The sequence below is a fragment of the Thermobia domestica genome, chromosome 4 (assembly GCF_964235325.1).
Source record: "Thermobia domestica chromosome 4, izTheDome1.hap1.1, whole genome shotgun sequence".
NCBI classification, from domain to species: Eukaryota; Metazoa; Arthropoda; class Insecta; order Zygentoma; family Lepismatidae; genus Thermobia; species Thermobia domestica.
The window spans coordinates 29,038,487-29,110,575 of NC_137457.1; positions in this window are offsets into that span (position 1 = coordinate 29,038,487).

Sequence of the window (72,089 nt, forward strand, 5' to 3'; positions counted from 1 at the left end):
TATTTTCAGGGGGAGGAAAGCTTTTCACACATTAAAAACAGAACAAATGACCTCTTTCAGAATATGAAAGCATTTTAACTCACCATGTATACTATACACATATTATGTTTTCTCGATGCTACCTTAACAAAAGACGGATCTTAACAGTACTGAAGTTGAAAAGCGGATTGTAAGAGATAAATCAATAAGCTATTCATAAGAAAACAAATGTTGTTTCTAGCAGTCTGTTTATCCGACTTTGTGTTTATGTAGGTTAAAATACTAAAAGGAAAAAACTCGAAAAAATATCAACTCAGATATTATTATGCAATAATATAGTAGTGAGAGATCCTGGGGGGACTGAGGGAGCCAGGGCCCCTCATTTTATTTGTAAATGTGCAATATTAGGCATAATTTGAATGCAATTTGTCTTAAAATCATCATATATGCTTTCTGCATCTGAATGCACCCCCCCCCCCAATTTACAGAGAAATCAGCGTCCTTGTAATTAGGTACAGAAACTGTATTGATGATGTTTTCTTTTTTCTGTTTTTAAAAATCTTATTTTATTATAAACGTTCCTAATTTGCATTAATTATTAAATAAGTTTACTAAACATATACTAGATGAACCTCATTTCGGGGCTGGAAATAGTTTGGAAAGTCAAGGCCCGCTTTCAGGGGTGTAGCCAAGGGGGGGCCCATCGGGGCCGGGCCCCCCAAATGGTTTCCTGGCCCCCCCAAATGACCAGCCTTTGAAACATCATAGTAAAAATTATCTCGCTTCATTCATTTAAAAGTAACAAAGTTTATTAACAATTAATAATTTATGGTAAAATAGTAAGGAGAAATATTGTTTTTTTCCATAACGATCGAAAAATAGTATATTATCTCTTCCTTATACCTATCGGATAATAGGATACTTTTTTGTGACAGCAGATTACACAATCTACTGCAATTTATCTTTGACAGTTTGAAGACAAACGTTTTAACAAGGTACTATAAATACAGGTATAAAACAAAGCTACTAAACTGATTTGTAAGTACAGTATATTTTTAAATGCTTTAACAAGTGTTTTAAAAGACATAGAGGATGGAAAATTTGGTGGGAAACGATATTATTATTCAATTTTAATTTCATTCGCTCTCTTTTATTTCTACTCAGTGTAATAAAATTATTATTTTTTTTAGTCACAAATAATAAATATTTTTGTCAGGAAACCGTAAACAAATTAAGTGAAATTTCAAAGAAAATCAATCTTGTGTAGATAGGTTCTGTATACAAGGTCTTAAATTTAAATATAAAGGTAACCAAGAAAAGTTTTGTTGCTTTTTCACCCACCACCTTCGAACATTGATATGTCACCTAACTGAAAGATCAAAAATAGTCCCCATCAGCATCGACGACCTTCTGAAAACGTTCTGGAAGGCCATGGAATCCATCGCGGTAGAACTTGGTGAGCCGTGAAACGAAGAAAGTATCAGGTGAGTTTTGGACTTTTACTAGGGATTTGAACTGGCGTCCTCTAAGGTGATTGTTCAAAGAATGGAACAGGTGATAATCGGACGGTGCAATACCCGGGGAATATAGTGGTTGCAATATTGTTTCCCATCCAAGGCGGAAAATGGTGTCCTGAGTCATCTTAGCCACGTGGGACTTAGCGTTGTCCCGTAAACGAGGACCCACTTGAAATTCAGAAGCGATGGCTCCAGAGTTTTGAGTTTTTGTTGAGCACAGCTCAACTGCTGACACTACACAGTTGTATTGATACTCTGACCCGCTGGTAGCAGTTCCCGATGCACGATGCACTAAACACACAGGACCTTATTCTGGTACAGTGCTGGTATCGGCTGTTTTGAAATCGGTTCATGGGATACTAACCAATGATGACGGCGCCGTATAGGACACACTTTTTATCACATATCAACGCCCTGTCCAGAAATGGCTCCGAAACAGTAAATAAACACAGGCGACTGCCGCGTTGCCTTCTGGCCCGGAGTCAAAATATGTGAGACCCATTGACCCAACTTGTAGTGCTTCACAAGTTGATGGATGTGCTGCCGAATGGTTTCTCCACACACTGAATTGTAGTCCCAGTTCCTCTTTGTACATGTGTTGGTCTTCTGGCACGTGGTGTTTTCGGGTGTTTCGTCATCGTCCTTAATCTTGTTAAACCATCGCTGCAATGTCCGCGTCCTCACGACACTCTCACCAAAGGCCTGGCAATATCTTCTGTCCCGCTACAGCGGCGTTTGACCTGAATTTGAACTCATTCAGCATACATGTTCTTATGACGCTCTGTGGATGTCCCATTTTCCCTCTGTCTTTACGCAAGTTCACGGTGTGTCTGAATTGCTACAACCAGGTAATATGTTGGATATACCCACACCAACAGCTGACGTTCGTCTTATCTCCACTCGCATTCAGCTCACGGTGTGAGGTCCAATTGAACACAGACCTCCACGATAAGGGACAGAACTTTCTTGGTTACCTTTATAGTTATGCACAAAAGTATAGCGTTTGGTTCCGGGCAGTAGTTCTTGATTAAGCATAATAAAAACTATCTTGGATATAATTTCTGGATAATAATAATAATAATAAGAAGAAGAATAAGAATAAGAATAAGAATAAGAATAAGAAGAAGAAGAAGCTAAAATAGTGTTTTTAGTTTTCCAGAAGAAAACCAAAATTTTCCTTTCTTTCAGGCCTCAAAAACACTAGCAGCAACACTTTTTTTGGCTTTGTACATTGTAGCTGGCCCCCTCTCAAAAACGACGGGCCCCCTACACAAATCTGGTGGCTACACCCCTGCCCGCTTTTCCCCCGTTTCTACACCCTTGAGAATAGTAAGCGATCGAATTAAATAACAAGCCTATGCAATTTGATTCATATATATATATATATATATATATATTTTCGATTTCCGGCGGGAGCTCATGTGGAAGAACAGAAGGTATGGGACATTCGTAATATTGTTTTGAAATTGCCTTCATGCAAGATTCTTCCTTATTCGACAGAAGAAACGCAGTATGATTTTTTTTTCTTCGTTTCAATACCTTACGTATGTGTGGCCAATTACGTACTCCTTCTTTACTCCTCTAGCAGGGATGCAAAAGCACCAGGCGTCTGAGTGGTGTCATAAATTATTGTAACCCAAAACAAACTCGACCATATCGTGTTGCTTACGAATCAGATGGATTGTTGTTGTGAGACCTACATCAAATATAAGAGTATGTTATTACATGGAAGCAAAGGAGCTGATTGTGTGTGTAGGAACGCAACTTCTCTTCTTCTAGCATAAACAGAATTCATCAGTGTCTAGGTTGCTTTCTTTCGTGGTAATTCATTTGTTCTCCAAAATTATAGTTGACAATGTCTTTAAGGAAACCGAGTACAAGTGCGGAATTTTCTTTAAAAAAAAAAGTGCTACGAAGTGAAGCTCGAAGAATTTTTTTTGTGTGTTTACAATTTTTGGAACTCATAATAAAAAATTTACAAGAGTCAGATTCAGACAATAGCGAAATATTAATTGACATAGACGATAGTGAAAGTAGTGTTGAAGACGAACGTTTAGCAGTTCCACTGGAATAAATTAATAGGTAGGTTATTCAGTTGCTATATATACTTCTAGGATACACAGCCAAAATCTTTGAGTTTGCTGGAATAGTATATTTACATTGTGAATAATGTTGCCAATGTATGTGTAATAATCTCAACTAGAGGAAGAGCGAGAAGGGAAAGGGGAGTCCGAAATCCGGCAACACCGCGCGGAATATCGCACAGCATTGGCTACTGCCCGTGATGCTTTACATCTGAAAAACACAATAGGGATGGCCAGAACCGGTTCCTGTTGGAACGGTTTTCGGGTCTGAACGGATCCGTTTCTAGAAGATCCGGTTCCGGAACCGTTTTTTCGGATCTAGGTCTGGAACCGGTTTTTTGGATCCAGGTTTGGAACCGGTTCTTCAGATCCATGTCTAGAACCGGTTCTTCGGATCCAGGTCTGGAACCGGTTCTGAAGATCCGGTTCTGGAACCGGGTTTTCGAATCCAGGTCTGGAAGCGAAACTTTGTGACGATCCCTACGCTAAACCCGAGCTGCTGGAAGGCTGTGAACAGTGTGCTAGATGAAATGGTGGATGCGACAGGCAGGCGCCCAGGCGGCGGCCGCTTGTCTCATTTGGCTAAATAAACTGGGTAACTGGCAAACAATGGTTAAACAGGCAAACTGGCCAACTCATTTGCCTAAACACCCACTGGTGGACGACCAAAATAAAAAAAAAAAAAAAACACTGGTGGCCCAATTTTTTTTTCTGGGGGCACAAGAGAGTCTGGGCGGGGAGGGTACAAGCGCATGGTCCTCTTTGCAGTGTTTTGAAGGTGAAATTTGTGCCTCCTGTATGGGTCTTTGGGGTCTTTCGGATCCAGGTCTGGAACCGGTTTCTAAGATCCGGTTCTGGAACAGGGTTTTCAGATCCAGGTCTGGAACCGGTTCTGAAAACCGGATCTCCGAGCCGCCGGACTTGGGACTTTGTGGCCATCCCTACAATACACACTATTGACGAATGTCGATCAAATGATGGTTATCGAATGAACGAATGATAATTGCTCGAAATTGCCAGTTTTTATACTAATCCGAAGACTATTTCGGATTTAAGGAAAACCACAGCGAGTTGTTTTCTTTTTAATTTAAAACTCGGATCTCTTGTTCTTCTTCTTTTTTGTTTTGTTTTTGGTTCACTTTTGTGAATATAGAAATTTTTAACTTTTTCATTATTTATGTCCATTGGAACATAATATAAGGAACAAAATTTTACTAGCCCAAGAAAAAAGCCACTAGCCCAAATCCTACAGTACAAATCATTTACTTATCTTCGGTATATTAGTAGTGATATTAAAAACTCGCTCACTCCGATGAACCACTCGCCACGGGCGAGTGGTTATTTGCATCCCTGTCCTAAAGAGTTCTTTCGTCACTCCTATCATTGCTTTTCTTTCACGTCCTTACTTCATATAATCACTACCTAGGTATCAAAAACTAGTAATCTGTTCTTATATTGCGTACTTGTAAAATATACCAAACTTATTCTGGATTAGTTAAATTCAAATTCACTAAAATTCAAATAAGTGATGGAAAGTATACGAAAGACAGGAAATCAAAGCTCGCCGCTGTTCTAGTGGCTGGTGTTCGCCTTTTGTACATTAGGCACAGAGTTCGATTCTCAATGGAAAAGCCTTGAAATTTGAACACATTACGAGCCTTAATACAAAAAAAAAAAAAAAAAAAAAAAAAAAAAAACGCTGAACTCTAATGAACGAAAGACCCTTAAGAACACTCGTAAACCGTTAGGAAGTAAGGAAGATTACCTTATTTTTTGCTTATAAACATTTAGAAAAAGAGTCAATATGGGTAATAAAATTTTCTGCCTTGATTTTCAGAAAAGGCTGTTCACTTGGTACGTCATTACCCAGTATACAACTTCCGGCAAACATATACTCGGTATACATGTATCTATCCACGTTACAGGGAATAAATTGTTCCTATTTTGTACTGCTTTCTTTCCTTTTTTTTTTTATATAGTTAGGAAAACCCCCTTTTGAAACATTTAACACCCATATATCTTTTAATCAGCAAAGCAGGCAGACGTGTGAAATATTACTGGTGCTGCCTGGTATATGTAATTTACGTCACACATGTATGCATGCACCTTCTTCATGTGTGTTGAATCAGTGTATGTGTGTGTGTGTGTGCATGCGGTGCGGAAGAACATTTAAACTGCTCTTTAAATAAACACACAACGTCTTCAAGGAAAGGATGACTTTTGCCGTCTTTTCGTTTTTTGTTGTATTGGGTTGTGTGGTGATAAGGAGTGAGTCAGGAAATGAATACCAGATGGAAGTAGTGTAGTCACTGGCTTTGGTTGTACTGTAAATGTTGCCAGGCATCCGACTCAAATACTCATCTGAAAACATAAAAAAAGAAAAAAAAGTGTATACAATGTATACAGGATAAATTAAAAATACTAGTGCTAATATAGCATTGGTGGTATTAGTCTGCATTAGTGTACAAGGGGGTACGGTAACTCGTTGCAGGGACGGATCCAGGACCGACTTCTGGGGGGGGGGGCGGTGGGTTGTCATACTGCTACTTTTAAGGGCTCTAAACTTTGCGATGGGTTTTATTTATATATATAAAATAAGAAAGTTTCCTCTTCTGGGGGGGCGATCGCCCCCCTCTGGATCCGCCCCTGACTCGTTGATACGGTAGCTCTTATGCGTGGTGTCCCTTGTTCAATCCCCGGCAAAGTAAGTTTGTAATGGACAACATTGTGTCCGTGGATTTTTCTCGGGGCGCTCCAATTTCCTCCCATCTTCTCATTCCACCAATTATTTCATCATCATTCATTTGCCTTAGTTGTTCGTCTCTCTCAGCTTCAAAGGCATAAGCGTGGGACGTTAAACGGAAAGATTTTTTGTCTTGTGGTCAACACTAAACGCAACAAATGAACGCTGAGAATAAGTAGAAATGACAATTGGGAGCATGGTGGCCCAATGCTGGCGCGTCTACCTCTTCTATTATGGGTTCTTGGGTTGATGACGGACCATATGTTTTTATGGTGGATAGCACTCGAGTCCGTGGTTTTCTCGATGTTTTCCCGTTTCCTCCGGCATTCTTATTCCACTAATTTTTCACAATCCTTCACTTTTCTTACCACTATCATTATTCGTATCCTTTAGCCCAGGCCCGTAGCCAGCCCAAAAATTTAGGGGGAGCCGACCCAACCATATTATACTTCATCACCATATTATAGTTCATTTGCAAGCATACCGTGAAATTTTATGGGGGCCAGCCAAAATTTAGGGGGGACCCTCTTGCCCCCCCCCCGTGAATACGGGCCTGCTTTGGCCTACAAGGCATAATCATGGGAAGTAAGACTTTGGCACGGAGGCACGAGGCTCAGTGGTTGAGTGCTTACCTCTGATGTGTGGGCTCCATGATTCGATCCCCGGCCAAGTGAACTTGTGGTGGAAAACATTGTGTTCGTGGGTTTTCTCTACCTACTCCTGTTTCCTTCCACATTTCCATTCTACCAATTATTCAATTATCATTAGGGATGCGCACGAGACAAGATTTGTGGCTGTCTCGTCTCGAAAATGTGCTGTAAAACAGACGTCTCGACTCGAAAAAATGTATATTTTTCTATTAGAAGAGCCGTGTCTCGACTCGAATTTTGTCAGGAAAATCCTGTCTCGACTCGTCTCGTGCGCATCCCTAATTATCATTCACTTGCCTTAATCATCGTCTCCCTTAGTAAAAAAGGGCACAACGTTGGACGTTAAACAGAAAGATTTCATTTCATTTTCAATATTTCATTTTTAAGATTAAAAGGATTACATTTAAATATAAAACGGCTAATAGATGCAAAACAGCATCGAAATTTCCAGTATTAAAAAAAAATCCCGTAGAAAGTGCGTCGTATATAGTACCGAGATTCGTGGTGCGTAAGATAATTCTTACATATCTGGCCACACTGCTGAGCATTGAGATTTCTCTTTTTAAGTTTTTTTCTTTTTTCATCTTCCTATGTTTGCTAACAAAAAGAGCACTACTTACATGTTATCACTTTGTCTGGTCTGTTGCTTTTTTTTTTTTACCTCCCACTCATCGTCTTTGTCTAAAGTAAAACGAGTATTTTTTTTTTTTTTTTTTTTAGTGCTCACTCGCTTTCTTCTTACGTTAGTGCATTTGTGTGTACGCTATACGTCAAGTCATATGATGACTAGAGCTGAAATAAGAAATCAAATAATAATAAAAATCTGACATGGATTGGCAAAATGTTATTTATAAAGCATCATCTGGAATACGAAGTCGCTGATTCGATCGTAAGTTGTCAAGACTCAAAGCTTGATTCCCAGTTTGAGATCCTATGTTTTTATTTCTTACCTAAAAGCTGTAGGTCAAAATAAAATGGAAGTAGTTATTGTAACTGCATGTGTAGTTAATGGAGAGTATGTTATTAGCGAGGCGAGAAATTATTGTTTCCCCTTGACTTGCATATTTTATGGTCTGTTTCTAAATTTATGAAATGAAATGAAATCTTTGAGTTTTACATCCCACGATTGCGCCGGCTGAGCTAAAGGAAACGGTTATTATGAGAAGTGAATGAAGATGGTGGATTGGAGAAAGTAGGAGAAACCAGAGAAAGCTCACACACACGGTTTTGTCCACCACAAATCCCGCTTGGCGCGAACTGGGATCGAACTAGAAATCCTACGCACTAGAGGTCAGCACTCTACCACTGAGCCACCGTGGCCCCATCTAAATTTATGTACAAAATTTATAACCTGATTTTTTGAAATTTCAACAGGAAGTTAACTGAGTCTTTCCGCTTCACGGGAGATCTACAAAGGGTGTGATATAACAAGACTTAAACATCGGATGTAATAAGAGTTGTCATATTTTTCGTCTTGTCTCAAATTTCAAAATGTGCTTTCCGTCCCGACTCGTCTCGTGTTCAAGTATAATGGAGAATCACGTATACTACGGTACTGTTTCCATGTAATAACTTCCTAAAATCAGGGTTCGCTTCTTCAGGGTGCATGGCCAAGTGATTAACGCGGCATATTATCTCCATATGGCACCGTACATATCATTAAGAACTAAACATTTCCTACAGAAACTCAAGCTTAAATTATCCCCCCCCCCCTTCTCCCGCTGGTCTTGTGGTTAGAGCGTGTGTCTTTGGTACACGTGGTTCCGGATTCTATTCCCGGTGGGAGACACTTTCATTAATCATCTGTCACCATTACCGCAAAAAACACAACGGTGGAAGACTAAACTGAAAAAAAAAAAATAATAATAATAATAAATTCTCACAGCGAATCGTTTTTCACTAATTAAATCAGTAGTACTTAATTTACATTACAGTGAAATCTCCGTGAACACTTACTTATTAACGGATTTTTTAAAAGCAAAAATATATTATTACGAAATGAGTGGTATTCAGATAGCTTTCTTACTTTAAGCGGTCATCTAACACAAGTTAGTTTGTGTTTTTTGTACATTCGTTTTTATGGCACCTGACGCTTACTTATACCCTTAGTGGGAAGCCCGCGTAAAGAGAACCTGCACCTATGAATATAACTTCTACCCGAAGAAACAGTTTCTAGGGCATTATGAGTGAATTCCGTGATGAAATTATTGCATCATAATAGGATATAACGTAATCGTCCCCAGGGATCATCAGTTTTCAAGCATACTACCAATCAGTACGCAATTATTTGGGAATGCACCAGGGTAATAACAGTCTTGAACGTCTTAGGGAATCGTTTAAATCAAGAAAAGTGAAAGAATTTCAATTTGATGAACTGTTCTTAATCTCCACCGCACCCGACACTTTCTTCCGCTGTACACTACGATTGATCTCTAATTATTTATATTTAATTTTTTTTTTTTTTTTTAAGTTTTCCACCAACTAACTTCTTGTTACACAGATACCGATGCTGAAATTTAAATAGTGCATGGCCTTTGTCGTAATCAGAGGTAAAAATGAGAGGGAACGCAGGGGATCGTCGTCCCGTCACTTCCGAGAGTATCTATGGCGTCCCTCCACTTCCTAAGAATTACAGTGGGTAAAGATAGGCACGGGAGACGGCGTGAAGTCAAGCGTTCCCCTACCTTTTCATATCCATTTCTGGACTCTTAATAATGAATAGCAAAGCAAGTTCATGTCTGATATCGTGATTATCTATTTTGAATTAATTAAACAGAATAATTTTGTATAAATTTTACAGTTATATTGTCCTAATATATTACTGAGAAATACACAAATATTGATGCTGAAAATCTAAATGTGGTTAGGACCCTTTCTGTATTTTTTTTTTTTTTTGAAACAATTAAATTGAATCATTGAATTTTAGTTGCAATAAACCATTAAAACAGTTTTAGTTCTGGAAATTACTTGCCCAGTAACGAAATCTATTGGTATCAGGCAGGCAGATAACATAAGTAGTGACACCTATTTGTTTCACCGTGTACCAAATTTCACATAAGTAAATCCCCACGCTAAGCGGGTTTGCATATCCAGGCTCCTAACTATGAAAATATTTACGATCACTCCAACCCCAATCATTTCACAGATTCAACCTGTTGTATATAAGTTATTAGGACGTAAAATTGAATGTAATTTATACGAAAAACCCTTTTATGCATTGCAAGACCTGTAACGTCCAAATATTCACCACAAACTTATAGTTGTATCGACATAAACAAACAAACAAAAAAAAAAAGTGTGGAGCAGGAAACCACTTTACACAAAAGTCAAAAGAGGTCATTGAAGACATACGAACTGGTCGAGCGGTTTGTGTCACTAGTCTATCAATCAGAAGTTTCTGTGTTCAAACCCTGTAGAAAATATTCGTTTTTTTTCTGAAAAGTGTGTTCCTATTTTCATCAGAGGACTGAGAACATTTCTTTGAATAAATCTTTGGAAACTACTTTTCTCTCAAATTCGATTAGAAGCGAACATTATATGAATTGCTAATCTAAAATCCACAGCTGACAAAAAAAATATTAAGTATGTTCAATATGTCATTATTATCCTTTGATTTGTAATTAAAAACTAATTATAAGCATTGACAATTTCAGAAGATTCTCCCCGGTAATGGTCAAGATATGAATGAGAAAAAACTGATAAAACATTATTAGTCTACTTTGAGCATGATCGAAAATAACTTATGGCCACGAAGGGGAAATTTATGTCGACAGGGTCTCAAATTCTCCGACGGGTCATGACCTGAAATTATCATTGTTTGAAAGGTTTCCTTAACAAATAGAATATTATATTTATTTCTCGTTCTACGTTTTGAAATGGAAAAATCATAATTTTAAATAGAATTATAATACGATAAGCATAAAGATTTATACAACTAATGAAGTAAATATTCTTGTGTAAGCTATCGATTTGTATTCGGATTAAAACTCGAATACTCGTTTGCATCGCACTTTAAAGTAATTCCTCTCTCTATATATATTTCCTACTGGAAAGCATGTTTAACTCCAATTACTTAATCAATATTTTTAATAATATATTTTTATTGTAATACTCTTACTATTCAATGTTGTATGCACTTAATTTCTCAAAGCAAAACCTCACAAATGTATAATTGACTAGTAAATATTATCAAATAAATTATCATTTAGTTTACGTAAACATTGCATCGCCTGATTTGAAACTTCGTATTTTAAATAATAATAATAATAATAATAATAATAATAATAATAATAATAATAATAATAATAATAATAATAATAATAGTAGTAGTAATAAAATCATAGCCATATCTTTATCAGAATTTCAGGCTTAGTCAATAAATGAATTCAACATAGTCTCTATTCGAAGCTCTATTTAATCGAATCAGATAGAAATACGAAGAGGAACTTCGAGAACAGGTAAAAGAAAAATGTTACTTTGGTGGGTTTGGAAGTAACTTTTAAGAGTTTTTTTTTTTTTTAACAAATTACAGACAAATGCCTTGGACACTTTTTTCTTTTCTTTAAGTTAACTGATTCACCGAACGTATCTGACATATGAGTAACTTGTCTCTATTTTCTACTCGGTTATACACGTTTTACAATCTTTTCCATTAACCTTGAACGACAAGAACACGAACACAAAAACATCCACATAGGTATTACAGTTAAAACTCCTAACTTCCCCCACGGGGAATCGAACTCGGGACCACATACACCTGAGGCGCACGTGCTAGCCACTAGACCAGCGGGAAGAGCGAATGAAATGTATTTTGTAGTTTCTGAAGTTTATAGCTATTTCACCCTATTGTAGTATGTCTATTGATTTTTTAATGTTTACCGTATTCGTTACTTTGAGGAATGATATATATTATTGATATAGGCTTTATTACATATTCGGCCATAAATATTATATAAATTATCAGAATTATTCATGATCTTCCATGGAAATTCACTGGTGCATGCACAGTAGACAGACAGTGTAATTGGAAGATGAGTTCAACAGAGGTTATATATTTCGCCGATTATATTTTATTTAATAACTATTTAGAAGAGATAACGAAAACGAGTCTACATAATGAAGATGGAATTTCCGTAGAAGATAGAATGGTGAGGTGTATACGGTTTGGGGTTGATATGGTTGTTGTTGCAGAATCTAAAAAGAAAATTAATAAGATGTAGAAAACTTGAGAAAGGCTTGTGAAGAATATGGGCTGAAAATAAATGTTAGAAAGACAAAATCCATGGTGATTGAAACGAAGCGATCGGTGTGAAATATAGAAGTAGGAGCGGGAAAAAACAACAAGTGATTAGTTTTCGATATCTGAGTACTATTACTAGTGATGATATGACATGCGAACGTGAAGTAAAAGCAAGGATAGAAATGGCGAAAAGAGCCTTTAGGATGGAGGAAATAGTATTTTGAGGGGACCACGAATAGAGTTGTAAAGAAAAAGACTCATAAAATGCTTCGTTTACTGTATTTTACTGTATTTATAGGACATAAACATGGACGAAACTGTAGAAACTGTTAAGAAGGAACTGTATCATTACGGATGTGCTAGAGGGTATGGTGGCAGGGAAGAGAGGGAGAGGACGAATTAGACTATATAGAAACAGAATTAGGCTATTGGCGATATCAAAACAGAAAAATCGTATGTGAAGATGGAGAGGTTAACAGAAGATCGTGGAGCATGGCAGCTTCTGAGCTGCGGTAAGTGACCCGCTGGTAATGGCGGAATACTTCTGATATAATGATACGGATTATGCACAGTAGGAACAGAAATATCCACTTTACTGTCATTGCTAATACGAATCACAATGCAAATTTCTACAGGTTGTCAAAATACCTCGCTCTAAAAGCTGTAGAAAACTATCTGTTACTAAGCGAGGGAAAATCATAGGTCGAGCAACAATTAGACAAATTGCCATTCAGATAGCTAGGGGTATGAGCTGTGACGAGAAAACAGTGAAGAAATTGATTTAGCGGTATGAAGAAGGTAGTGAATATTTCACATCTTGGCCAAGAAGTAGGAGACCAATAATAATAATAATAATAATAATAATAATAATAATAATAATAATAATAATAATAATCCCAGGAATTTATATTTATTTCCAGCAAGACTTTTGCATACCCTCCTAGTGCAATATGATGTTTTTGTAAAACGGCAATTATAAAATTGTCAAGCTGAATTTGAAAGTCATAATAAGTAGTGCTTTATTTATTTATTGCACAATTCTTTTATGCCAGTAGCTTTCGCCACCTTACTCGCTCTTCATGCTTACTCAGAAGGAAGCTGCGGGTCCCTAGGTTGGGAACTACTGCTTTCCACCAAGGAATTCAGACATCCTGTTAGAAATTTGTGTTCTGACCAACATCAGAAAGTTGTGTTCTTCTGTTTCTACTGCGCATGCACCAGTGAATTTCCATGGAAGATCATGAATAATTCTGATCATTTATATAATATTTATGGCCGAATATGTAATAAAACCTATATCAATAATATATATCATTCCTCAAAGTAACGAATACGGTAAACATTAAAAAATCAATAGACATACTACAACAGGGTGAAATAGCTATAAACTTCAGAAACTACAAAATACATTTCATTTGCTCTTCCCGCTGGTCTAGTGGCTAGCACGTGTGCCTCAGGTGTATGTGGTCCCGGGTTCGATTCCCCGTGGGGGAAGTTAGGAGTTTTAACTGTAATACCTATGTGGATGTTTTTGTGTTCGTGTTCTTGTCGTTCAAGGTTAATGGAAAAGATTGTAAAACGTGTATAACCGAGTAGAAAATAGAGACAAGTTACTCATATGTCAAATACGTTCGGTGAATCAGTTAACTTAAAGAAAAGAAAAAAGTGTCCAAGGCATTTGTCTGTAATTTGTTAAAAAAAAAAAAAAAAACACTTAAAAGTTACTTCCAAACCCACCAAAGTAACATTTTTCTTTTACCTGTTCTCGAAGTTCCTCTTCGTATTTCTATCTGATTCGATTAAATAGAGCTTCGAATAGAGACTATGTTGAATTCATTTATTGACTAAGCCTGAAATTCTGATAAAGATATGGCTATGATTTTATTACTACTACTACTACTACTATTATTATTATTATTATTATTATTATTATTATTATTATTATTATTATTATTATTATTATTATTATTATTATTATTATTATTATTATTTAAAATACGAAGTTTCAAATCAGGCGATGCAATGTTTATGTAAACTAAATGATAATTTATTTGATAATATTTACTAGTCAATTATACATTTGTGAGGTTTTGCTTTGAGAAATTAACTGCATACAACATTGAATAGTAAGAGTATTACAATAAAAATATATTATTAAAAATATTGATTAAGTAATTGGAGTTAAACATGCTTTCCAGTAGGAAATATATATAGAGAGAGGAATTACTTTAAAGTGTGATGCAAACGAGTATTCGAGTTTTAATCCGAATAGAAATCGATAGCTTACACAAAAATATTTACTTCATTAGTTGTATAAATCTTTATGCTTATCGTATTATAATTCTATTTAAAATTATGATTTTTCCATTTCAAAACGTAGAAGGAGAAATAAATGTAATATTCTATTTGTTAAGGATACCTTTCAAACATTTAACACATTGAAAGCCATGCGCGTGCATAGCACGTGCACGGTATTTTGGCCAAGCTGGCCATGCACGTGCTATGGACGTGCAAGTAAATGTTACTATATAGGATTCCTTATTGCATGCCAGAGACGTGCAAGATGATTTTGCAGAATCTGTAGGGATACCTCTGCATGCTGCTATACCCTGGTCGGCAAAAAATGAAGTCCGTTGTAGGCAGGAAGGGAGAACAATAAGGTGATATGGTGTTTCAGCGTAAAGATCATCTTTTGTGTGTGAAATGGAAAGACACAAGGGATGTCTTGATGCTTTCAACTAAACATCAAGCTACATCCACTGAAGTTACCGTGAAATCAAAGATGGGACCTGTAGGGAAGATAAAACCGAACGTAGTGTTAGACTACAATATAAACAAAGTTGGTGTGACAAAAGTGATCAATTAGTGGCGTATTACCCCTTCAATCGGAAGCAACTGAAGTGGTGGAAGAAACTATTCTTCCAATTGTTCAATATGTCATGAGCAAATGCATGGATACTATACAAGAAAACTAGAAGAGAAGAACAATGTGCATTTAGCAGACTTTCTGCAGAAAGTGGGGGAAGCTTTGAGTGAAAAAGCATGTGTCGAAGTTCAACAAGTTCCTCAAATCTCAACTGGAACCAAGAGATTGACCGGGAGACATTTTGCAAAGAAGGTTCCCGCTACGGAAAAAAGAGAGACCTACTAGATATTGTAAGGTCTGTTCTGATGTAGGAAAGGTATATGATGGCAAACGGAAGCGAAAGAACACAACATGGATGTGTCCTGATTATGATGTGGGTCTCTGCATGCCAGAATGTTTCCTTCTTTATCATACCAAGGCTAGGTACGGACTTTTTTCCTATATCGAAAATCATATCGAAGATAAACCATTATAGCTCGCCTTATGACACATGTATGCTTGTAATGTTTGTTTGTGAATGTAGAGGAAGCACTGATCTTTCATGTGGTGTGATAAACACACATATTAACCTGTAGAATATTTTTTAATTCTTTATTGAAAAATACCAAAAATGGCTGGTTTTCTGAGTACCTTTTAAAACAAACACGCCGGCTTTCAAAGTGTTAAGATTTTAGGGCATGACCTGTCGAAGAATTTGAGACCCTGTCGACATAAATTTCCCCTTCATGGCCATAAGTTATCTTCGATCATGCTCAAATGGACTAATAATGTTTTATCAGTTTTTTCTCATTCATATATTGACCATTACCGGGGGAGAATCTTCTGAAATTGTCAATGCTTATAATTAGTTTTTCACTACAAATCAAAGGATAATAATGACATATTGAACATACTTAATATTTTGTTCTCAGCTGTGGATGTTAGATTTTCAATTCATATAATGTTCGCTTCTAATCGAATTTGAGAGAAAAGTAGTTTCCAAAGATTTATTCAAAGAAATGTTCTCAGTCCTCTGATGAAAATAGGAACACACTTTTCAGAAAAAAAAACGAATATTTTCTACATGGTTTGAACACAGAAACTTCTGATTGATAGACTAGTGACACAAACCGCTCGACCAGTTCGTATGTCTTCAATGACCTCTTTTGACTTTTGTGTAAAGTGGTTTCCTGCTCCACACTTTTTTTTGTTTGTTTGTTTATGTCGATACAACTATAAGTTTGTGGTGAATATTTGGACGTTACAGGTCTTGCAATGCATAAAAGGGTTTTTCGTATAAATTACATTCAATTTTACGTCCTAATAACTTATATACAACAGGTTGAATCTGTGAAATGATTGGGGTTGGAGTGATCGTAAATATTTTCATAGTTAGGAGCCTGGATATGCAAACCCGCTTAGCGTGGGGATTTACTTATGTGAAATTTGGTACAACTAGGAATTAACGTTGCGCAGAGACTGATAAGTTTTTGTATGATAAACAGAATATAATAATAGAATATCTGGAATAGAATAGAATAGAATATAGAAAGCAACGGTGCAGCGTATTATTTATTTATTTATTTATTGTGATAATGTTATGGCATACTGGTACCTTTTTAAGATTTATAAGGTAGGTGCAGGTAAATACGCCATGTTAAGGATGTTGGATTTTTTTTATGGCCTTAATTGTCATGAAACACAGAAAACAAGACGTGCGTTGCAGAGTAGCCTTTTCGACATGTAGAAAAAAAAAATATATGGCAGAGATGCGACTCACTTCTGTTTGTACCCAGGGCAAAAGAAAAAAGTGTTACAAAGTGGCGTATTTACCAACACGTGCAGGTAATTACGCCAAGTCTAGGACAGGATATTACTAAATGCTAGACTAATAAATCTTGCAACTGTTTATATCGTCTGTATTATACGAACTCAAATATTACTGCACAACATGGCTGAAGCAAAAAATAGAATGACCAAAGTGCAAGATGAAGATAAAAAGATAAAATGTAAAAATGATAATCTTCAAAGTTGAAATGAAGTTCCAAACTGAAAAGTTTTAGTCCATAAGAAGATAAACAAACAGTGTCACTGTAGTGTGACTTAAAAATAACTGAACCAATATTACACGGAACATGTGGTACAATTGAAAACATGTTTGTCTTCTGCAGTCAATCCTGCACAACCCCTGGCGTATTTCGCTGCACCATGCTTGGTATTGATTTAGTAGCCATGGAATCACAAATACTGCAATTACACTTACAAAGTAAAATGTTCCTAGACGGATACGAGATAAGGCGTACATTGTTGTAAACAATCGGCAATGTTCTGAGTTAGCACGGTACTAATAACAGATTCTTACCTCTATTGAAATAATAACGACCTTGCACGGAACATTCCCGAAGCAAACAAAACTGCACGGCGTGGTAGTTTCAACGCGGTCTACTGGAGTATTCGTCAAATCGGACTTGTCCAAGACCGTGGCACATATTGGAGGCGGGTTCTAGCAGATTTGGCGTATTTAGCTGCACTGGCATATATACCTGCAGTTACCTTACTTTAAGTAAGAACTTATTTCGAAAGTTACAATTTTGTGGCGTTAATATAGAAATTAGTCATGACATTCTCGATTACAGAAATAATTTATCTGAGGATTTCAGTAAATCTTTACGAATAGTATTATCGTAAACGAATTCGTGTGCGGGCGCGCACCCAGGAATTTTGTTGGAAGAGGTCCAAACTTTGGGGGGAGGGGGCGTCCAATACTACAAGCTACTACATTTATTGAACGTTTATGTTGAACGGCACCCGAAAGACTATAGGATAAGTAATTGTAAAATACTTCCACCTGTTTGTATTTTCAGAAAATAAGTGCTAAAATTAGAAAATTATTTGGTCTAGGAATTAATTCGTGCGGGTGGACAAGAGATGGCGCAACGAACGGAGCGTCCCACAGTTCCGTGTATCCACACATGTGTTGCAAACCCCTGTCATCGCGTATCGTTCGTAGTATAGGGCAGTGGATTAAAGCGTCAACAACACCAGTTTGCAGTTAAGTGAACATGGCGCAATTTGTGCCTGATAAAGTGTTTTTGCGGGGTGTCCTGCTGCATTACTTTAACATGCAGAAAAGTGCGACTGAAAGTCATCGTATTTTGGTGGAGGTGTATGGTGACCATGCTCTAGCTGAGCGAACGTGTCAGAAGTGGTTTGCACGGTTTAGAAGTGGTGATTTCGGCTTGGCAGACCAAGAGCGAGCTGGACAGCCAAAAAAATTTCAAGACGAAGAATTGACAGCATTGCTCGAGCAGGATTCGTGTCAAACGCAGGAACAACTTGCAGCAACATTAGGCGTTGATCAAACAACAGTCTCCAAACGCTTGAAAGCCATGGGAATGATTCAAAAGATGTCACATTGGGTTCCACATGAATTGAAAGACAGAGACGTTGAAAGACGAAAAACCATTTGCGAATTGCTGCTTCAACGACAGAGCAGAAAGGGGTTTCTGCATCGAATTATTACGGGTGATGAGAAGTGGATCCATTACGAGAACCCTAAACGAAAAAAGGCCTGGGTGAAACCAGGTGAACCAGGTCCATCACAACCAAAACGAGATATTCACTGTGCAAAGGTTATGCTGTGCATATGGTGGGATATGAAAGGTGTGGTGTACTATGAGCTGCTGCAACCGGGTGAAACTATGAATGGAGAACGTTATCGACGACAATTAATGCGTTTGAAGCAAGCTCTGGCCAGAACACGACCAGAATGGGAGAACAGACATGATAAACTTATTGTTCAACATGATAACGCTCGCCCACATGTCGCAAAGCCGGTCAAAACCTATTTAGAAAATGTCGGATGGGAAGTTTTACCCCACCCGCCGTATTCACCAGACGTTGCTCCTTCGGGCTCCTACTTGTTCGATTGCATGAACAACGATTTGATTGGTCAGCGGTTTACTTCTTCAGAAGATATCGAAACATGGGTCTCTGACTGGATCGCTTCCAAGGATGAGGACTTCTTTCGCCACGGAATCCGTACATTGCCTGACAGATGGGCGAAAGTGGTGGCTAGCGATGGACAATATTTTTCTTAAGGTATTTGTGTATTTTGTGTTTGTACTACAGCTTCAATGTGTGCGTACCAACCGCACGAATTAATTCCTAGACCAAATAGATTGTTATATATATAAAGAGAAAGAGTACACATGAAGTGTAAGATCAAATTTTCATGCTGTATCAATCATTTCCGTATTAAACCAGCATATATTTATTGAGAAAGTGTGCGAATGTACGAGGGGGAGTCAAATGAAAACCATAATTATTTTTTTTTAAATATTATTTATTGGTCACACAGGGTACAGAAGTAAATCACTTTTCAACATAGTCCCCTCCTCGTTCAATGCAAGTCCGCCAGCGCTTCGGAAGAGCCTGAATACCTGCAGAAAAAAAGTCTTTTGGGTGACGGCGCAACCACTCGTGCACCGCGTTGCGTACATCTGTGGCTGTGTCCGAAACTTTTTGGGTTTCGGTGATGAGGAGTGGCGCCACCCCTTGCTCGCTCGCTTTGTTTCAGGCTGATGGTAATGCACCCATGTTTCGTCACCAGTGACGATTCGTGACAGGAAGGCATTACCGTCACGTTCAGCACGCCACAAAAGGTCTTCGCACGCATCAACACGTTGCTGTTTCAGTTCAGGCGTCAGTTGTCGGGGCACCCATCTTGCAGACACCTTATGAAACTGGAGAACATCATTCACAATATGATGTGCCAATCCATGACTCATGTGTACACATGCTGCAATTTCGTCTATTGTCACACGGTGGTTTTCCAAAACGATGGCTTCAACGGCTGCAATGGTCTCTGGAGTCACTACGCGCCGAGCCTGGCCGGGGCGTGGAGCATCGGCCACAGACGTAACATCATTTGCAAATTTCCGGCACCATTCATAGATTTGTGGCTGTGACAAACACGCATCTCCATACTGAACCTCATTCGCCTAAAAATGTGAATCGGTTTCACTCCTTCACTTCGCAAAAACCGAATCACAGAACGCTTCTCCTCGCTGGTGCATGTGACTAGTGGGGTTGCCATTTTGGAACTGTTGTTGCGCCGGTGTTTGTGCATCTGCCGGCTGCTGCCACCTAGGAGACATCCGGCATACTATCGTAAACAGGCATGCCAACTTACAGCTCACAGGCGCCATATGCGGATTTTTATTTCTACTTTTATGGTTTTCAGTTGACTTACCCTCGTATGTTCTCCCACCGGTTGCTGTTACACAACGGTACTATACTTTCGGAAGCTTGAAATCTCCCTGACTAGTAGCAGAAATTCTGATAATTCCGCAACTCTTCTAGAAATTTCATATATTCTGACTCTTCCAGAATATATCGCTCACCTCGCAACCATGTATTGCAAGTAATACAAATTTCTTCATAAGAAAGAGTAACTGAAAGCTTCCTGTAGTTTATTTTTAACACTGATCCTTCTTTTTCTCATATCATTTTGTTTCATTCCTCCCTAATTTTTTTCATTTCTGGTCTCGAAGGGGGGGGGGGTCCGGACCCCCCGGATCCACCCCCTTGGCTACGTGCCTAGTGATGAGCAAATGCAAGACCAAGACCAAGACTCGGGTGGTCTTGGTCTTGGTCTTGGTCTTGCACACCCGGTCTTGGTCTTGGTCTTGCACTGGAATACTTGGTCTTGGTCTTGGTCTCGGTCTTGCACACCCAGTCTTGGTCTTGGTCTTGCATGCAAGAGTCTTGCAAGTCTTGCTTTTAAGGAAGCTTATGCTTTTCATAGGTAAATTTTACTCTGGATATAAGGGATAAATATTTCCTGTTAAATGCCAAAAATAGAAAAACTCGGTCTAATGTAAAATGTTGCTATGTGCCTAACACTAGGCCTACTCAGTGAAAAATTGGTTATCTAGTATTCACTGTGGAAGTAGTTCAAATCATCCCCAGAATATGACGCATGCCTATATGTCACATCAGTTCTAAAGTAACATCTGAGCTGTTTACTCAATATTTTCGTTTTGACACTTAGCGCGGATTTAATATTCAGTCTACAACTGTCTATGTCTTTTGTGTAAACTTAATTTATATTACTTTTTATCTCTATTAGAAATACAAAATAATGGCATCAAACTCTAAGTTATATTGAAATAACTGTACAAAATCACTCTCACTTGTGAATATGGATTATTCACTGTTGTATAACGTTATATCGTTCAATCTTCGATGTGCCGCAGAGTGGTCGAAATAACAAAAAAGCTGGACAAAAACTCTAAAATGAACTCTGTCACTGGAACGAACGTCTATAATCTTTTAGTAGGGGAATATCCACTCTATATGGAACACATCTGTTTTTCATCCTGGCATCACTCGTTCGTGAGGAAATACTTGTCGAAAGTGGATATGGCCGTCCTTGTAGAAATGCTGTTTGTGTATGGTAGTATGACGGACCTGTTAATCTTAAGTATGTTGATACCAATATCTAGCCAATATTTAACAATACCAATATTTAGCAAATTCATTATTCGTGTCATTACCGTTCAAGAATAGGTTTATTTAGTTTAAATGAGATCTTTATTCTGCAATTTTAATAAGAATGACATTACCACAGGTTCTAAATTATTTTTTTCATAACGATCCAAGATGGTATTTGTAAATCTTATTTTGAAAATGTGGACTTTTTTTTTCCGCTACCTACATAAGCAACCAGCATCACTGACCATAAACGTTAAATTACTATTCACATTACAGCAGAACAATCGAAAATAACCTAATGCGCCTTCAAAAAATATCTAATCGACAAAAACGCGCTTTCAATACGCTCCCAAATAGTTTCACAGCATTTTCTGGTCATTTCGAACACTGTGTGCCGTATAAAGGCATACAGGAGGCTAAAAATTATATTATTAAACGATTATTCAACGTATAAGCATCCGGTCACGAAATCAAGCTTGCGGTCACATGCACCAAGTTTTTGTCAATGTCATGAAAATGTTATTTTAATGTTTATTTTATGAGCACACATTAAAAATTTCCAACGGATGATTGAGTCTAGGAGCAAAGGCCATACCCATGTAGTCGGCACCTATGGTGTACGGTATTACCAATGTTCAATACTACATTTCTCTTTAGTTTTGGAAGAAAAACACCACTAATATGTTTTGAAGTGAAATGAAATATCTAGTTTAACGTCCCACGATTATGCGTCGAGGCTAAGGAAGACGGTAATGATGAGAAATGAATGAAATGGTGGAATGAAGAAAGTAGGAGGAAACAGGAAAACTCCGAGAAAAGCCACTCACACAGTGTTTGCCTACCAAAAAGCTCACATGGCGCAAACTGGGATCCAACCAGGGACCCCAATAACCACACGTGACTGCTCTACCACCGAGCCGGTACTTGTGCAAGACTCTTGCGCAAGAGTCTTGGTCTTGGTCTTGCAGGTATGGTCTTGGTCTTGCAGGTATGGTCTTGGTCTTGCAGGTATGGTCTTGGTCTTGGTCTTGGTCTTGCACCTCTTGGTCTTGGTCTTGCACCTCTTGGTCTTGGTCTTGGTCTTGCATCAGGATTCCTGGTCTTGGTCTTGGTCTTGCATGCAAGACTCTTGCAAAAACTGCAAGACCAAGACTCTTGCGCTCATCACTATGTGCCTGATGGGGCCTTAAAAACCAAGCTCAAGTGGGGGTTCGGTAGCTCAGTATTAGACGAGCACGTACCTCTGGTCATTGGGTTCCACAACAACATCGTGTCCGTGGATTTTTTCCCGGGGTTCTCCCGTTTCTTTTTTATTTTCTCATTCCTTCAATTCTTCCATCATCATCACTGTCTTTAGTCATCCGTCTCCCTTAGCCTAAAGGGCGTGATTGTGCTGCGTTAAAGTGAAAAATTTCAAAGAAACCAAACTCCTTCACTTGGTGTACACATGACATTGTTACTTGTTTAATGTTTAGAAAAATTCAAATGACAGAACAGGAATTCACACCTGAAATTTAATCTTTCTTTTGAAGTACGCAATATCAGAATTAGTTACCATTTTAAAAACAGGAAATCCTTTCACACGTGGGCTTAAGCATATTCGTTACACATAAAAATGTGAAGTTGAAGGCACGTTTTTGAGAGTAACAAACAGAAGCTCATATTAAACATATATGTAGTGTACATGCGTTGTTTTATATCGGGTTGTTACACTTCAAACAGCATTTCAATTTTCGTTTGAAATTCAATATCTTGACTTAAATATCTGTTTACTGATTTCAATACAATAAGGATGTCGTTTTTTTTTATTTATTTTTCGTCGTTTTGCCCTTTAAGTGTGTATTTATAAACACAAATATGATAATTTAATCACATTTGTATTGATACAATAGTTCCCATCTTAAGTAGAATCTTACTGTATTTTTTTTTCATCAGTTCAATGATCTTAGGTTATCAAAATCATATTCGGAGATATGAAAAAATAAAAATATTGATACATTGTTTAAAATTACGTAGTGGCAAGAAATTGTTTTTGTCTGTTTCTGTAATATTAAAGAAATAGTTTAGTTGTTCTAATTACAAATTCTCGCAATTTCATCATGTTCAGCAATATTGTAAACTTTACCAATTTTTGAGATGTTTGAAATGTTTGAGATTTACGTCCCACGGTTATGCCAGCTAGGCTAAAGGAGACGGTGATGATGAGTAATGGATGAAATTTTGGAATGAAGAAAGTAGGAGGAAACGGGAGAACCCCGAGGAAACCCAAATACACGGTGTTTGTCCACCACAAAGTTCACTTGGTGTGAGCTGGGATCGAACCAGAGATCCCATGCACCAGAGGTGAACGCTCTACTACTGAGCCACCGCGGCCCCATCTCCAGAAGGAGTTGAAATATCAAACTGCTATAAAATGGCATTATGATCTTTACGTTTATTGTAAATGGATATGATATTTTTACTTTTTGAGTCTCGTTTTAGCGCTCCTCTGTCAGTCGCGCCCCGGGCAGTTGCCTGGGGCTCCCGGCCCTTGATCCGCCCCTGCTCTACACCTATTGACAATTGATGAAATATGCACTTTTGGATTGTGTATGCGTGGCTTCCTTTACGCTGATAAGAACCACCATCCATAGTTCCTGGAATTCAAAATAGGACCTATTGAAATTTAGCTTTTTCGCGATTTTGGATAGCCCTAGCTTTGAAACTGTGCACTTTTCCTCATAGGTTCATATGAACTTTATTTCTTATTTTGATATTAGGAATCACCTCTTACAGTTTGTCAGATATACTATATAGATAGTAACGCAAAAAGTGTATTACTAAAACTTTGTTATGTAAGTAATGTTTGGCGTTACATGTATATGTTAACAGTATGTCAAAGAGATATATAGACATTGTAAGAAAAAATAACAATAAAAACAAATTTAACCCAATTTCTAATGGGGTTACTTGGGTCTCCCACTTCATTGTTTATGTCAGGATTTTGAGCTTGGCTGTGCGAGGGTTAAGGATGCAGATAAAATTAATTATTGGGACGTTTAATTGATTTGAAGAAAACAGCTTCTTGTTATCTATTACCATTTTTGCTCTTTAGTGGTCAAAATTAAAACCGGAAATTATTGATTTCTACCACTTCCGGTTTGAGTACCAACTCTATCAACGAAATCGAGTAATGACCCCTCTATATCCTGGCCGGATTCATCAAGAAGTTCTTGAGGTTTTTTTTTTTTTTTTTTTTTTTGTTTACTGAACGAACGGACACGCGGATCGACAGGATAAATATATAAAGGAGTTGTGGTAAACTAAACGCTTTAAGGATGAATTAACTACAAATTGAAATATGTCTCCAAAATTATTCTCTCTAGAAATCCCTTTGTCTAGAGCAAATCTTGCCTAAACTTAGTTTTTGATATTCAAAGAAAGAAAGAAAGAAAGAAAAAGAAAGAAAGCACTTTCCTCCAGTCCTCCTCATCTTTCCAGCTTTTTATCAGAAACAATGACCTTTGAAACTGACAGCTTAAGTCATCGTGTGGGGCTTGAAGAGGGAACGGGGGAGCCCTTCTTCAGTTGTCTCGTTGAAGGGCGCACAAATCGGGTCTCGGGTCACTAAACCCGAGTTTTATTACCGCTTGTGAGCGACGGATGAAAACGAAAAAGGTAGACGACAAAAATATACGAGAAGAGCCAGGAAAGGGTGGAGTGAATATGTATGTATATATGCAAGCAGTTCGTTGGTAGGGTAACAAGTGTTGCCATCGCTATTAATAAGTTACTGGTATTCATATTTTTTTGCTGAACAATTTTATTTAATCCTCTTCGAATAAGATATACCAATATATTTCTTGTTCTCAGATTTTTTTTTTTTCGAAAAACCGTACAGATTGATAATAGTGCTATATTGATGCCTTTTAGAGGGGGAACCTGTCTCTTCATACTTTAAGAGGCCTCATCCTGGCGAAATTAAAATACCGCTAATTTTACAGTAATTATGTGATATCTTCAAATAGATAAAAGATAATTGAAATGCGGAACAAGAGCGCTCTAAACAATATTATTTTGTGTGAGGTACCGTTATCACAAGTCACCTACCTAGTGGCTTTCCGTTTCCAACCATTTAGCGAAAATAAATGCCGATTTTCAAAATGGCCAGAAATCGAAAGCAGATAAGTGGGACGTGATAACGATATCTCATGTAAAATGATATTGTCTAGGACGCTGTTGTTCCACATTTCGATTATCTTTTATCTATTTGAAGATATCACATAATTACTGTAAAATTAGCGGTGTTTTAATTTAGCCGGGATGATTGGATCTGATACCTCTGTTCTGTAGGCTAAGGGAGACGGATATTTAGTGAAAGTGAATAAAAGAGTGAATTGGTGAAATGAAAATGAGAGGAAATGGGAAAATCTCGAGAAAACCCAGTTCTCCACCATTAGTTGACATGACCTGAGATCGAACCAGGATCCCTTTGTATTAGAGGTGAGCGTTGTACCACAGATCCACTGTATCCTCCTGAATAGAACTATAATATTGTAAGGATTTTGTAATGTATAAATCTACTACCACTTCCTGTGTCAATGTTAGTTGAAAAAATGTCACGGCATATAAACCAAACTCCTTAACATGGTGTACATGTGACATTGTTCGTTGTTTGGTACGGATTCAGCGCCCTAAGAATAAGGTCCAGCTCCGCCTTTCCTCTATTGAAACATTATTCCTCTATGGGATTCAATGTTGATTCTGGAAATGGTATATTTATCATTCAATATTGATTCTGGAAATGGTATATTTACCATCCAATTTTGAATCTGGAAATGGTATATTTACCGTCAAATATTGATTCTGGAAGTGGTATATTTACCATCCAATATTGATTTTGGAAATGATATATTTACTGAGCAATATTGATTCTGAAACTGATATATTTACCATCCAATATTGCTTCTGAAATTTATATATTTACTGACCTATTGATACTAGTATATTTATTGATTATGGAAATGATATATTTACCATTGGATACTGATTCTGGAAATGGTAGTACATATCTACCATCCAATATTGATTCTGGAAATGGTATATTTACCATCCAATATTGACTCTGAAATTGGTATATTTACCATGCAATGTTGACTGTGGAAATGGTATAGTTACTATCCAGTATTGACTGTGGAAATAGTATATTTACCATCCAATATTAATTCTGGAAGTAAGTGATATAAGCTTGGACTGGTGGTGTAACCCTTCAATCCAGCTGCCATGGAGGCAAGATAGCGTGAGAAATGGACTATATGCCTTTAGCCTTAGGCCTAATTCACACATAGGGTGCCGTGGCCATGCCATTCCCTTGCCGTGACGATGCTGCTTTCTAGATTATTTCCGAAGATGAGTTGTAACGAGGAACACGTGGTTCTTGTCAACTTCGTATCGCTTCGTGTGCTCCGAAAAAAGCCGAATGATCGTGGCCGATGAACCACGACCGGCCTGGTTTCTCTTCAAGGCGTCCTGCAGAGGCACGACACCTCATGTGAGAATTAAAAAAAAGACAACCCAATGAATTTTCAATGTAAAAGTCTGAAGAGAAACTTTGTGAACCATGGTATGGTAACGGCATACTGTGTGTAAATTAGCCTTTAAACTTACAAAGTGAGGATTGGTGTTGGATGTGGTCTATGTACAGTCATGTCCAAAATGATTGTCGCATATTTGTAACTGTCTTGTTGCGGAAATATAATTTGAAAATGATATTACAGGGTATTTTTAATACTGTTGCTATATGTATAACTGGAAAATGTATATTTATGGAAAATTTCATAGGAAAAACAGTTATAAATACGAAAATTAGAATGAGTAAATCAAAATCTTGCTAAATGGACAATAAAGTTTTTTTTTTTTTCATTATGTTGTTCTTATTTACAGCTCTTTCGACATGAAATTTATCACATACATATCTTTGTCGATTATACACACACTAACATTATAAGAAATACCAGGCGAAATCGTTATCAAATTATATTCCTACAACAATATGTTTATAGACATACTACAATCATTTTGGACATGACTGTACCCAGAACTTCACTGGGTTCAAGCCTCACTCGAGGTTCGAAGGCCGCGTTAATACTTCTGTAGCAGATCCTGTCTTCATAATCTCAGCGCAAAACACAAAAACTCAAACCTAATTGGTATAAATGATTCAACTATTTTCTCTTGGCTCCCCTGAAATTCCATTGACGAAATTTGTGTGATGGCACTTTTTGTGCGGGCGTCCCTGTATAAGGGTCTAATGAGCTGGAAATTGAATGTTAAAGGATTTAGTGTCTGGTACGTACATGCCTTAGAAAAAAAGAAAAAAAAATCTCTGTTCTTTCACGTTTCTTTGCTTGACTAAACGAAAGAGAAAAAAAGAGAGAAAAGAGAGATTCTATTAAGGAAGTTTCATTTTAATGACAAAAGAATGCTGTTAAAAGTTTTGCTTCTTCTCAGATAGCGGAAATTCTTAATGTTCATTCTTCGAGTGTAACAACAACAACAACAACAACAACAAAAAGTAACAATATTACAGGGGAAAAAGTTTCAAGTAGTCTCGGGTTCCTTTCCTGTTGGCTGGACTCATAAGAGCGCCGAGGTCTTCCTTCTCGTCTTTCTACCGAGTGGGTTGGAAAGAAAGAGAGGGAAGAGAGTGCTTTGCCCCAGAGCAGAGCGCGCTAGACATGTAGCAGATGCATTCTCTTGATGTTACAGGCAATTAAGAATTAGTTTGCCTCTTGGTATGGTGTTCTCAATAGAAGGAGAACCCAAAATGCAATCTCGACACGAGTTCTCTTCCTGCCGACAACAGCTACGCCTCTCCTTACGAGGACTTGGCTACTGATATTTAACAGTGTTACCAACCTATGAACAGATAATCTCTATTTATCTTTCCAATTTTAACCCCAATTCTCTTGTAGTTTAGCTTTGCGATTACTTTCAAGTCCAGAAAATATTAACCTGTAAAATCCTATTAACAATCATCATCATCATAGTCATTCTGCCATTATTGACAGGTCACTCGCCGAAACTGAGAAGTTTACATGCTCGACGATCTTCAGCTAACTATTTTGTGGTCACGTAAGATTCTTCTGTTTAGACACTTTCCATCAACTGTAACCTTCTTCGCCCCCTCCCTCTCTCACCTGCCACAACACCCTCTAGCAGTTCTTCAAGTACAGTAAATTCTTAACCAATGTCCCAAACAGTTTCTCTTACACTTTCCAATTAAATTTCAAATTGGCAATTTCTCCCCCACAGTTCCTAACATCCTGTCATTCGTTTTCTGCTCGACTCAGCTAATTCCCTGCATTCTTCTCCACACCCACATTTCGAAAGCCTCCAGTCTCTTTTCATCGCTTTTACGTAATATCCGTGTTTCTGTTATATACAATACAATACTCTCCATACAAAGCATTTTATGAGTCGTTTTCTCAATTTTGTAGTCAAGAACCCACAATGGGCCTCGCGCTCAGTAATGTCAGTGAGGTTTATACTAGCTCATACAAGCACTCTCTCGAGTTTGAGCTCGTTATCCTCAACGGCACGCTCTCAATAATCTCAATGAGTCTCATCCTAGGTAATATTCAAAGTCGTTTGACCTCAGGCTCACTATATTCAATGAGGCTCGCGCTCACTAATCTAAATGAGGTATAGATGGCTCCGCTATTCTAAATAGGACTCACCCCAATCCAATCCAGTTCAATCAATTTTGAGAAAATTGCATTAAAAAAAAAGAATTATTTTACCCTAAAATAAAATACCCTTATTTGTTGGACGTAAGATGAAAATTAAATAATTTATTTCAGAGAAGCTTATAATAACATTAACTTTAAAGTGTGGTTCAGATACGCCGAACCGTATGATCTTTAGGCGTTTGCACTTATACCGGGAGAACTGGACTTACGGATAGGCATATAAACACAATCTCTTCCGTATATAGGAGCCGTGAAATGTGTACATCCTTTGAAATCTAGAATTAGATTTTTTATCATCACGATACTTTCTTCTCGTCTGTCGACCCTCTAAAGCTTAAAAAAATGGTTATTAGTTATTGTTTATTTAACTATTATACTTAGAGTGTATAGTGGCGTGTATGACCAGGAGGACGCATACCCCAAGCTGGGAGTCGCTAAAAGACTCTCCTCTTTGGTGCAAACGGTCCCGGTGGGGACACTTTGTCTAGAAAACTGTAAAAGCTTTTTCAGGCTAGCCATCCTTACTAAGTTTTTCCTGATTTACACCAGGCAAATGCCGGGACGGTACCTGACTTACAGGTCCCTGGCCGATTCCTTCTTTCCCTTTCCTCAGATAGTATGATCGCCAAGAGAAGTCGTCCCTGATACGTGGCGGGTTAACATGGCCATTCATGCTGAAAGCCCAGAAATCTAAATCCTCCAGGCTGTAGGGATGCGCACGAGACAAGATTTGTGGCTGTCTCGTCTCGAAAATGTGCTGTAAAAGTGATGTCTCGACTCGAAAACTGTATATTGTTCTATTGGAAGAGCCGTGTCTCGACTCGAATTTTGTCAGGAAAATCCTGTCTCGACTCGTCTCGTGCGCATCCCTACCAGGCTGGGAACCGCTCTCTTGAAGAAGATTTAAAAAAAATAACTGTTATGGATGGATTGCACTGAGAAAAGCCCGTTCTCCGGAGAGCAGTATATTGTACAAATACACGGAATCCTCTTGCTTACTACAGTACGAAATCAGTACGGAGCATACGTTATCTATATGCTACATACGCACTGCTCTTAGGTGTTACATCATGCCGTTGCAGGATGTCTGACATCTAACAGTTTTCCGTATGTCACATGCATATACTTACGTTACCTTCGTCAGCTATATGTTATATATGTCCATTTGTATGTGAGATCCTGACCGCTTATATTGTTTCATACGGAAAGTACGTATAGATGGAACACTTATGCGGAAAGTATTAGAGGAAAGGGGGGCAAGAGTACGCAAATTTCAATTAAACTTATATATTTTGGTAAAAAATAGTTACAACGGAAAACTTTTACATGGAACACAAAACTTGAACTCTCCTTTACGAAATGTGAACTCAACTTTTATATACCTCTGTCCTTGGAGAAACTATAATGCATAAAATGAAAACATTCAAATTCGTACTCTTGCCCCTATATGTGGGGCAAGAGTACGAAATCAAAGAGGCAAGAGTACGCACCAAAAAAGTATTAACAATTTACACAGATGAAGGTGCCTACTCCTTCATATGATGTGCATAGTTCATGCCACCATTCATGACATCTTGCACTTGATCCAGTCTTCTATTGGTGGATCACTGTAGATGATATTGCATAATGAACACTCGTACACTACTTCCTCACTGACCTGAGGAGTTACCTTCGGTTGCAGCTTTCTTGGTGCAAGTTGATGTTTGCCTTTGCTCTTTGGAGAGTGCCGTTTCAGAAGTAAGTTCTTCTTGAAAGGAGAGGATGTCAGAATCTCTGATTGAAATCGAGAAGAAGATTAAGATTTTTGGTTGTGGGCTTGGTGGCAGTCGGAGGAGGACTGACAACCACCAAACGAGTGCATGATGTGGACAGTCTACCTGGGGCCCTGCTTACCTCAAATGAAGGTCCAGTTTTACTGGTTGGAGGTTTGGTAACAGATGAACGAGTAGCCGGCAGAGGAGTGTTTGATGTGAACAATCTGAATGAGCTCTTGCTTGCTTCTAGTGAGAATTCAGCGTTACTGGTTGAAGATTTGGTAACAGATGAATGAGAACGAGCAACCGGCAGAAGAGTGTTCGAAGTGGACAGTCCGCATGAGCTCTTGCTTGCTTCTAGTGAGAATGCAGCGTTACTGTTTGAAGGTTTGGCAACAGATGAATGAGAACGAGCAACCGGCAGAAGAGTGTTTGAAGTGGACAGTCTGCATGAGCTCTTGCTTACTTCTAGTGATAGTCCAGCGTTACTGGTTGAAGGTTTGGTAACAGATGAATGAGAACGAGCAACCGGCAGAAGAGTGTTTGAAGTGGAAAATCCGCATGAGCTCTTGCTTGTTTCTAGTGAGGATCTAGCGTTACTGTTTGAAGGTTTGGTAATAGATGGAGGAGGAGGACGAGCAACTGGCAAAGGAGTGCTTGATCTGAATGTGCCGAATGGGCCGCTTTTTACTTCCAGTGAATCATCCGCTGAACGATTTTGGGCTCTATTCAGGTCTGATGCTTGATTTGTTGCTTCAGGAATGCTTCCATCTTCAGAGCTGGCTTCTACATTTAAGTCTACCATCCACAATAGAGGGAAGAAAATCTTCTTCAGTGAACACATCTGGATTCAGTGGGACAACTCCAAATTCTTGAAGGCTGAATACCAATGGTTGCAGCTTTGTAGTAAGCCTCAGTAAACAAACTCGCAACTTGGAATTAGGCGGGATGGATGATTCGTCATCCATTTATCACACACTGTTGAATACCAGGATTTCAGCGGGTCAAAAACAGGAGCGATCTACTGGTTTCATATTATGGCTGGTATGGGGTGGTAAACTTAACATCACTATCCCATTTTGTCTGCAGAAATCAATCGCCTCGATTGAAATGTCAGAGGTCTGTTTGTCAACAAATAACAATACCGTTTTCGTAACCGAATTTGATCGCACATGTTGGTGTAAATAATATAACCATTCTACGGAAAGTTGTGAGTTGATGAACCAAAATCAGATATCATTCCCACAGAACTCGGCGGCGAGCCATCGAATAATTCTTGTTTCATTCGTTTTCTGGGAAATATCTGGGGAATAAAGGAACCAAATGCACTCACCAGGAAACAGCTGTTATGTTAACTCCAAAACCACTAGATACAGTTTTATTCACAACTGATTTTTAGTCGACTTTTGGAACTTTATGAGGAACCGTATTTATGCCAGTTTCGTACATGTTGTAGATATCCCGTAGAGAAAAGCCGTTTTCTCTTACAAGATCTTTTAGACAATTAAAAAAGCTTTCAACTTGTGGCTTGCTAAAACCACGAGCTCTCCCCAGACCAGTCTTTGAAGGCTGTCGCAAAACAATAGTCATCTGTCCAATCTCTTTCTGCCATTCGATTCGCATGGCTAAATGATATGGGGCAACTAGTTACGCTCAGCAAAATTGTATGCCATTCTTCTTAGATCTTTTAAAGTTAAGTCATAGAATGTGATATATTCCAGTCATATATATATTCCAGATATATTCCTGTGATATGTTCCAGATATATGATATGTGATATATTCCAGATATATCTAGTAATGTGATATATTCCACTAATTCGTCCTCCATTTCTTAGATAAATAGGCCTACTGGCTTTATTGTGCCTAAAGACGTTGCAGATTCTCATTTAAAAAAGAAAAGAAAAATCCTTAATTCTCTTTATATCAGTAATGGAAATGCATAGGATACAAAAAAAATCAGATATTATTTAGACCCTTTGATGGAATAAGCCATATTTGGAAATATATTTTTATAGTTACAGAATGCTTGTCACCTACGAGGGTAACTTGAAAACTTCTCGACCTATCTTTGATGAAGCTACATATTGTCAAATGTTAGGTTTGGTTAGCTTCATATATCTTTATAGGATCTCATACCAATCATTGGACTGATACCGCCTTATGCAGAGACATTAACGTATGATTACTAAAGGACTGACTACTTCAGGAAACACATGGTAGTCGAACTTTTTAGTATGGCACTACTCATGCGTCAGAACGACTCTGCATAAGGCCTATTGAAATTTATTACTAAAAACTTCTGATATTAAAGATAAAAGAGGACAAAGCGTAGCATTTCTGAAACCTGAATAAAATAAGCAAGCGTAATGTTATTCAATAACTGCAGATTTAACTATCTCACACGTTTATCTGTTTCGAAAACTCAAACACCACCTTAGATATTTTATGTAAGGAGTGGTATTTAGAATAACAATTTATCCCTTGTAGATAAGAAAATACCAGGATTATTCAGAATTCTTAACGTTAGAGGCTACATATGGGAACCAGTATTCGTAAAGTTTGCCGTCACTCTCTATTACAACGGAATCTACACTCTTTTTTGATTGTTAGATCTAAATCAAATTGGATTCTTTTTTCATAGAACAGAAGGGTCAAGAGTACGCACGCGTACCCTTGCCCCGTAGGTATCTGCGTACCCTTGCCCCCTCACTACACAACTGACTTTCCCGTGATGTTGTACAGCCAACTGTTGGAAGAAAGGCAATTTACTCCATCCTGTCAAACAATGGATATGTTAGAAACTAACGCTTTATAGTACTTTGAAATCGTTAAAAAAATGTATAAGTTACTCATTAACTACTTATGTCCCAATATTATATCAAACTATTAGAAAAACATAAATACTTACCTATATAGCTTGTAGTTTGCCGCAGCACACTCAAACTTGTTTAGGTTCTAGACGCCATTAACATCAAACTCCACGTGACGCATTATTGCCATACGCTAATATATTCACCTGATTTTAGGGAATCGTATCCTTACCCCCCACGTACTCTTGCCCCCCTCTACTATATAAAACATTCGTTTTCAGTTATACGTCTGCTGTACGTTAAATCCAAAAACTAGAGGAATTACGCATGTAACCTACCTTTTTAAGTACACCATCTGCAATTTTTTTCTCAGTGTCGTTAAGAACCGAGATGATCATTTCCAAAAGCTGTGTTCGTTGGTGTTTTATGAACCATCATAATTTAGAAATGCATTCCCTATAATTGTACTATAACTGTTAATTTATTCTTATATTTTTACAGTTATGCAATTATAAACTAGGACTCGATTATTCTTAGTAGTTATAGGTGCAGAGAAACTTGATGTATTTAAATTTAATTTTGTGGTTATGCATTATTGTACATTCTAGCTGGCAACACTGTTATCCGCATCATTACCGTTGCATACATAGCGCGCTTTCCATCGTGATATTATCCTTTGCCATACATTACTGCAGTAGTTTTTTAAAGTATATATATATATATATATATATATATATATATATATATATATAATATGCTTGCGTAAATGTCAGTCCGACACCATCTTTTAAAATTAGACCAAATATAGAACAAGGGTAATGATATGGAACTCACTACCAGGGAAAAAAAAGGCAGAGGAGGTTTTCACCTATATATATAACCAGCTTTATTAAAAATTTTATTTTTAAACATAGAGTACTAATTCATTATACTACGCTAAATTTCCTTCTCGTCTATAGTTACTAGTAAGTTTCAAACGAAGCCATAAACTCTGTAAAGACAGTAAACACTCGCGCGGAGTTTACAAATATGAATTAATCTATGGTAGTAGTTAAAGAGATCGGTATGATATACTGTACTGTCTCATAATTCCAAGTATAAAATGTAAGCTTTTAATTTCACCAATATTTCTTGACATTTAACCAAAAAAATCTTTTACCTTCTGGGAAGTACACCTGAAATCTTTCAGTTTTACGTCCCACGATTATGCCGGCTTGGCTAAAGGAGACGGTGATGGTAAGAAATGAACGCAATGGTGGAATGAATAAAGAGGAAGGGAGCAGAAAACCCTGAGAAAACCAACGAAGACGACGTTCGTCCACCACAAAGCCCACTTGGGATCGAACCAGGGACCCCACGCACCAGTGATGAACGCTCTACCACTGAGCCACCATGGAAGTACATCTTTGTCATCAGTTTAAATAACATTTAAGATTTAACCAGAAAATATTTTAACTTCTGCGAACTGCATCTGTTTGTCATCAGTGTAAATAATAGCAATATTCTAGGCTTTATATACCCTCCTCTGATTTCCCAAGTATGTGAGGTTTGAGACTAATGTCACCATCTTTTTAGGATTAAGCAAAATAATAATAATAATAATAATAATAATAATAATAATAATAATAATAATAATAATAATAATAATAATAATAATAATAATAATAATCATCATCATCATCATCGTCGTCGTCGTCTTAAGGATCATAAAACTTCGAAAAATATTTCATCTTTTAGTCTTAAAAAATCTAGCCTCAGCACATATTTCGATGTATGGGATATTGATTGCCACCCTTAAAGACACCGCTACCCGTGAAAGTGATAACGATTTGACTGTATTAATGAACTCGAACGAGAAGATCGCTCTAGCTATCTACTGCTAGAAGGAAAATTAAAAAAAAAAAACATATTTCCTTCTAGAGTTATAGTGTGGAGTAACGGACGGACGGAGGTACTAATATTGCAATGTTATAAGGCCTACTAGCATGATTCTAATAAACCTCACTTCATGCGCATAGTAATTCTTGTACTATAATAAATATTTATATATTAACTACAGTGCCACATCGTAGTATTTATATGTTCTCATCTGATCTCATCTGTTTGTTTAAAGTTATTGTCAGGTACTTGTATGAAAATATTTTTTAAAGTTTTCATCCAGTACGGTCTTTCTAACCAGTTTGTCTCAACAATGCAGTTACTCTTGTTCATATCGTCCATCAATTGTACTTTTCTTTCCCTCCTTCTTTTACCTTCCACCATACCTTTTACAGAGTATATAATTGAGATGTACACTTTTTAAATTTCCAAACTAAGTTATGTGTAAGTATAGGAAGTCTTATATAGGGTGGCGCGGAGTCGATTAACACATTTGAAAGTTGAATGTTGCGCAGTTACGAAAGCGCGTTTTTGCGGATGGTAAGTGGGAAGAGGATAGGACATCATCTCACAAGAACACCGTAACTGTTCCAATGGACCGTTGGAGCGTTGAACATTTCGTTTTCTGTGTTCGTAGTTATTACGAAGTGAAATCAGTTATTGAAGTGCTGCAGTGAAGTGCTAAGTGAAATGAATCAGTTATTGTTCAGATAACATTTCAGTGTTAGCCGATATTGCTGGAACGCTCCATTGTAACTACTACAGTGTTCTTACGAAATTGCATCTCATCGTTTTTTTCCATCCGTGCGTGGGGTCCCGGGTTCGATCCCAGCCCCACCAAGTGAACTTTGTGGTGGACAAACACCGTGTGCGTGGGTTTTCTCGGGGTTCTCCAGTTTCCTCCCACTTTCTTCATTCCACCATTTCACTCATTTCTCGTAATCACCGTCTCCTTTAGCCTAACCGGCATATACGTGGGATGTAAAACTCTTAAGATTTCATTTCATTTCCATTTACGAAATTTACAAGCTCCGTTAATTTTAGAGTTACAACAATGGTTTTAAACTCGCTGGAAAGTTCTTGAAATGGTAAATAAAGGTCACTTATGGATATTTTCCCGTATATTAATTCGTTTCAAAGTTATGAACAGTTAAATCTTAACCATTTGCCTTACATATTTTAGTCACAAAGATTTTACCTATTTTACACATTTTTTTAATTTGCTTTTTGGAATGTACACTTGATGCCACTAACAACGGTTAAAACAAAATATATAATTGACGGTGCTATGACGTCATAAATCCTTTAACAAAAACCTTAACATTATTATCCCGAGTTAACTCTGTAGCAAGTATACTCGAGTTCGCATTGTTACAGATCCTGCGAGTAAATTCGGGTTAATAATATATTATACATAACAGGATTCCGAGTATACTCGGGTTAATAAGGCAAGCGGTTAAGATACAAATTGATAATACATATTCGTTTCACTGTAAGACGCCAATATTTGAAGATGGTGATAGTCTATGACAAATGTTTGTTATAAATAACAATGTTTAATGTATTCTCTGTCAAATGAAGCAAGAACAAAATTTACATGTCGAGGAGATATACGCAGTTTTAAGATTTAAGGGATGTTTGTCGACGACCGTCTTAATGACGTCACATCTCTGTTTCCCAAATTGGGATTTCCTGGGACTTTTGAGTTCTTGTTTAGGACAACATTCTTACGTTAGCATCTCCATCAATTTTCAATTTGTTATTTTAGAAGTCCAGGTTAAAACCAAAATGTATTGGACTAGGTGCAAATTGTGATGGATTGACAAATTTACATGATTACTACTTTTGATTACGGTTGGTTGAATGGTGCAAATGTTGATGCCTGGACAACAAATATACATGTCTATCACCGTACAAATTTTGGTCAGGATTGGTTCAACGGTGGAAATTTGGTGCCGGACAATCAATTTACATGTCTGTCACCGGACAAATTTTGGTCAGGATTTGTTCAACGGTGGAAATTTGGTGCCGAACAATCAATTTACATGTCTGTCACCAGACAAATTTTGATCAGGATTCGTTCAACGATTCGTGTGGTGCCTGGACGATTAATTTACTACTGAATAACCTGATTTCTGGGCAATAATCATATTTTCGATGTATAACAGAATAAAAGTTGCACTTTTCCTGAGTCTAGGACCATTCAAGTAACAAAAATGAAATGAAATATTACAGTTTAATGTCCCACAATTACTCTCTTTATGCTAAGAGAGACGAATTGAGGCAAGTGAGTGAGAAAGTGGGAGGAAACGGAAGTACCCCCGAGAAAACCCACGGACACAATGTTGTCCACAGAAACTTACTTGGCCGGGGATAGAACTACTGACCCCAGGCACCAGAGGTCAGCAGTCTACCACTGAGCCACCGTGCTTCCCATTCAAGTAACAAGAGGAAAACTGGATGTATGACTTCTAAAATCTGCAATTCTAAGAAATAGACGGAGGTAAAGAACCTCAAGAGTCCAAACGACCATTGTGTACCTGTGCCTCAAGTTTAGGGAATCGCCAGGTGGCAAGGGCGCCCATGTTGTGGTTTCCAAAGGGGGAGCAAGCATAAGCGACATTTCAAATGTAGTCTCAAATTTTGCGGTAACTATTCTTAAAAAATCTATTGGGTTTTCGATATTCCGAAGCACAATTTCCTCTAAAGGAGGGGGGAGCGCCCCCTTGCCCTTCTGATGGACGCCTTTGCCAGGTGGTGTAAATTTGGGGTTCGGTATTGAGTGGAACTGACTCGCGTCTTACTAATGGTGTGTTAGAAATCGTTGCTGGTAAACAAATCCTTCAATTCTTTAGAACAGAAAATAATGAAATGGGAATTGCAGATGTCCTTCTACCAGCGTGTGCAAGGTCTATGCTGTTTAATAAATCAAAACTAAAATGTTCCAAATACATAGAGAAATTCTGAAACTTTTGAGACCATTGTAATGCAGTCTTCATTATTTTCTTTCCTTCTGCGATAGGAAGATTCATCCACTCTGTGGTCTCTCACTGGGAAGAGAGAAGAAAAGACAAAAAAATACTTAATCGTGACACAAATGAGTATTTGTTATCTTTGATTATGCAGCTTAAGGTCAGTATCACACTGACATTTTTAGCCTTTTTTAATGGGGGTTAATAGTCTGGGCGCCAGCTTTATCAAATTATAAACTATATACATATGTATATATGTAACAAGTTATTTTTTGTGTATGTTTTTAAAAAAGTATTATAAAATATATTTAGCGAGATCAGAAAATTGAAATAGATATGCATTATAAAGCAGGGTAAAAGTTCCACATTAAAAAGAACAGGAGTATATAAAATGTTATAATTATTTTTTATATTCATTACTATCAATTTTGATCTTTACGAAACACCGCGGTTTCTTGTTAAGTAATGTTATTTGTTTATTATTTACTAGCAGAAAGCTCGTTCTTCATATAGGGAGAATTTACATTTTGGGCATAAAGTGCTCCAAAACTGTCACTAATCAACTTGGGAACCCCCAAAATTATGAATTCCACACTAATATCGGCCATTTGCATTTATTTTTACATCTCACTATCCCCCTTAGGAGTACTAATGAGGGCTGAATTTGGATTTAAACGGGAGCTCATTCGTGGCTAAGCGGTTAGCATGCACGCCTTTGGCGCGGGAGACCCGGGTTCGATTCCCGGCGGGAGCCTATGTGGTTCGGATTCCACGTTAATCAGTAGGTCCACGTCTCATATAGCCTCGCTGCTGAACGGGACGTAAAACTCAAAAATCAATCAATCAATCAATCGGATTTAAACGGCATCGGAATTGTTACTGTTCTTCTCAGTGACGCCTAAAACTATGGATTTGCTACTAATATCGGTCATTTTTGATCATTTTTATATATTTCCTCCTCCCTGAAGTCACACCGTCAAAGTGAAATGATAAAACCATCGCAGACCCGAACCTCATCTATATTGAAAATTTGATCGTGATCTGTCGGATGGTTCAAGAGTTATTGAGTCACAAACGTAGTTTCATTTATATATGTTTTGGAGCTAACAAATGTTCAAGGAGGGATTAAATCTTCAATTTAGCATCCACCTTATGTCTTTCAAACCAAACGAGGGTTAATATGAGTAAATGATCGTGAAAAATGGATGAAATGGGAATGTAGGAGGAAACGGCAGATTTTCGATAAAATGCTCGATACGATATTATCCACCACACACTCGTGCCTAGGATTGAACCAGGGACCTCTCGCAACAGAGGTGGACCCCCTACACAGTAAAAAATGTTTGTGTTAATTCAACTCAATTTTAACACAGGGCAGTGATTCCAGCGTGACTACTAATATCCGGTGTTAGTTCAACACAGACCCCGCGCTGTTGGCTTTTAACACAGGGGGCGTGTTACGTATTTAACACACAACCGGAGTTGCGCGGTGTTAAATTCGGATCTTTGTTAGTATTTTCGGTGTTGATTCGACACGTGTCAGGGTCGGTAGTGTGGAGAAAAGTGTTGAGTGTTACTTGTGGCGGTGTTGCACCAACACGATGAAAGTAACACAGTCTGTAGTGTGTTTAATTATTTTGTGTTAATATTACACCATGTCAATTATCAATATAACACAGTCCTTATGTTACTTCAACATTATTTTCTTATTATTTCAGCACACAATCTGTCATAACTCAAGGTCAAAGCCGTTTAAGTAACACCTTTCTGGTGTTAATTCAACACTCTCCGTGTTAAAATTCAAGGCCAGACTACCAGGTTAACACCGTTTTTGGTGTTAGTTCGACTCCACTTCTGTGTTACTACGACACCTATTTCAGTGTTGAAATAACTTCGTGTGTGGAGTTGATGTAACCATTTTTCTGTGTTGGAAAACCATGTGGTGTGCATGCTTACGCTTACCGAAGATTCTAATTTTAAAATAAGAATAGTAAACTACAGAACACTTAATTTAGAAAATCTTCATAAAAATTTTTGTCATCCTCACCAGTATTTTTGTGAAGTATTTCTTGATGGTGCGAAACACAACCTTCACCAACATCTTGTTCAAGAATGATAGGAAACTCTTACCTATATCCTTGTAATATGTTTGTTTCTTAATCGTGATTCTACTTGTTTTCCACCATTTTTGAAGGACAGTCCCTGGTGTTGACTGGTGAGCTCTAGTGCAGTGTGGAAGTGAGACAGTAATACGATGTTTCTCGCTGTTGACGTATTTCTTCAGAAACATTATGTAAAACAATTGAGAACACATCACGCGGTTTGCATGTTGAAATTTTGCGTATAGTTGGATTTGTTTAAGTATTTCTTTCTACTGTATTTGTCTGTAGTTTCAGTTCATAAGCCTTTATAATTAGGTACCCAACATATTTGGCAATCACGCAGAAAACAATACCGAAGATTCTACAGTTGTGTTAATTTAACACACAGGCTGTATGTCATTTCAATCTCCGGCATTTGACACACAATTCCAAATGGAGAATGAATTGTTCTAACCACCTGTTTGTGTTATATTTTAACACAAGTGTGTTAACACATAGACATGTCGTTGAAATAACACAACGATTTTTTACAGTGTACCACTGAGCCACTCCATCCCCTAATATTGTTCAGGATAATGTTGTATACTCTTCTACACTGTAAAAAGTACCTGTGTTAATTCAATTCAATTTTAACACAGGGCATTGGTCCCAGAATAACTACCACTTGTGCTTGTCATTTCAACTGAGGTGGTCCGATGTTAGAGGTTAATACCGGGTCTGTGTTACTGGTTTGAGCCATGTTAAAATATGCATTTTGTCAACGTTTGCTGTGTTAATTAAACACAAGATAAGTGTTAAACGAGCATATGAGCTGTGGTTAAAACAGTTCTGTGTTAAATAATAATGGTGTTAAAGGAACACCGGGAAAATGGCACAGGATGTACAGTGTTAAAATTTCTGTGTTAAACTAATATTTGTCTGGTGTCAAATGAACAAATCTTACATAATCTAACCTAACGTCAGAGAGTATAAATGCTAGCCTATTACTAACAAAAACATTAGATACACGTTATTTCATATAGGGCTCTGGAATTAAGCACTTCCTTAACTGTATATATCCTGCATATGTGTTACGTATCTTCATTTATTATGCTGTTATGCAAATCATCTAATGTTTTTTCAATACATACTATTTGTAACGCCTTCAAATTTGACTTTTATTAACATTTTTTTTCATTGGATATCTTCAAATTCTCTGCATTTAACAAGGGGGTAAAAGTGGATCTGAAAAAGGTGGGGGGACGGTAGGTAGCGGCATGAAGACACGCCGTCCCCTCTGCCTATCTTTGCCCATTGTAATTTTTTTTTAAGAACTGGGGGGACGCCGAACATATTTTTTCGATGTGGGGAGACGTCGTCCGCCGCACTTTTACCCCTGCACTTAACAACAACGTCGAGCGATCTTGGATTGAAGGGTGTTTCACACACAGTAGAATACTGTGTTATTTTCTACACTTTACATTGTTATCAACTCTCTTTAAGTAAGGGATGTGCATGCAAATACTTAGGTGAGATAGTTACTGCATAGTTAATCATTTGCACAATTGTGTAAAATAGCAATGTATTCTCTATTCTTCCTAAAACGTTGCTTACCCAAGGAGAATGTTTTTAAGAAAGAGTATCTGTTTAGCACAAAATAACACAGTACAGTGAAACCTCTGAATAACGGACACCAATGGGACATGAATTTTTGTCCGCTATTAAGAGGTGTCCGTTACAGAGAGGTTACAGAAATTTAATTTCTCACAATGGTAATTGTATGCAGTAATATACAGTAAATGCATTATGTATGAGCGTAGATACGTAGAATTCAATATTAAAATACTCTATTTAGTACGTAATTGAATTACTGCGAGGGATGAAGGAGAAATTCATTTCTGTTAAATAATAATATTACTGGGGAATGTGTTAATATATTCGTTCTTTGGCGGAATGGATGAAAAGGCAAGTTATTGGAAGTGCATATGTTTATAGACCCAGTCCCAATCACAAAGAATATCCTCTTAGTGAAAATGAAAAGGAAGCCGGGAAAACCCCAAACCCAGACTTGTTACAGTATCATGTTGCTTTTCCAAAAAGGTAAGAGAGGAAACATTGCTCGTTGAAAATGTTATTGTAAAACAAACAATATTTTATTATTTAAGAAATTGTCGCGAAAGATGCAAGGTCCAGATGAGAAAGGACTAAATTTGTTAGGGAAGGGAAGATCTTTTGCATACAATTCTTGGCCTTACGACTGACCCTGCATGAGTAAATTGCTTATTGAAGGTTTCTAGGATTTCCATCAGAAAGCAGTTTATTGCGGGCATAAACAAAGAAGAATTTCAAGTTCAGCTTGAAGCTGTTCTGTTTGATGGTTCACCAAGTGTAGACTCATGATAGATACACTTGTGGGGAAAAGACTTTTCTGTCTCCTGTAATATAACGCAGAACCGAGAAAAATTCCTGTCCGTTATGAAGAGGTTATTGAAACGTTTGGGGGGAAAAAAGGACTGTCCGCGTCTGTATCTGAGAGTGTCCGTTAAAGGGAGGGTTTTGTTCCGTAAGGAAAAATATAATTTTGCCGGGACAAAAAACTCTGTCCGTATTATAGAGGTGTCCGTTATTGAGAGGTGTCCGTTAAGAGAGGTTTCACTGTACTATGTTAAATGAATGACACTATATTAGAATCTAACCACATCGATTTCGTTGTTTTGACGCCGCTGTTTTCACCATATACTCCAAAATGAGGCGAGTTGCTGTGACATCGGTTGTGTTAAAATTAACCGTAACTGGTAAGCGAAGTGGTTGAATTGACACATACATTTTTCTCAGTATAGATTCCCCCGTTCTTCCTTTTATTTTGCTTTCAATATTTGACAAAAATTGTTTTGCAGCATCCTTAATGTATATTCCCAAGATTTAAACTACTCCGTTTGGATGATTAACATTTACTTCTGAAACATAAACAAAATCGTTGACACCAACGATTCGCAATTTTATATTTTTATCCACCACTAATCTTCGCTGATTTTTGGGAGTAAGAAGATTATTCGACAAACATTTCTGGAGAATCTTTTAAGAGTCTTCATCCCGGCGAAATTAAAATACCGCTAATTTTACAGTAATTATGTGATATCTTCAAATAGATAAAAATATAATTGAAATATGGAACAAGAGCGCCCTAGACAATATTATTTTGCGTGAGGTACCGTTATCACAAGTCACCTAGTGGCTTTTATGTTTGCAGCTGTTTAGAAACGCGAAAATTAAATGCCGATTTTCAAAATGGCTCGAAATCGAAAGCAGATAAAGTGAGTCGTGATAACGGTTTCTCATGTAAAATGATATTGTCTAGGGCGCTCTTGTTCCACATTTCGATTATCTTTTATCTATCTGAAGATATCACATAATTAATGTAAAATTAGCGGTATTTTAATTTCGTCGGGATGAAGACTCTTAACAACCATAAGTTTAAAATTTGCTTCTGGTAAGTTGGATGGTATACGACGTCTAAGTAAGCTCACATACGTCGGGACCAGGCGCGCACCCAGACATTTTTGTTCGGGGAGGTTCAAGCTTTGAGGGAATAGTTTAATACTATAAGCCACTACATGTATGTAACACTGAAAAGGTATTATTTTGCACCCGAAAAGACGATAAGTAATTGTAAAATTCTTACACCTATATTGTCAGGGAAAAAAACGATAGAACTAGATTGTTTTTACCAGAGAACGAGCACAGATGAAGTGTAAGATCAAATTTTCATGCTACATCAATCATTTCTCTGTTAAACAAGTATAGTTTTATTAAGAACTGTACAACTATATGTTGAGCTATGTAGTTTTTTTTGGGGGGGGGGTCCGGACCCGATGAACCCCGGGGTGCGCCCCTGGTCGGGATGAATGACCAGAAAGTTTCGACATATAGGAAACGTGTAATAAGTTCGTTGAAATCTCGAATTCTGTTTTTTTTTTTTTTTTTTTTTTTTTTTTTTTTTTTTTACAGTAATACCATATTTTTCCCCCTATCTTTATCTCTTGATGGGCCGCGGTGGTTCATTGGTAGAACCTTCACCTCTGGTGCATGGGGTCGTTGGTTCGATCCCAGCTAGTGTAAATTGAACTTCGTATTGGATAAACAACGTGTGCCTGAATTTTCTCGGGTCTCCCTCGTTTCCTCCCACTTTTTTCATCCCACCATCTCCTTCATTTTTCATCATCACCGTCCTCGTTAGCCTAGCCGGCATAAGCGTGGGGCGAACCTTAAAGATTTCTTCATCGCAAGAAAGAAAAAAAGTCGAACTTTGAAAGATTTACTAAATTCACTTCTGATACTTTCTCGTGCTACAGTTCGAATGCATTCTTTATTAGAAATGCTTCTTCGTATTCTTTTATTGATATGAATCAGGCCCGCTGCTACAGGAACGACCCATCTTAACCTCGTGTCAGTCCCGCGGACAAGAACCCTAACGAATTTCGAAATAATCGTTTTGTTTATGAGAAAGAGAATACTTTTTTTTCTTTTTCTTACAATGTTCTTTGTTGATTTATTCCTTTCGCATGCAATTTTTAAGCAACAGTCGAAGAGTTAAACGGAATAACCGTTTTCTGATTAGGATCGTAAGTAAATAGCTGGCATCATCTGTATTACATATAAGGCCCATTAATGTTGAGCTCATGCATGATGGATGTACGTACATACAAACAGTTCTCCACGCTCAACATAACTTATATTTGGTCATATAAATTCAACATTATGTACAGTATATACTCGTGTGCCAGACAATATTTATATCACATTGTAGAATCTTACAAGGGTCACACACTGAAGCTTGTACATAACAAATACAGGTCGAAGGGAGCGATAAATAAACCATGGCTTAATATCTTACTAACTTGTTATAAGCTTGCTGGTGATCAGAGCTGTGAGAAATGCCCGTACAGGGACGGTAATGATGCTAGGTTTCATTTCTTGGAAAGAGGCAAACTGAATGTTTATTTTTTGAGATTGGGGGGCACCTATTGCTTTGTATACCGAAAAGGATAGTTTTATATTACTTACCCTCAGTAGCGTAGTTAGGATGTGTGTTTGGGGGGGGGAGTGCTGTTATAGGTACATATAGAAAAATTACAAACAAAAAATATATAAACATAAAAATATATAAAAAAAATTACAAACATCAAAGTACCAAAGTACATTGTCGGACGTCTTTGGGAGGAGCCCGGTCCCTCTACCCCCTCCTTCCCTACGCTACTGGTTACCCTGGATTACATTATGTTTGGGGGGAGTCGGGTTCAGACGCAGCCACCATGAAGGGGCACTTGCGTGTCTTTTCCCCTCTAGGAGTTTTTCTTTTTCAAGTGTGTCCCCGCTTGCGCTGCAGTCAATATGTTTTCTCATACCTCCATCAAAAGAGGGACAAGTTGCTTTGACTGAGGTGCTTCAATACTTGGATGCGTACATTGTTGCCACATTGAATTATTTCACGAGCTTCGCTGTTCAGTGTCTTGTTAGCCATTCTAAGTAGCCTACGATCTTAACTCATGAAGACCAAACGACTGAATAACAAATCGGCAACACAAGCGAGGTCATTCACTTCTGTTCCCAAACAAAGGGAAATTTTCTTCCGTAAGAGAGCGGCAAGGTTGGGTCCAAAGTATGTTTCACATATTTTCCGAGGGCACACTTGAAATATAGCATCGTCACTGTACAGGGTATTCCGAAAAGAATATTCTTAGGTTTCTTTAAAGCCATTCCTGGGAATCAACATCTTAGACTTGGACCTAATAGTTACAACAACAAACACTTCTCAGTTCGCACTGGCTATAGCTAACGCACACGACTTTGGAACACGGGGCACCGGCTTCGATTCCCGGTGTGACAGCCTTGAAATTTTAACGCATAACAGGTGTTCGGATTCCACTTTTTATATTGCAGATCCACGTCTTGTATGGTAGCATCAGTATTGAAAGTGATGATGAACTTTAACCTACGAAAAATAACTGCTGCTACTATTATTACTATACTATAATAATTACTGGTGGTAGTAGCAATAAATAATAATAATAATAATAATAATAATAATAATAATAATAATAATAATAATAATAATAATAATAATAATAATAATAAACTTTGAGTTTGTGTTTGACGTACATATATGACACCGAAGTTATGAAGGAAAGGACTTAATGTGGGCTCCGAATCACAACCCTGGTGCCACGGTCGCTCAGTGGTAGAACGCTTACCTCTGGTGCGTGGTTCCCTGATTCGATCCCCGCCCAATTTTGTCGATCCCCGGCCAATTTTGTAAGTACGAGTCGAAACCGTGATTACCATACGTTTAAGAACCCCTCAAATTAACAGGTCTGGAGAAAGCGTTGAGTTCGACATTTCGGGTGGTTGGTTGAAGTTTAGCTTTTCTCTTCACTACCAAAGCTGTATGTGACTTGCACCTACAGTTGAATTTCTCTAATGGTTACTACCCACTTATATTTCTACATCGTCTCCCTGAGTCCATTTCAGTTTTAAAGGTACAAAACTACGCCAGTAAACACTGGAAGCAGACAAATCAAACGTTAAGTGAGAGCTGAGCAATGTCGTGACATTCACACACGTCAGTCCCACTGCGCTTCATATTACGCGACGTGTGAACACGTTAAAACCACTTTAAGTAGCTAAAGTGGAATCCGACCATCACAATCTATTGAAATTTCAAGGTTCTCGTATTATAGGGAGCTAGCTTGTTTACCAGCGGGGGCTGAGGTAAAGCGGGAAGAATTTCAACAATTTTTCTGCCTGACTCTTGCAATACTCTCTTTCCCCCCTTCTATATGTCAGCGTTGCCAGGGTTAAAAATTTGTCACATAAATGTCATTCTGAAGAATTAGTGTGAGTTGGTTATTTGTTGTGTGCTGTTGTGGTTGCGGTTTTGTTGCTTATTTTCATTTGACAATGGCTTCACAGCGTAAGAGAGGGCAAACTATACACAGCGAAGCTAGAGAAGTAATAAGGAAGGCCATAGTGCAGTGCGACGAAGAAGCGAGGGAGAAAAAACTGAAGCATCCGTTATCACAGCTTAATTTGCGTGTGTCCACGTAAACAGAGATCTTCGATAGGGATTGCATACTTGCATAAACTCTTTGAATTAAGTGAGTGTAAGCTGAATTTTTTGACAACTCACTGGCAACCCTGCCCAGGACCGTCGAGTGACCGTTTCTTGGCGACGGGATGGGGAACCTGCCAATCAACTCTGAATTCCTCAGCCTCGCATTAAAGCTAGCTCCCTATAATACTGGAAATTGAACCCAGAATCTTGTGGACCAAAGGAGCACGCTCCAACCTCTAGACTAGCGGGAAGAGCGTTTGACGGAATTGCCGACTTGCTATGAATATCAAAGGTTTTAACTAAAATAAATAAATAAACTCGGATATATATATAATTGAGTGTACGCCCGATACTTTATGCAACCCGCTTGTTATATTTGTTCCTTGGGTTGCATAACCTTTCAGTGTCAGACAATCAAAATAGAGAATTTTTATATGTTGTAACTCTATGGATGAAGGAAGTTACCTATTTTTTTTTTAAAGATCATTTGTTGTTATTTTTTATTTATTTTTTTTTTTACAAAGAAAAGTGGTAAAAAGAGCAGACCTTTAAAACTTGGTTACAAATAACAACGTAGAAAGTTTATCGACGTGATGAGAAGGTTGGTTTAATGTTTGGTAATGAATAGGGCTCGATAATGGCGTTAAACACTCAGGAACTTTCAGCTCCTCAACGGTAGTTCATACTGGTCTTGTTGTTGTTTAATCAATGAAGAAACTTCTTCATCTGTTATGTACAGGCCCTTCATATATATATAAATAAAAGGTAAGAACTTGGAGGCGTTCCCTTTTCGAAAGCTGGTAATGAAATCTAACGAAAGGAAGATCCTCACCCTCATAGGTTGTAGGTTCTCTTCTAACAGCGCCTCCCAAGACTATTGGAGTGGAATGTCTGCAGACCAGGAGAGGATTTAAACTTAGTCAGAATCCACTAGGGATTGCCGCATGACTTGGATCTTTAACTTCTCATTTCTTGTGCATCCTTGAATATTTCCGGGAAGAAAAGGAGGAGGGAAAGGATAAAGGAACCTCCCTTCCACTTACCTCCTGTTAACCAGAAGATAGTGTGTGGTCGTCATCTTCACTTGGTACTACCAAAACTTCTTCGGAAGTTGTTCGATGCCTTCCATAGCAGATTAAAATTCATTTTAAACTTTTGAAGGGAAAATATAACACGGGAAAGTGTTTCTTGTATATTTTTTTTTAAAAAAAAAACATTTTTCTTTGTTGTAGTATTGTCCAGGTTTCTGGAGAAAGAAGGCGAAATACCCAAGAGGGCATTTCTCTTGAGGAAACCCTTCTGAAAAAAAAAAAGAGAGAAGCTGTTTCGAGCCACGAATTTTGATTCACCCATATTGGGAAGGTTGTATCATAAATGTTTAGTAGGCCATTTCCCTTTTTTGTGTATTGTTAACGGCAGAACCCGGAAATTCTGGCGAAATAAACTCGAGGAAATTGTAAAACAAAAAGTTAAGGAAAGAACAAAAGTGTTAAAATAGGTAAAAATATAGGCTAACATCTGTGATGCCAAAGGTGAAAGCAGAACATAAAAGACGGCACATTTTTTCCTCTTACATTCTTGCGGAGTTAATCTTATTTTTAAAATTTATTTTATATAATACAGAACAAAAGCTAACACACAATTACAGTTTCTTCTAAGGCTAGAAAATACAAAATACAGTAGTGTCGGATCTGTGAAAGGAGAATGGACAACAGACTTCCTTTCAAGAAACTTTGGTGATAGTCGTGGTGGTGACAAATCACAGTGTGAGCAGGCTGTACAGGGGCACTATTTGCTAGAAAGGATTGTCTTGCAGAAGGATAACATTTAATCGCAATTTACGAGGGTCATTCGGAAAGTAACCTCAGATTGGTTAAAAAAGGAAACACCAAAGTAAATAAGAAAAATTCATTATATACATCTAAAAATTACTTCTTTGCTCTGTTTTTCAACATAGTTTCCATTAACATTCAAGCACTTATAATATCTCTGTGCACTGGCTTAGAAATTCCATCAGCATAAAAATCTCGCGTCTGTACCTTGTGACCGCATCTTGGTTACCTGAGATTCCATCGCGAACAGTACCTTCTGTCGCCTAACCTCTGTGTCACTACGTCATATAACATACTCCTTGAAAGCTCCGAGATTGTGAAACGTCGATTTTCACGAACTTTTCCATCAATTTTCTGAACGAGTTTATGAGTGACATCTGATGGCCTACCACTCCTCTCTTCATCATGAATAGACTGGAATAGTGGTGACGTCATTTCCTCTCCGTTACCATGGTGATCGCCATTTTGTTTTCTATACAAACGTGAGTGTGTAAATGAGGTGTTGAGTAAACAATGGCTGTGAAATTATTTAGAATTTTTAAATACTTTAAGAACGAAGTAAAGTTGGTGGGAAAAGGCGAAAATGCTCTTGGATCAAATCACGTGTCTTCCATAATGTATGATGGTGAATTTAAATGTTTAAAAGGCAGAGTGGAGGCAAACACCAAGAACTGAAATAGAGGTAACTTTGTATTCATTATTTGTTAAAAAAAAATGCACAGAAGGGGAACAAACGGTGGAATGAAGAAAGTGGGAGGAAACGGGAGAACCCCAAGAAAACCCACGCACACGTTGTTTGCCCACCACAAAGTTCACTTGGCGGGGCTGGGATCGAACCCGGGACCCCAAGCACCAGAGGTGAACGCTCTACCACTGAGCCACCGCGGCCCCTTTAGTAAGGATCGTGTTGATTTGTCTGTATCATGTAATATTATAATTGTGTGTTCTGATCGAATCATATTTACTCATTTATTTTGCCTTAGTAATGTTACGTTTACGATTAAGAATTTTAGGATATTGCTTGTTCCATTTCTGCTCAATTACATCGTTTACAATCAAATACATATCACATCATCATTTATGCGTTATTTCTCAGCCTTCGCTCGTGTTTGTATAGAAAATAAAATGGTGATCATCATGGCAACGAAAAGGATGTGACGTTACACTATTTCAGTCTATATTTGTTCGTCCACTTTTAAGTAAACAAACCAATTCACGAACAACTCCTTCAGTCATCACACTTGGTCCATACACGGCACAAAGTTCCCGTTGAATTCGTGCTGCCAAATATTGTTTTGCCATAATAACACGTATAACAACTCGCACCTCGCACTTGGCAGGGTTTTCTTTTGCAGCATACATTTTTGAGGCACTGCAAAAGTGGAACTAGGGATCAGACAACAATCTTCACTCTACGACGGCTGGATGCAAATTGATCTACTGCTTATATCTGTGCAAAGATGCTAGCGCTGCTCCCATTACTTCAGTGGCCAATCGGAGGTTACTTTCCGAACGCGACTTGTATTTTTCTTAGCTGCAGGGTTGCCACTTCCCTTGAACAAATTTGCTGGATCTTACAAAAAAAAAAAAAAAAAAAAAAACGCACAACACTGGACATGAAATAAACTTAAGCTCAAAACAGAAAATATTCAAAACTGAAAAAAAGAAAACATTATTTGCAGGTAAAGTCAACAAATTACAGACAGTGAGAATTGCTACTGTTGTACCATGATATTTTGGCGCTGGTGAGGTGTGTTGTGCGCAGAAAGAGGCCTAAATTGAGGGAAAACTAGACTTGTATGGTGAACCGTGCCAATGCGCCTACTGACGTGTCGCTTTCCATCCTCAGTTATCTTGCAAAATATCAGACTACCATTGTCCCTCATCCACCATATTATCCAGACCTATCCCCACCAAACGTTTTGCTGTTTCTCAAACTTAAAATCACTTTCAAAGGACGTCGCTTCCATTCCATAGAAGAGATTCAGCACAATGCGACAAAGGACCTGCACACCATCCAGAAAGTGTGTTCCAGAAGGGTTTTAAAAAATGAAAGAAACGTTGGAAACGGTGTATTGTCAGTAGAGGGACTACTTGGACAGGAACAGTGCTTAAAATGTTGTATAATGAGAAATAAAAATGTTACGGAAAAAGTTGTTTCTTTTTGAATACACCTCATATTTTTGTATGTATAGACTATAGATAAATAATTTTTATTTGTCTATAGATCAGATTTTTTTTATTATTATTATTATTTTCATCCTCCAGTAAACTGTAAGTAACATTTTGACTAGAAAGAAAATTCGGCCCTCTCTCCCTTTTCTGGAGAATCTTCTGAAAAACTTAAGTTTAAACTTTCGTCCCAATACGTTGAATGGAATTGTCTCCAGGTATATCAAACTTATTGGGAAGAACGGTCGAAACTAACAGACACCGAAGAACCACTTTCCTGTTAGGTAAAAGTCATAAAACCTGAAAATGCGTTGAAATCTCAAATCGGATTCTTTTCACGATCACCTTGCTTTCTTCTGCCCTACTGCCGCTCCATAGTACAAGGGATGCAGCCAGCCCGAAAAGACGATAGGTTGATACTTTATAACGTACACACCACCACAAGCCATTCGAGTATGAATGGATGGATAAGAGTTTAACGATCCTTTTAGCAGCAAGGCTAAATGAGACGTGGACCTACAGGTTAACGTAGGATCCGAATCACGTGAGGTCCTGTTTGAATTCGAACCCAGATCTCTCATGCCAAACCTAACTGTCTAGCCACGAGGAAACATATTAATTCGAGAATGGAATGGATGTAAGATTAGTGTCCTGGTACCACTCGATCATTGGTTGTAGCGATTTATTGGAATTCATTACCATTGCTCACAACACATCTGCCATTTCTAGGGCGATTGATTGGTATCACCTTTTCAAAGAACGATAATGGACAAACCTAGTGTGCGATGGGCCGAAGCCTCCCATCTCATAGGCAGAGGAACAATGGAATCCAAATCTAATATGAATATGGTACTAGAAAAATAAAAAATGGATGTGAAAATAACACATCAAAATAAATGTTACAAACATGATATCTATAGAATGGTGATTGAGACGATACGTTCTGTTCGAGAAACATCAAAGTAGGAGTCAGGGGCGGATCCAGGACCGACTCCTGGGGGGGGCGGTGAGTTGTCATAATGCTACTTTTAAGGGCTCCAAACTCTGGGATGGATTTTATTTATATATAATAAACAAGAAAGTTTCTTGTTCTGGGGGGGGACAATCGCCCCCCTGGATCCGCCCCTGGTAGGAGTGGAGACAAAATGGGATTTTTCGTAGACATGGATACGCTTGAGAGCAAGGGCGCCGATGTTGTGGTTTCCAGGGGGACAAATATAAGCGAGGTTTCAAATATAGTTTCAAATTTTGCTATAACTAATGTAAAAATTCTATGGAACTTTCGATATTCCCAAGCACTATTTTCTCTTAGGGGGGCGAGCGCCACCCTTGCCTCCCCTGATGGGCGTCCTTGCTTGAGAGCTATGTTTTTAGTGAGATCTTTTATATCGTATTTGTTATTTGCTAGTGAGAGCATATTATAATAATACTAAGAAGTGAAAGTACGGTAGACTTGCAAACTATGAGAATTGAATTCTTAAACTTGGAAGTAGTGCATTTACAACTGCTGCTTGCAACACATTAATAAGATGAAAGATAGAATCTGTTCCTCGGACGCTGAATCTATATCAGAAAGCCATTATTCGCAATCCCGTACTGCTTTTGTTCTATGGCAATCAATATCGTAAATTTGAACCACTTCCGGTATGACTAGAGGGCTAAGGTATGAGATACAATCTATTCTTGACGCGCTGAATCGATTGTATAAACCGCTTCTCGATATCTCAGTTTTTGCTCTATGGAAATCAGTATTGAAACCAGAAATACTAGTAAATTCAACCACTTCCGGTTTCGATATAATGTTGTGGGTTATGATATATATCCTACCTATTACCATCGCCATGTATTACCGTTTCTGTTTTATGATGATAAATTTTGAAACTGGAATTTGTTAATTTGAACCACTTCCGGTTTGAATAGAGGGTTAACAGAAAAGATGGAACATGTTCTTGGTAAGCTGAATCAAAGAAAGAAACAGCTTCTCCCTATCTGTTACCGTTTTCGTTCTATGGTGATAAATGTCGAAACCGGAAATGGCTAATTTGAACAACTTTTACTTTGAATAGAGCTTCAACGGAGGAGATGGAATCTGTTCTTGGGACTCTAAATCAAGTGCAGAAAACTGCTTCTCCGATATCTATCTATCTAACTAACTAACTATGGCCTATGTAACCCGGAGGTTCAATGGCGCGTTCACAAAAGCTCTCCACCGACTTCTATCCTTGATTCAGTTTCTACTTTGTATTCCAACCTCTGCGATATCCATCTTAATATTGTCCTTCCATCTGCGCCTAGGTCTTCCTAATGGTCGTTTTCCGATGGGTCTTCCAGTCAAGACTTTGAAAGCGTTTCTACTTTCTTCCATCCTAACTACATGATTTGCCCACCTAAGCCCCCTAGACTTGATAACGCTAACAATGTTTGGTAAACCGTATAAATTATGAAGTTTCCGCCGTTATGAAGTTTCCGCCATTCCCACTTCCCGTTCCTCTTGGGTCCGAATATTCGTCTCAGGATCTTGTTCTCAAATACTTTCAGTCTATGTTCTTCCTTCAGAGTAAGCGACCATGTTTCACAATCATACAGAACAACAGGCATGATTATCGTTTTATATATTTTAAGCTTCAAATTCCTTGACAGAATTCGCGACGACAAGAGATTTTGAACTCAATAATAACACGAATTTCGTGCTTTTAGTCGACATTTAATTTCTTCGTGAATATGATTTTCACCTGTTAATATTGATCCTAGATATATCTTACTGTTTTTACTCTGACCTGTGGACAGGCGGACGAACAAAGACGTTCTATAAGAATTCCGACACTTAGAATAATTTGGAGGACTAATAATCTCTTTCTTTTCTTTTCTAGGTAAGTGTTTTCCAAAAGCTGTAGGTGCATCTAGATTGGATCTTATGGAAATTGTTTTAATTAGTTAAGCTAATGGCATATATTCTGCATCTAAAATAATTCATCAACACGCACAACCGTATATGGGGGTAAGTACCAATTTTTTTTCTTTTTCGGTACTGTTTTAAATGTCGCAGATGTATTCGAGAAATCTGAAGCGTTAGACTGATGATTGTGAAATGAAATCCATCTTGGGCTTCAGTCCCAGGTCATGCAGTTGGTTTATTTGAATATTTTTTCCCCGTTACATCATTTGTTACCTAATCAGCGACCTTCTATATGACCTGAGCTGGTACTAATAAACTATTCAAGTATTCGGTATTGTAATACTTATTCAAACATGTTTCTGTTGTTACCCGAATAATTGTTTGAATAACATTCCGTTATCCGAATAATTGTTTGAATAATATTTCGTTATCCGAATAATTGTTTGGATAGTATTTCGTTATCCGAATAATTGTTTGAATAATATTTCGTTATCCGAATAATTGTTTGAATATTTCGTTACCCGAATAATTGTTTGAATAACATTCCGTTATCCGAATAATTGTTTGAATAATATTTCGTTATCCGAATAATTGTTTGGATAGTATTTCGTTATCCGAATAATTGTTTGAATAATATTTCGTTATCCGAATAATTGTTTGAATATTTCGTTACCCGAATAATTGTTTGAATAACATTCCGTTATCCGAATAATTGTTTGAATAATATTTCGTTATCCGAATAATTGTTTGGATAGTACCGTATTTCGTTATCCGAATAATTGTTTGAATAATATTTCGTTATCCGAATAATTGTTTGAATAATATTTCGTTATCCGAATAATTGTTTGAATAATATTTCGTTATCCGAATAATTGTTTGGATAATATTTCGTTATACAAATGTACTTACCAGGTAATAAAGATGGAGGTAAGAAGTACTGTAAGAAAAAGTGAAAAGTCGGACTCTGAATAGACCCAAGAGAGCTTTCCGCTGCTCCTTAATTTTCAAATTTCCATTGGTGCTCATAAAAGGATTCATGACGGATCGTGCGTCATAGAAAAAAAAGTTAGGGAAGTGTAGAGGAAAGTAATTAAAACTAATGAGAAACTAAAATGTTTGGGTGCAAATTGTAATTTATGCAAGAGCAACATTTTCTAATCAAGTCCTTCCGGTGTGTGTGTGTGGGGGGGATTTCAGGTCACAACCATTGAGTAAGTTTAAAAGTATAGTTAATTCTTTCTTTGGGAATCATGTCTGGTGAATTTGGAGATTGCATCATGTGCCGTCGGGAAATAAGCAATCTCATGTTTCTCCGCGTACTTTTTTCGTACCACAAGGAAACACATTGGACACCTTATTCTAATGTAGGAATCTAATTTAATTACACTAGGATACGTATGATAGAAGCTGCCTTTGGATACATTACTCACACAAGACAGTCAGTAGTAATTAACATAAAACATTATAAATAATTAAATTTGACATTTTAATTCATAAGATCCCTGCTAAGATTTCTCGTAACTTGGTGATGCTTGAAGAGCTTAGACAATACTTTTGGAATTAATGAATAATTATGAAAATAAATGAAAAATAATTTATTCAATTATGAATATTCGAAAACTTTAATCATTACTTAACCTCAAGTTACGAAGAGTGATCAGAAAATAAGGTTACAAACTATAGTGAAACATCTATATATTAGTTCATACAACCAATGAAACCGACACACAGCACATACATTAGGTTATTTTTCTACATGGTTTCCATATCGGTCGAGGCACTTATCGCATCGTGGGATGCGTTTGAAGATTCACTTCTGCTAAAAATGTTGACATTGCATGTTCAGCCACGTTTTTACGAAGTGTTTCATTTCCTTGTCTGAAGCGAAGCGATTTCGAATAACATTCCCAATTCTGCCGTCAGATGCCGTAACGTGATTCTTCTTTTGTTCTGAATCAGATCCTTGTGTTTAAGTCTCTTGATGCCTTACTGGATCGGCTATTGCGCTCCCTATCAGTAATGTTTTTCTACCAGCAGCAAACTTTCGACACCATTCTGTGACATGCTCACGAAATATTAGTCTCCCCGTAAGCCTTTATCAACTGCCGGAGAATTTCAGCCGCGGTTACGTATTTCGCCCACAGAAATAGAGTAATTGAGCGGACTTCTTCGCGAGACCAGCTTTTCAAATGAGTTTAGTTTAGTTTATCGTCCCTTTCAGCAGCAAGGCTATATGAGACGTGGACCTACTGATTAACGTGGAATCCGAATCACATGAGCTCCCGCCGAAAATCGAACCTGGGTCTCCCACGCCTAAGGCGCGTACGCTAACCGCTTAGCCACGAGAGAGCTCTAGCTTTTCAAACGAGCCGCCATTTGTGTCTACATATAACTAGCGCCGTAAAGTGGGAAATGGCTGAGGCTGTGCACAGTTGCCAAATTCGTGTATTAATATTACCGCACACGCCTCATTCTAGACACCGAAAGTCCAGATATATCAGCCTTGTAACCTTAGTTTTTGATCTTCCCTCGTAAATCCAAGAAGCTGAAAAATCTTTGCAAGGTGATAGAGTAAAAGGAAAATAAATGATCGTAGAATTAGAAATTACAAAGGGAACATTTCTCACAATATCAACTAATATCTGCTTAATATCTGCTTAAACAATATCCGAAAGATTATCTTGAACAAATCTGGCATCTTTTATACATAGAAAGAGAGAGATCATTAGTTGCAGATGTAGGTTCCATTTTGAGTCGCTGACGGGCATTTCCGCATAGTTAGATGGATGATTCAAGCCATTACCTAAGCTATCGGCCGAAGAACTGGCTCCGCCGAAAAAAAAAACGGGGGCAAAGGATGGAGCGTTTGCTAATAGCGAAAGGACTATATAAATGGAGTCAGTTGGCAAATCCTAAAACCAAATTTCACCCATACACGCGCATATGTGACAATGAGCATCCTCATCATCGTTAGTATGCTCCATATATGTATGTATGTGTGTGTGTGTCGAAAAGAGGTCTTTTCAGAATAACGGACCATTCTAATTGCGGGTTTAGATAAAGGGGTCACACACAGGGCTTTTCGTAGTGGTTCAGTGGACAGGGTAAGTGCCTATGAAGGGAGGGGGAATAATTATCACGAGGAAGCTAAAACTCTGTCCGGGCAAGGGCTGACTTCAGACGACCGCTTGGACATTGAGAGAGAGGAGGGGATAGTTGCGTTAGAGATTGATGAAAACCGCTGGGAGCAATGAGGTGCTCTAGAGATGTTGGTAGGGAGGGTTTGATGGGCTTAAAAGGTTTTCAAGAGTTCGTTAATGGAGCTTCTCAGGGCCTTTTTTGACTGTTACAACAGTGTGTATGTGTGTGTGTGTGTGTTAACCCACAACACCAACGACTGCCAGTCGCCCTTCTTTAACCCCCCTTTCCTTAGTGCCCAGCGGGTTGAGTTTGAGTTGGAACTTCCTCTGCCTTTAGAAACGATATGGATGGCCAAACTTGTGACAGTTCCTAACAAGATGTGGCAAAATCTGAAGAGATTCATATCTTCTTTCTTTCTTTCCTTTTTTGTGTCTCTTGGTTGTCGTTACGGGGACCCTGATTGGAAATCTCAAGAGACTGAGAAGACAGAGCTACTGTTCCTGTTGAGATTGTTAAACCTTGTTTCGGTTTTCCCTGTCATTCTCTTTTTTTTTCTTTCTTTTTAACAGTCGATCTTCAGATATAGTATCAATTGTTTTTAAAGCCGCATTCGAGAAGCATTCTTGTGAAAAGTGAAAATATGTGGCTGGTCTTGGAATGAATTAGGTAGTATATTGGTTAGATATGCGGTATATTAATCCGGAGACACGGATTTGATCTCAGACCCAGTCGTAGTTGTGACTAACAGGTACAGTAAAAACCTTTTTTAAAGTTGCATTCGAAAAGAAATGTTACTTTCAAGAGGGAGCATGGTAGCTGGTATTAGGATAGATTAGCTAGCATAGTGGTTAACGCACTGCTGTAGTAATCCGAAGACACGGATTTGATCTACGACCCAATCAAACTTTTGATTACGAAATAAAGTACAACAGTTTTAAAAGTCGTATTCGTGAAGCATTAACATCAATAGTGAAAATATTTGGCTGGTCTTGAGACGGACTTTGTAGCTGTACATTGGTTAGCACCCGGGTATAGTAATCCGGACACACGGATTTGATCTCCAACCCAGTCACACTTTTTTCTCTACTAATTTTCATGGAAAGAAGCAGTTTCGTAGTTTTCCCTTCTAACTTCGATTCGGTATATGTACCATTCTTAGCTCTTTCCTCTGCTGTAGATGGCGCTTGGTAATCAATTATCTGATATTTGTAACATGCACTAAGATACAATATTTGATAGTTATAATTCGACATTACGTAAACTTTAGGAGAATTTCATTTATATAATATGGTTGAATTAGTTTCGTTTAGTCTGCTTCTCTGGGATGTTAAAGAGAATAAAATTGATGTCCAACGAAACGGAAAATGATGTCATTTCCGGTTCCTGACCGCAACGTTTTAATTTGGTATGCTTCGGGAAGAAAACCGAAATACATTTTGAGGAATCCATTCTATTCACAAAATCAAAAATCATAATTCAGTGTATTCGAGGAGAAAGTCGAAATTTATTTTGCCATATAGCTTCTGTACACGAAATTGCAAACCAAAGTCCCATTGAATGGTATTTATAAACAGTTTCTCTTAAATAGGTTCCTTATTAACTCTTTTTTTTTAAATTGTTATTGATAACATCAGGTACCCCAGTAACATTCTTCGAATGTTCGCTGAATATTAGAAACAAATATTCGGAATGTATTCAAAATCCTCCAGTTCGGATTATTTAAAAATATATATTCACGGAACATTCAATGAATGTGGCCAAGTAATATTTAGAGAGCTCTTGGGGAATATTCGCCGTCTTATAGCCGACTAAAATCCAAGATATATTTAGATATTATATATGCAGCAAGTCTTGGGACTCGTAAGTTGATTGCAGTTTGATAAAAATAATAACGGGTGAGAATAAAACACAATCTGAGCTAGGGGTTAAATCATAAACCTTCCATCTTACTAGTGAGACCGGAGGACCCTTGAGTTCGCAAATTATATTGGTTACATGAGCGCAGATACTTAATGGAATAGCTGGAAAGTACTGACTTTTCCTCCTTTATCCCTTTTTGAAGTGCATTTTTCTAAAACGAGTTTTAAGATCTCACCCACGATTCCACCTCAAACCGTCCGCGAGTCATTTCTGAAAAACTTGAAAAAGTAGTTGGATCTTTGCCAGAATGTTACGACTGTTATCGGAGAAATATCTTGCAAGTGTATGCGAATTGAGCTAGTGTAGCGTAAGCCAAAAAAAAAAAAAAAAATATATATATATATAAAAATAAACAAATAAAATAAAATAAAATAAAAATAAAAATAAAAAATAAAGGAATAGTAAATTCATTAATCAATTTAGAGACTGAAATTAAACGAGTGGTTACAATCTCTTACTATCATGAATGAAAATATTTTACTGTTGAAACAATTGTTTTACAACGGTAGTATAGTTTTTTGTAACAATATGATTGTTTAATTGTGAACATCCAAGAGTATTGAGTTCAAAACTAGAAATAGTATGTTAGCTTAACTGTGTAACAGATAATTTTTAGATTCACTCAATGCTAAGCCAATTATAACAGAAATAAGGTGAATACTTAAACATTCAAATTTTTGCATGTCACTTTTAGAGACCTCCTAATATCATGTCACATGCAAATAGACAGTTAAAGTTCTCTGTAAACATACTTTACCTTATTGTAGATCCTGCTTAGGTAGTGGTCTCTTTCTATATTTGTAGTTTATTAAAGAATTCTCCATTTCGATGCTTGATGCGGGATTGAGAATGTAGAATCTAGAAACAGAATGATTTTTTAAGTTACAAACTTTGTCATTTTATATGGACTATTGTCCCTGTTTGTCTTAATTATTTTTACTTTTTACTTTGCCAAAAGCCAATATAAAAATTTACAAAATCTTAGGAAAGTTCTAATTACATTTTATGAAAACTATTGTTGCTATCTAATGATGTAAAAATAAGTATTTTTGAACTTTAATTTACCTTGAGGTTGCTTTCATTTTTTTTTTCATGATTTTATCCAAATGTTAATTACTACTGAAAAACATTGTTCTTTGACAACAGGTGATTCATGACTATTTTGCTTCTGCTTCCACCGATTCCTTGATTACAAATACTGTCTTTGCGATGTTTAAAACTACATAATATTATGCACGTATCCAAAAGTTAAGATATTACAAACAAGGATCTTATAAAATAGAGCAGCGTTTTCCAACCTTTTTCAACTTGCGGCACACTAAGGGCGTTACTTGGATTCTCGCGGCACACTTACAGATATTATTATTTATAAATGTAAAACACGGCGGTATTATTTCTGTGATTATTGGTCTCCTTTTCACAGAGAAGAAAGCTCTATCACTGGTTTTCCCCCGTGGTAAATCATTATGCTTATTTTTCATTCTAATTTAAAAATTGAAAACAATTGCAATGAAATATTAGACTCAGGGTTTTAAAAGTATGCTTTCTTTGTAAAAACTGTATCCAACCTTTTACTAAGAAGGAAGATCACTAAATAACGAACGAACAAACAAATCTCTTTTACTTTTAAAACACAAATGTAGGTAATTTGTCGAAAGGATTGAATGATCCTTTAAATTTTCAAGTTACAAAATAGTCTGCAACAATAAAGAAGCAATAATGGTCATAACAATGGTAACAAATATTTTTTTCAACATTAGAAATATACAGAACACTAATCCGGTATGGAACTTAAAATTGTAGATTCATAGTAGAGGTTCATAGTAATGTGAAATACAGATATACATTTTCTGCTACGTTTTGCAATTTGATTGCTATAAAATTAATAATTTTGTTTCGATTCCTCGCGGCACACCGGTTGGGAAACGCTGAAATAGAGGATATGCCCTTACAACAAAATCTTGAAGCCATACGTCACAGTTTCGCCACCCCTACTCTGCCCACTCCGCCCAATAGGATCGCAATGTTTTGAGCTAACAGTCATGGCGGAAACGAAAGTATCCAATCAGACTATGGCAAAAACGAGAGTAGCCAATCAGATGTGCCGATGCTCGGTTGTTTTTTGGCTTCATCGATTTAATAGGATGAAGATACATATGGGCAGATCCTCTATTTATAACATCCTTGATTACAAAGAACTTCGTTCCGTTTTCACCTACCGAATTGCCATTATGATTTTATGAATAAAAATGATGTGTTTTTTTTTTAAAATTCTTAGTTCATGGTGTCATTACACTAGAAACTTGAACAATGTTAAAATATGTTTCGAAAGGCTTTGAAGATACGGGTAAACGATTTGTTGGCCACTCGACATTTATTCTTCGTCTTTAATGTATATAATTAAGCACTAGAGTTGTTAATGATGACAATACCCATAGTCATTGGCGCGGGAGACCTGGATTCAATTCCTGGTTTGAGCTCAGATTTTTTTGTAGGTTCTGTGGTTCGGATTCTTCTGTAGGTTTACACCTCAGACAGCGTCGCTGCTGAAAGGGACGCTAAATGTAAATCAAGATCCAAAATCCCATTATTGTAATAGTTCTATTGTTTTTTCCGAAGAACAGTTTTGAGCGTGGTAGCAAAATTGTTATCAGTTGTGCGCTCGATTTTTTAAATAGGCAGAACCCATTTTCGTCTATCTGTTCCGTTACTTTTAACAGCCCTGATCTACCTGGGAAAACAAATTTCTCATATTTTACATATAAGAGAGCATAAAAGAAAGTACACTTATGGAAACAGAACATGCCTTTGAGTCTGTAACCGCTTATTACAACTGTCATATGAGTTTCCTAACATTCCAGGCTTACCTAAAACCCAACTTGACCCAATTACTATGACAAAAAAAAAAAAAAAAAATATTTCAAACTCTAAATAGTTACTTTGATTCCATGTCAGAAGGACCTGAACAAAAGAACTAGGATAGAATGACCGGGGCTCCGCGTATAAAGGGCCCGGGTCGTTATTACTAGTATGTTGTAATATTTTGACTAATCCCCGTATATAGATCCATACATATGTTCTTCCAACACAAATAAACCAGGCACTGTCTGCAGAATATTTTTCATCTAGTAAGTATTTTAATACTTTTCAGGTTTTTCTGGCTATATCTCACATCAGGCTTTTTTGTTTTGACTCGGGTCCTTTGGTCGCGGCGCCGTTTTGACTCGGGCCTTTTTGTAGAGCTCCTTCGTGGCTAAGCGGTTAGCGTACGCGCCTTTGGCGGTGGAGACCCGGGTTCGATTCCCGGTGAAGGCTCATGTGATTTGAATTCCACGTTAATCAATAGGTCCCGTCACATATAGCCTCGCTGTTGAAACGGACGTTAAACTCAAAATCAACTCAACTCAAGGCTTTTTGTCCTCACCCTTTTGCCCGACCCCTTCTGACGTGACATTAGCTGTTTTATTGTGAAAAAGCAGCATACAACATATTTCTCGTTCTAAAGATTTAAAACCTTTGTAGAATTACGACGTAAATTACAATTTCTTCTACGCTACAGACTATTGTATTAATGCAGTGCCATGTCGTGGAAAATCAGCGCCCGGGGCGAGAGCATACGACGGCGCCCCCATACATATATTCCAAGTATTTTTTCCTTTCTTTTGCCCCTTTTTCTCCCGATTATTTCGCCTCCCTTACTTTGGCGCCCGGGGCCGCCGCCCCGCTCGTCACCCCCCCCACGGCACGGCCCTGTATTAATGCAAGACAGGGCAGCCGATGAATGCTTCCTCACAGGCGTAAAAGTGGATCTGAAAAGGTTGGGGGACAGTATGTAGTATCATGATGCCATGTCGTTCCTCCTGCCTATCTTTGTCCATTGTAATTTTTTATGAACTGGGCGACACCGTATATTTTTGAGGTGGGGGACGGCGTCTCCCCGCGTTCCCTCTCACTTTTACCCCTGCTTCCTCAACATATATACAGACTTTTCTTTCGACGACAAATGCTTTAAAGGCGGATACAGCTTAATGGCAAGGCTTTCTCTCTGATAGTAAACATGTACAGTAATCATGCGATGAAGCAAAGGTTAGGCACAAAAACCTGACGGTATTCAAATTGATATTATGACTCGACTCATGTTTCACAAATGATATTTTATTTCCTAATTGAACTATAATTTAGAGCAATTTGTTTACAACAATTAGTTATGAAACATACTTTTTAGAAATTACTTACATTTTTCAGATGATTTATGTCATTGTCAACAAATTCTTGGAGTCGTAACTGGAAACTTTGCGAGACTCACTACTGAAGGTCTTGAGATCTCGCCGCCACTTCAGTTTGAATACTCGCTTCAAATCATCCAATATCCTTGATCTGTGCTGGTACACTTTCCTCTTTTGGCACTCCCATTGACGTACACAAGCATTGAGGTCGGGCGATCTGGAAGGCTATTGACTGTTGTCTCTTTGTGAGATCAGTCAAGCTCCAAAAAATTAAAGCGTTTGCAATGTGAGCACGTGCTTCATCCTGCTGGATCCACATTGTTTCTAATGAAATACTACGTTGGCATAACTGTGGAAGAAATGTTTGCAACTTACTAATGTAACGTGATGCATGCTTAATATTCTCTGAAGTTCGAACGATAATGTTGTTCTCGTGAAGATCTATTGTTTACGGTCCAAGCTGTTTCCCGAAAGTTCCTCACCTACAACAGTATGGTGTTGTGGCTTAGAATAGACTGAAATAGTGATGTCGTCATTTCCTCTCCGTTACCATGGTGATCGCCATGTTGTTTTCTAAACAAATGCATGGAGCAGTAAGAATACTGTGAAGTATACCTACTGGTAATAAGATATTGTAGAATATTTTGAAGACAAAGTAAAGTTAGGAGGAACAGGTACAAATTAAGAATATGAAGCCAATACTTAGAAAATTTACGAATGAAATATAGTAATTCACGAAGTAACATCTAAAGAACCTTTTTCTACAGGGACCAGACCTCTAGGTAAACTGATAAGATAGAAATTGCCTATGTAATGCAATTACCAAGCAGTGTATAATAAAGAAAAGTAACTACATGCAATGTAAAATCTCTAAGGTCAGACTGACAAGCTGTCGGCACAATGAAAATAGAACAAATAAAAGATTTATCTACAAGAAAAATCATTGTCTATTTTGAGAATAATGTTAATTATATTGGCGCATTTAGATTACGCACACCCTTTAAAATTGCGTGTATAATTACAGTGACTACAAAATAAAGAAACAAACAAACAATGGAAACAAAAAGAAACGACGACACGCTTGTAACTATGTGTGTGTTGAGAATGTTCCATCTGGACCAATTTTGGATCGGTTAACAGGCATCGGATCCTTCCTTATTTCCTATTTACTTTAAAAATATACATTGACAATACAAAAAAAAAAAAAAAAAAAAACACTATGCATGATTCAGCATAAATTGTAAACACTAATTCTGTAGGCCTACACATTTGCAATGTAAGATGTGATACTGATGGTACTAATGGGAGACCCGGGTTCGGTTCCCGGCGGGAGCTCATGTGGTTCGGATTTCACGTTAATCAGTAGGTCCATGTCTCATATGGCCTCGCTGCTGAAAGGGACGCTAAACTAAAATCACCTCAACTTACTAATGGTACTAAATTGTTTATTTATTTTTTCAGAATTATTTAATATCCGATAATAAAGAAGCTAAGTATATTTTCACACTTATTGCAACCTCCACATGTATAAATACATAAAATCTGCGATATCAGGGGAAACAGGCCGGTACCCAGCCCAAAATTTTAGGTGGGCCAGATGAAGTTAGAGGGGCCCGATCCAACCACATTATAGTTCATCACCATATTATAGTTCATTTGCAAGCCTACCGTGAAAATTTTAGGGGGCCAGCAAAATTTTAGGGTGGGCGTCCCCCTAGATCCCCTGGATACGGGCCTGAGGGGAAACATTTTACTTTCAACGCGTGCCACATTTTAACATATTATTTACCTAACTGCATGGTTTTCCTATCTTTTCGTGGTTACATACATTGGATTTTTTTAAAAACACAAAGGTATTTCTTTTCCTCTAATGTTTGCAATCCGGAAGTTAATACATCACTGTTTTCGCTTTGTACTTAGGTTTTTACTCTTAGGTCGTGTTGTTTAAAATATAAAATTGCTATCACCATGGCAACGAGATGGATGTGACGTCCCACTATTTCAGTCTATACTGTGATTGCGATGAATGTTGAATTGCCGACGAAATAAACGCTTAACAATCATTGCCATTTTTTTTAAAAAAAAATAATGTCTCCAAGATGAAAGCTCGATATTCTGCTAAGCAACACTCCATGGCAACTGAAATGATCTATGCAAAATTAATCTACAAAAGTAAGAAGGAAAGCTTTTACTTAAGCAAATCGTCAATATGACTGACTCTCAGACATGGGGAAAAGATATTTAAAAAAAAAAAAAAAAAAAAAATGTAATTCTGAAAAATGTTGGTGCGGTATGTCAAATAACCAATTGTTATAAGCAAAATGTTTTGAGCTACAGTTCAATTCGGAAATTAAAAGATCATTTGCGACATAATGAGTCTGGTCACTATTTCAATTTGAAAATCGTGTGATTTCTCTGCCGGACCTGTCCAAGAAAATCTAACCCAATCATTTCCAACTTGTGAAATAAGTTTTTATGCTCCTCTTCTTAGGGGGGGGTGGACGGTGGCTCAGTGGTAGAGCTCTTACGTATGGTGCTAGGGTCCCTGGTTCGATATTCGGACAAGTAAGTTTGTGGTGGACAACATCGTATCCGTGTGTTTTCTTGGGGTTCTCCCGTTTCCTCCCAATTTCTCATTCCACCAATTTTTCATCATCATTCAGTTGCTGTAATCATCGTGTCCCTTAGCCCAAAGGGTATAATCGAGGGATCATAAAATTAAAGATTTAATTTAATGTTTGCTCCTCTTGTTAGTAAAGTGCGCGAAGAGGAAAAGGAGCAGCAAGGGAACTGACAAAAGATAGTCACAATAGCAGAAACAAGAACACTGGCAGCGTAGTCGATGCGTGTACATCCCGTGGATCCATGACCACGCGTACGCCGCCAATATTTAATCGTTCTGTTCTTCTGCCTCATGCCTCTTCCGTCTTTTGCTCTGCGTGCTTCTCTCTGCTATTCCTCAGATCGTAAAAGCGTGTTCCTACGTCATGCACCGGCCAGTTGGGAATGACTGATCTAACGTTTAAGAGCTTGCCTTACTGAAAATAACACAAAATTTACAATTTTTCTTTTGCTTGTTTTTTTTATAAGTGCAAGGAAATAATGAAATGCAACTTACCACATTCATAGATATTGTTATTCTACCACTGCAAATATGAACCTGAAGAATTTTCAGTGCTGCCATCCATACAAATTACAGCGTTGCCAGAATAACATTCCCCCAAAGTCAAGTTAAGGCAGCGACTAGATGAACGAACTCAACAGCATTTGAATTATGAGCCATGTTGTTTTGATATCCCGTGAACTAATTTTTAAATAATAATTGTATTTAGTTTATAATATACAATATAGCTTTAACATACAGTTATTAAAATTAAATAATAATGTTACTTAAAAAGTAGTTCACAGGATTCCAAGACAACATGATACGTAGTCAAGTGCATTTGAGTTCGTTCCTCCAGTCACTGCCTTAACTTAAATTTTGGGGAAAATGTTATTATGGTAACACTGTAATTTCTAAGGATGGCAACAATGAAAATTGTTCAGGTTCATATTTTCTGTTGTAGAATAACATTATCTATGATTGTGGTAAGTTGCATTTCATTATCTCCTTTCACTTATGAAAAACAAGCAAAAGAAACATTTGTAAATTTTGTGTTATTTTTAGTAAGGCAGGCTCTTTAAGTTTTCTCGTTAAAAATGTCAATATCCTTTGATGCTAGGCAATACATTAATTAAGGGCGACAGGAATAATGCATAACTATAAGGATAATCTTAAAAAGTGTATTACACTGAGTTTGACAGTTTCGTATCTTAGATCCATAGAGGATTACTACGATTATGCATATATAGTATATAGTACGTACTACGTACATGTGTGTGTGTGTGTGTGTGTGTGTGTGTATTTATGTAATATCGAAAGGGATTAATTCTTAAAAGTGTTGACTAATTGCAGCACGAAGACCACAAAGCCATTAAGTTTTGTTTTACAATAATAAATCAAGGTACGAAGCGTGAGGTACAATATGAAGTAAGTACATAGTATACGTTCTTTTTTTAATTTATTAAAAGAAAAATATTTTACAATTTCTTTTACTCGGAAAGCTGAAAATGGTGTGTTATAAACAAACACTGAAGAGTTCTTCATTTTAGTATGCATTAACAACCCCCCCAAAAATACCAAAAAATCCATATATAATATTTCTTTTCTCAGTAGACATTTTTACGACTTTGCTTTTAATTCAAATTTACAGTAGCTCTTAAAACTCAGTGGGATTACAGACATATTCACCGGGCTAAAGATTCCTCCCTCCCTGTTATTAGCTCCCTCTATAAAATAGTTCATTTTCTTCTGACCTTTTTCGTACCAAGTTAACAACGATAGCAGTTTAATTTCGTTTTCTTCTATTAAAAGGACTTCCTCCCCCCACTTTCTCTTTACTTTTATGATAAACCTGAACAGAGTATATTTTTCGTTAATATTTCAGAATGAAAAGATATTTTTTATTGCATTTTCTGCCGCCACTAAATATTGTTGCTTAAAAACGCTTTTTTTTTTTTTTTTTTTGAGAGAAAGTAAACTGTAATCCCTTGTTAATTTAGGAACAACAATAGTTTGTACATATATGTATACCAATGTTTTACTGGTTGAAAAGAGATGAGACTAATTGGCGGAATACATTGTTCATTTATCATCATACACAAAGGCTCGGGCTCCTAACGTTTCTCAATAAACGTTACACACACAGAGAGAGAATACAAAACCCTCTTTTCGGTATGATATATTGTGTGTGAATAAATTGGGGATTTACACACAAAATACTAAAAAAAAAAAAAAAAAAAAAAAAAAAAAAAAAAAAAATTAAAAAATATAAAAATAAAAATAATAATCAATATACTGATATCTTTTGTTAACATTACAAATCACACATTGTTAAATGGAAGACTTTTATTAACCTAAACAAATAACATAAAATAAAACTAGTGAAATATTAAGTGTACAACTTTGCTTTTGCCGTTCTCCGATAGATGGCTCTAGCAGTAAGTGGTGATGAAAATTTTAAACAGATGTAGACACTATACAATAAGCTTAGGACATTTGCCGACATACCCCCATCGAAACATTAGTCGATTTGTGTCCGCATCGTAAAGTTATTCTCAGTTTACGAGTCAAATTCTGCCCGTTTGCGAGGATTTTTAATTTTCAGCTTCAGTATGGAGAAATCTGAGGTGGAGGGAGGCTCACCGAATGCTCTCAAACAGTATTTCTTCCAGACATGTCTTTAGGGGGGCACAGCCCGGAGGAGACCAAAATAATACGTCTATAATATAATAATAAATAGAATATTACCAACTGTGCTCCCCGAAATACGAAGTGTGCCCCCCCCCGGAACATAGTTTCTGAAAGAAACACTGCTCTCAAATACATATGGCGAGACCACTATTAGTAAAAGAACGTGTCGTGAGTGGTTTCAACGCATCAAGAACGGTGATTTTGACATCGAAGACCAGCATGGAGGTGGAAGAGAGAAGATTTTAAAGCTGCAGAATTGGAGGCATTACTTCTTTGAAGACTTGTGTCAAGCGCAAGAAGAATTGACAAGATCATTAGGAGCGACTTAGCAAGCCATTTCACAACAATAAAATTGGGTGCGGTACAAGGTGAGGCCGAGAGATGTTGAACAACGTTTGTTTATTTTGAACAGCTGCTTGAAAGGCAAAGACGGAAGGGATTTCTGCATCACATTCGGACTGGCGAATGAAAAACGGGTTCATTACGATAACCCCAAGCGCAGAAAATCATGGGGACTTCCCGGCTATGCTTCCACGTTGACGGCCAAAACGAATATTCTCAGCTTCAAGGCTGAGACCAGCTCAGCTTTCTATGTGATGGGACCAGCTTGGCGTAGTATATTATGAGCTGCTAAAACCGACTCAAAAAATAACAGGCAATCTGTATCGAATCCAGGTAATGCATTTAAGCCGAGCATTAACGGTAACAATACAACGAGAGACACGATGACTTGATTGTACAGCCTGACAATGCTCCATCCCATTTCGCAAGTTGGTAAAAAAAATACATGGAAACGTTGAAATGAGAATTTATGCCTCACCCGTTGTATTCTCCAGACATTGCTCCCTCTGATTATGACTTGCTTCGATCAATGGCGCACAGCCTGGCTGACAAGCACTTACGTACGTTCTTATGAAGAAGTCAGAAATTGAATCCCTTCATGGCTCGCCTCAAAGGATGAGCAGTTTTTTCGACACAGAATTCGAACGCTACCGGAAAGATGGGAGAAAGTAGTGGCCAGCGATGGACAATATTTGAAATCGTAAACGTATAACCAGTTTTCTACAATAAAGCTTCAAGTATCGAAAAAAAAAAAAAAAAAAAACGGAGGAAGCAAAGTTGTATAAAACGAAAATAATATCCTTGCCTAGCAAATTTCTGTTGTCGATGACATCGAAACGAATACTCCAATTTGATTACAAAAATACAGTTCGTACGTTCAAAATGTCCTACGATCCCGATTTTGCCATTTAGGCTAAATAAGACGGACGATTAACGAAATTGAATTTTTAGGGAAGAACTGGCAAATACGAATGTGCGATCAAATGGGACAACCTTCGAGAAATCCCATGAACACGATGCTGTACACCACAAACTCCCATGACAGCGGATGGAACCCAGTCTACCCTCGCACCAGAGGTGAGCATTGTGTCACTGAGCCACCGTGCCACCCTGGAACTACTGGAAAAATATTTTGGAAGTTCTTGCATCAGTGGTGGAGGTAAAAACTGGGGGGCAGCCAGAACCCAGACCATGATAAGAATATCATGAGTATACTATAAATTTTCAAAAAATATACAGGGTGTTTCAAAACAACACCGACAACGTTTGAGAGGTAATTCCTGACACCAAGATAAGACGAAAAGTATAGACCAACCTGGGTGTACAAATGTTTCCTTTCGGAGTTATAGGCTGCCGAAAACATGAAAAAATGAACTTTAAAGGTCCAAAGCTCCAAAACTATGGGTTCTACCGTAGTCGATTCAAGACTTCACTTAGGAACTAATATGTGCACTATCCAATAATACATGTTTCAGAACCCTAAGGTACTTACGCAACATTTTTTGTAGAGGCAGTTTGGCTACGTGCATGTAATTTAAAGTACTCACCAACAACCTCTATAAGAATTGTTGCGGAAGTACCTCAGGTTTCTGAATCTTGGATATTTGGATAGGACACATATTAGTTCCTAAATAAAGTCTTGACCCGACTACGATAGGTCCCATAGTTTTGGATCTATGGACATGTAATGTTCAGTTTTTCAGTCAGCCTATAACTCCGAAAGGAAACATTTGTGCACCCTGGTTGGTCTATACTTTTCGTCTTATCTTGGTGTTAGGAATCATCTCCCAAACGTTGTCAGTGTTGTTTTGAAACACCCTGTATAAACAATAGCTTCAATGATATTTGTCACTGAAAAACTGTGGTCCTTGGCCCTCATCCCTGGGCTAGAACCGCCACTATCTTGCGCTTCCTTTACAGTAGTTTTTAAGATAAAGAGATAACGAATGACAAACCTAATCACAAAATTACGCCACTATCCGCTTCTAAATTGCAACGAACAGGAAAGTATTAGAAACATATTCTTGGAAGGAAATCAAAAGCCAGCTCTGAGTCGTCAACTGGTATTAGGATTATTTCCTCTTCTGAACTTACGTTCCTTTGAAATTAATATATCTTACGTGAAGGAAAGCATAGACATAAATACATATATATAAAAGACGTATAAAGAGAGTTCCTTTTTTTGTTATTGTCGTTGAGAAAAGTGGAACTTCTACGTTTCCATGGTAACATTAAGTAAAAGAAAACGAAGGAAATGTATCGAATAATCCTACCAACTAGCTCTTTCCTTTTTTTTACCAACTTTTTATTTATTTTTGAGATCTTGCATCTTGATTGCTAAAGGACGTGCAATGTTGCTATCCAGAGAAATGAT